Source organism: Onychostoma macrolepis, chromosome 06 (assembly GCF_012432095.1).
Source record: "Onychostoma macrolepis isolate SWU-2019 chromosome 06, ASM1243209v1, whole genome shotgun sequence".
In the NCBI taxonomy this organism is placed as follows: Eukaryota; Metazoa; Chordata; class Actinopteri; order Cypriniformes; family Cyprinidae; genus Onychostoma; species Onychostoma macrolepis.
The window spans coordinates 21,611,706-21,672,653 of NC_081160.1; the positions used below are offsets into that span (position 1 = coordinate 21,611,706).

General features: G+C 37.6%; 1 protein-coding gene across 1 annotated transcript; it reads right to left on the reverse strand.

Moving 5' to 3' along the window:
- Window positions 1–24,409: 24,409 nt before the first annotated feature.
- opa1 (OPA1 mitochondrial dynamin like GTPase) lies at window positions 24,410–60,521 on the reverse strand. The gene is given in 32 exon segments (XM_058778863.1): window positions 24,410–26,073; window positions 26,528–26,596; window positions 39,606–39,716; window positions 39,911–40,004; window positions 40,404–40,520; window positions 40,606–40,746; window positions 40,914–40,993; window positions 41,069–41,177; window positions 41,291–41,443; window positions 42,186–42,351; window positions 43,369–43,445; window positions 43,686–43,750; window positions 46,703–46,818; window positions 46,906–46,915; window positions 46,918–46,977; window positions 47,061–47,133; window positions 47,342–47,472; window positions 47,555–47,654; window positions 47,755–47,826; window positions 47,928–48,002; window positions 48,096–48,176; window positions 48,274–48,387; window positions 49,310–49,396; window positions 49,558–49,662; window positions 49,787–49,840; window positions 52,431–52,586; window positions 55,762–55,850; window positions 57,126–57,173; window positions 58,149–58,256; window positions 58,389–58,485; window positions 58,721–59,039; window positions 60,309–60,521. Coding segments are annotated over 31 exon segments (3,102 nt in total). The 5' UTR covers window positions 60,338–60,521; the 3' UTR covers window positions 24,410–26,073; window positions 26,528–26,531.
- Window positions 60,522–60,948: the final 427 nt, after the last annotated feature.

Genomic DNA, 60,948 nt, shown 5'->3' on the forward strand with positions numbered 1-60,948 from the left:
ATTACATCAAGCTGTGCTTCAACATCTATTTCCATTCAGCATTGTCTCCTTCTTTATTAATCATTATTGCCACTCTGAATCTAAAGCTGTGTTTTTGAAATAGTTGGCTGAAATGCTGCCCTCAGCATGTGCTCCAAAATTCCCCTTAATGGCTTCTCCTTTGCTTTAGGTTACAGGCTCGTTTCATCTTTGAAGAACATGTGGTTGGTTCCTCAGCAGACCCCACATCCCTCTCCCTGCTTTCTCTCTGTATTTCTGGAGTATCTAAGTGTCATAATCATAGTGGCCATGCTGTGTGTGCTATTCTGCGGGCCACTGAGAATCTCTAATCCCTCAATACCTATCCAATAAAGGTGCCCCATACCGAAGCTTCTCATGGCATTCTGTGTGTGTGCTTGAGGGAGACAAATACACAGAAAGACAGAAAAAGAGAGAGTGGTTCATTTTTGATTCCGCGGCAACCCCCTCGTAGTCTTGGATCCCGTAAAATGAAAAGGAAAGCCGTGATGTTAACTGGGGCTCCTCTATTCTTCGCTGACGGCACACTAGACTGCAATTCCAGCCTCACTAAAGTCTTGTGAGAATTTGATCCCGGGAAACACAGCATGATAGATGAAGAGCATTTCTTTGGCAGATTTTCACGAGTGAATAATTGTAAGCAAAACCCCTTTGAGTTAAATAGGTTTGGATTTTCCAATAGCCAGCCTTCATTATAACTTCATTATGGATTCAATGTCACATGTTGGCCTAGAGTAGGCTACTATTGCAGGAACATGTATGATCCATAACAAAAGATAAAAACCCACATGCTTATTTAGCTCTCACAGCAAGTTAATAAGCGTCAAGAGTTATAACCTTCACAGATGCAGGAATTTTGTAAGGGTTTAACAATAGACGGTTTGGTTTTGGGCTTTTACAACTGTTCCCTTTATGCGTGAATAGCATCATACCAATAAAGATTTTCTAAATTTAGAAGTTTAAAAATTTTTCCAAAATGTTTACAAACCAGGTCTGAGATGTATTCATACTGTGAACATCCCTCTAATGAAGACTTAAAGTTAGTATAAAGACATAAAATTGATAAATAAATAAATAAAACCAACATACAACTTCTTGCATTCTCGGAATGGCCAAAATAGTTTTTTGTTTTTGTATTTATAAAATAAATCAAATGTGCAATATATGAGATAAGGATTAATTATATAAAATATTATATTAATATAATTATTAAAACATATTAATGCTATTTATGACAATGTGGTTTATTTATGATAATGTGGTTTAATATTCATCATTAATAAATCATTAATAATTCATATTCCAATGAAAGTGTGGATAGTTTGGAGATACAATGTTGCTTTATGATGTAGAACTTCTAGTCTCTGATATTACTGCTACAGAGATTTTTTTAGTTTCGTTCTTTAGATCTCAAAATCTACTTTTTATGTTTATGTATTTAATTCAATAAATATGCATTAGTGTTACATGAAGTTCACACAGAATTGAAGAGGTTTAACAATTTGACTTTGAAGGCACTTTCCAGCAAGTATTTTTTATCAGAAGATTAGTCAAAGCAAGAAAAAGAGCTCAGCACCGGTCATGAGAGAGATCAGCGTGGCCAAGCCACCCAAGCCCAGATGAGAGGCCAACAAAGAGGAGATCTTCTCTTCTGAAGATTCCACTCAACTATGGAGAATGACGCCGAGCAGGCCCAACACAGTCATCCTTCCCTTCACGTTCCTCCTCTCAAACCGCACCTGGTTCTGAGCCTGCCAACTCCATGCACCCTATGGGCCCCCTGTCCCAAATAATGCACAAGAGTTTCACAGGAAAAGACAGTGTGAATCAATCAGAGATAGCCTCCATCTCCATTAGAATTCCAAAGACAGAATTCATCTAGATCTCTTGCAAAAAGCCTCAGATGCCAGATAGACCAGATGTGGAGACAGGCAAAACAGAGGATGCAGGAGAAAAAGGAAAAGAGAAGGGAGGGCTGCCCTGAGTTCTTTCTTTCCCTGCAGCACTTCCTTTGAGAGGGTTTTCCGAGAGCTGTCTCGCTGTCTTCCCATGGCAACCTCTGAGGTGGCCCGGTAGACTTTTTTTCAGTCTTACGTAAAACCCCCCTCATAGCTCAACCTCCCTGCTCTGGCTGGCTAAAGTTTCTGCTCCACTGGCCTTGGACAAGGCCACCATTAACTGCGGCCCTGTGTGGAGAGCACGTGGGACAAAAGGCCCAACACGGTGTCCCAGCCCTTAGACAAGGCTGGAAACAAATGTTACAGGGCCGGCGCAGAATAGAATCATCCGGCCGATGTCACTGAATACATTTACCTACCTCAGAGCGCTTTCAGCTGCCCGCTTTTGTTTTATGCGGGGAAGAAGGGAAAGCATGAATGGTGGGCGGGAGGGGGCGGGGAGAGAGGCATGTGATGAGAAATAGCAGGGATCTCCACAGTGACCATCCAAAATGCCACAGACAAAAAATAAATAAATACTCCTTAAAGTTTTGCTCCGAGGACGTTAGAAGGAGCGTTCTTCACAAAACCCTTTTTTCCTGTTATTTTAGATATTGTTTGGTCTCTAGTATATGGGCTTAATACTAATTGGATATTTGGACAAACGGCTTAGAAATGATCAGCTGGTGTTTGTCAACTGATCATTTCTAAGCCACAGTCATCACATAAAAAGCTGGTTTTGTTTACCCACGGATCTTCAAATGTGTGATGACCCACTGTAAACAACACATAGAAGTTGCATAAACGTCATTATATTAATTCAGATTCTATTTGTTTGAAAATTATACAATTAATTTTTAAAAAACGTTAAATTTGCTTATATGTGAGCCCACGAATGTGAATGGTGAGGTATGCAAAACTGATAAAAACAAAAAAATATATTTCCCACTGGGAAAGCCTCAAATTAGAGAAGTTGTATAGATTAAAGTCCACTCTCAGGCTCTTCGAATCACTGCATGGTTTCCGTTTTGATCTCCTTTGCCTTGATAATCTCCACAATCCACTGGGTTTGATTCAGTCATCTTTTTAATGGTATTCTAATCCATTTGCTCTTTGAGTTTTTGTAGAAGTCACGGTTCGTGGTCGCTAACACACAAGAAATCCGCCAGTGTATGACATTAAAGGTTTTGTGAACTTCTCCATACTTGAATGCACCCTTACATGGCGCTTATGCTCTGGGAAGTGCGTGTTTTCATCTTTGTTGTCATGGGGATCCTGATTCCTTCTCTTGCTATCCTTCCAACACATTTTTGATGACATAAATTCATTCTTCTGGCCTTTGTATCGGACATGACTGAATATCTACTAAAGTTGCTTCTTTCACCACCTGCGCTTTGAAATATGAACTTGGAACAGTATGTTTCTTTAATGGGGAGAGGTTGGACTGGGGTGAAATGCTTTATGTTTCATGGCCTGAAGAGGGGAAGGTCTAAAGTATAACTCAGTAGTCACATCATAAAGCATAAGAACTGTTCATCAAGTGTCTCAGTAGGAGTTATACAGGCACAGGTGGGGAATGGGACATGATGCCATTGTATCTGATATAATATAAAAGCTTTCTCTGAAACAAGGCTAGATGTACAGTTAAAGTGAATGGAGGGACTCCTCAACAGCAATAACAATGTCAAATAATACTATACTATAATATACTCTTGCAGTCACATGATACAGATTCGCCACAGAGCTTTTGATCATTAATAATGATGCTGTCACATAATATTGTTTGAAATTGTTTTAATCCTCTTTACTGCATTCGTCCAATTGTTAAAGCATGGCAAATGCAACCCATTTTATTTCCCAGGGAATGCATGAACTGAAATATAATATTCAAAGTCTTCAAAATCCATATGATAGCTTTGTGTGAGAAACAGACTGGCATTTCTTTATTTACTGCTTTTTGTTGCAGGTCTAGAGCAGCTCAAATCAAATATGGCCTCTGTGTTAAATTATAAGGATGTCAGTAATATCTGATGTGATTGGTCTTTGTGTGTCTCATGATCAACACTCTCATGATGTCAAACTTGAAGCATAGGTACCATATTTGATTTGATTTGATTTTGTGTCCTGGGGTGCTGAGGAGAAAAAAAATATCAGTAAAAAATGAGTTATTACAGTCTGTTTATTATTATATTGTAGGTTCTTTTATTTTATTTTACTTTTGTTTGTTTGTTTGTTTGCTTATTTTATTGTATTTTATTTTATTAATTTTTTGCTTATTGAATTTTTTTGCTTATTTTATTTTATTTTTTATTTTTTTGGACAGTAAGAAACAGCAAACAGTTTTAATATATATTTACGTCAACTATTTATATAAAAATAAAATAAAATAAAATAAAATAAAAAAATAATTTCCTGGACTTCAACTGATTTATTAAGCCTGAGAAAGCAAGCTTGGTATGACATGTGACAAAGTGAAGACAGGATACGTCTAGCTGTCTAGATTAAGGAATTAATCAGGGGTAATTTACATGTTAAAATAGACGTCTTTTGTTCCCATTGGCATGTGCTTTATTGCTGGATGCTCGCTAACTAGATTTGGTTGTAAATGTTTTCTGGCTTTCCTGGACACACATTAAATTGCTTTCGACATATCCAGAGCTCCCCCTCCTATAACCATCACTGTGTCAACAAAAGGCAGACGGGACCTCGCCTCTGGTGACAGCAGAGACAGAAAGAGACGGAGCCTCCAGCAGACGACATCCTGTCCTTACTCAATGAGTCTGTGTCATTTATAACAAATTGGGCCCTTTAGTCGGGCTACCTGCGTGGGCTCTGAATGCAGTCCCTGGCTGACTTCGCCGTCTTGCCCGCTGCTGCTTCCCCCCTGTCCCTTTTTGTTCTCTTTTGGGCAAACTCTCTCCTCTCACTCTCTCTCCATCTCAAGTGGGCTGGAAGTATCCTGGGAACCTAGCTAACAGTGCAGCCGAGCTCTTAGGACAGCTTGTGAATTAGCCCTTATTAGTCTCCCCCTGACATCATGACCAGCAGCGACTTGTCAGAGGAGCTACGGCTAACAATGGCAGCCCTTTTAACAAGTAAAGGAAAAAGGGCTGTCAGGCAGGGGAAGGCAGCAATTTGCTCAAGTAAGAAGAGTTAAATGACCGCCTCACGTACATATCTCTCTCTGCCTCGATCTGTGTTATCCTCTAGATGCACTAGCATAAAATTGCTGTTTTTTTATGATGCGCATGTGATTGCATTACAAAATTGATATTTTATCTTTAAATAGCGTGTCTACGGGCCAGAACAGTGTCGAAAGGCTTTACGGGGTGTCCTAACCAGGTGTGTGACATGCTGAGGCAAATCATTTTTCTGTCCGCATTGAATGTGAAAATGCGCTACAACATGACACAATCAGAGCCTGTTATAAAATATTTGATGTTTATACAGTTATGAGGAGCAGATGGACCAATAAAGAGAGCGATAGAATGTCTTGACAACCCTGCTTGTCATGGTCATGAATAGTTTAAAAGAGAACAGGAAGACATTTCATAATGTTGTATCTGGTTAAAACATGGGGTTAAAGGGGTAGTTCATCCAAAAATGAAAATCATTTACTTTTTTTTATTTTTAGAATATTTTTGGAAAATGCATTTTTTTCACCCAAAAATGAAAAATTCTAAACCCGTTCGAAAGACCTTCGTTCATCTTCCGAACACAAATTAAGATATTTTTGATGAAACAGTGGTACTGTTGTGAACGCAGATTGAAGACTGACACAGAAAAGAATACATTTTGGAATAAAGTTGTTATTTTTGTTTTCCTTGCACACAAAAAGTATTCTCGTAGCTTCATAAAGTTAAGGCTGAACACAGATGTCACATGGACTATTTTAATGATGACTTTGGTTTGGAACTGCATGAGGGTGAGTAATTAATGACAGTAATGAATGAATTTTCATTTTTGGGTGAACTATCCCTTTAATTATATTATACTGATTTCAGTACCACAGGCATACTATTATAGATTTAGTTACATTTAGTGGTATTTAGTATATTTTAGTACTAGTATAAAATCTAAAATTTTCAATTTTGGATAAAATATTTCTTTAACCTTTAAGAGAATATATGCACAATGTAGGAATCTCAGCAGCACTTCATGTTCCAGTGGGTCAGCAGCCCAGCAGTATACTTGACTGTGCAGCTGCTGCAAATTATAATGGAGGAGTTTGCTGGACACAACCATGCATAATTTCTCTCTTACACACACTACTTTCCCATACATCACAGTTCCACGCTCCTACAATTTCTTGAGGTGCCCGACGCACGGCATGCTGAGTTTTGGCCGCCTGCTACAATCCCACATCTTGTCTGCAGGAGCCAGGGGCCAGAGCCAGGCATGCAGGCAGCCTGTTTGCCTCACTTTCGTTCCTCCTCCTAGCCATTCATTAAATGTGGGGCTCCAGAAACAGCAGCCAGGCTGCACCCAGCATCCACCCTCGCTCCCATGACATACTGCTATAAAGCAGAGCAGAGTTTATTCTAATATGACTCACTACCTAATAAAGCACACTGCCTGCCTCTTTCAGGGAACAGATGATGTCATGTAATCTTACAAAAGACCTGTCTATAGTCATTTTGTCAATGCAAACAATTTATTGGCTAAGATAAGTTAGAAGTTGGTGCAAAACACATATATTGTGCTAGTGCAAAAATGACTTAACTTAAAACTGAAGTGGGCCATTTCTGCATTGTCTACTATGGAAGCCTGTTTCTGCCTAATAAGTGAATGAATGAATGAATGAATGAATGTAATTGTTACTTTATTTCTCATAATTGCAAACTATGGAAGCCTGTTTACGCCTAATGAATGAATGAATGGTACTGAATACATAATTGCAAACTATGGAAGCATGTTTCTGCCTAATGAATGAATGAAAGAATGAATATAACTGTGACTTTATTTCTCATAATTGCTAACTATGGAAGCCTGTTTCCAACTAATGAATGAATGAATGATACAGAATAAATAATTGCAAACTATGGAAGCATGCTTCTTCCTAATAAATAAATAAATGAATGAATGAATTTGTGACTTTATTTCTCATAATTGACAAGTATTGAAGTCTGTTTCTGCCTAATAAATGAATGAATTTAAAAAAAAATAATAATTGTGACTTTATATCTAACAGTTGTGGCTTTATTTAGAATAAATGCAACTTTATATCTTATCTCACAACAGTGACTTTATGTGAGCCAGTGTTGGTGTGTTGGGCTACTTGGGATGCTCAAAAATTTAATTTTTTTTTTAAAACACCACAAAGCCACAGTGTTGCCATTTTCTTCAGCTTATGAATACTGTGCCTTTTGCCAAATATCACAAGAAAATATTTAAGACTGAAAAAATGCACCTTTAAACTCCAGTAAAGATATCTATTGATCAGTTCAGACGATAATACAACTGTGCTTTCATTATAAGCCCACTTTTGAAGGGCAGAGAAACATCATTATATAATAAATGTGCTGCCATGGATGAAAGGCCTGTGCATATGGGAAGCTTATGAGAGAGAACGGCTCTATGAAGGTGAATGACAGCGTGGAATCTCAGATTTTCCCAGTTGTCTCAGCAGGGCCAACAGGTTGTACCGATCACACTCAACGGTGAGATCCCTCACAGCCCTGGCTCCCCTTCTTCACCATCTGTATCATGTTAAGGGATTCTTGTCTTTACTCTCTCGCTCTTGCCCTCTGGACACGGGCCTGGGGGTAAATCTGAGCGCCTGTACATTACTCATCTCTATTGTCCTCTTTTCAGTTCAGACAGACACGTCTGAATTTCTGGAGTTTAAAAATCGTATGACTTCTGTTTCACAAAGAGAGTAGCACTGCTTAACTCTTAGTATAACTTAAACAGCAGCATATCGTGCTAACAACATCTAGGTCATGGGTTTAATTCCCAGAGAATGCATGATCTTGTATACTATAGATGTATAATTTCAATCCAATATTAGTTGCTTTGGATAAAAGTGTCTACCAAATCTGCATTTATATAAATATTTATATGCCAATAATATGACCAAATTTAGATCCAACTAAACTAGATCCGAATCATATTGCCACAGAGTGTTGTAAGCAGTTGGTAACATATTCTGAATTGTTGTTTGTACATTGCTATTGTGTTACTGGACCAAGTGGTTATTTATTGACAATAAGTCCCTCAAGTTTCTATATATTTCTGGACCCTAGAAATGTCTTGGGTCCTTGATGCAAGTTTATGTCATTTTTTGCCATTTTATCATAATCTTGTCTACATTTTAAGTTAAATGCCAAAGTTATTAATTACTGTTCTTACTTTATTTTTATTTATTTACTTGAAAGAAACTAATACTTTTATTCATCAAGGATGCATTAAAATGATCAAAAGTGACAGTAAAGACATTTATAACAAAAGTTTTGTAATAAATGGCTTTCTATTAATCAAAGAATTCTGGAAAAAAAAAATACACAAAAAATGTTAAGCAGCACAACTGCTTAAGATAATATCTAATAACTAATAAGAAGAAATTTCTTGAAAACCAAATCAGCATTTTAAAATGATTTCTGAAGGATCATGTAACACTGAAGACTGAAGTTATCAGGAATAAATTTTAAAACATATTAAAATAGATACTTTTTTAAAGTGCCCCTATTATGGATTTTTGAAAATGACCTTTCATGCAGTGTGTAACACAGCTCTAAGTGAATGAAAACATCCTGCAAAGTTTTAAATCTGAAAGTGCACACTGTGTATAAAGTTATTGTCTCTGAATCATTGAAACAAGTCGTTTTTAAAAACGAATCCCAAGCCGTTTCATGTTGACGTCAACGTGAAACAAATGAACCTTTCATTACCCATAATAGGGGCACTTTAATGTATTTTTGATCAGGTAAATGCAGCCTTGGTGAGCATAGGTAACTTCTTTCATAAACATAAAAAAACCTTACTAACTTCAAATTTTCAACAGTAACATATAGATTGTACAGAGAGAGGATATATATGTGTATTCACAACGTATTGTTCAGATACACAGAGAGTAGGAACAAAGAGTGTTTTGATAAGCGTTGAAAGCAAATGTCTATAGAATGTGAGTGCTTATCTTGGGCAGATGGTGTTTGGAGAGACTTGAATTGACTGCAGAAAAGCTTTACACAAACAGCATTGTGCAGAGTTGCTTTTCCATGCCCGCACTTGCTCTAGAGGGCAGTCGGTCGGCATCCTGCCAAATTAGACCAGAACAGCAGGGAATACGTTCTCTCTCCTTTCACCTCACCAGCTTCTCATCTTGACCACTGGCCTCCAAAGAACTTTTTGTCAGTGGTCAGCAACGTGCACAATACCCACCTGGGGACCAAGATCCCCCATCCCACAGGGGGCCAATCCTAGCGATGGACCCATGGACTGAAAGCTCTCAGTAGGTTGTTGACACCGGGTCAACCCTGGCCTGGAGCTCAGTGGGTCAGCACTGGTCTGGCCAGAGAAGACAGAATGGAGAGATCAACACACAGACGTCTGAGCTCTGACCACCCAAGGAAGCACAGGTCATCTGGTGCAGAGACCTGTGGAATTCCTGCTCCTTTCAATGAGACTTAATGCAGGATGTGAGAGCTGACATAAATTGTGTGAAAAAGACAGTTGCAGTTGTATAGACTAGTTTTGGCATTTCACACTTGAAATTGTTAACCCAAGGTAACTGTAATCTGTCCTGCCAAACATTTTATTACATACCTAAGATTTCAGTAAGTTTCTTTTTTCTTTTTTTTTATGAGAAATTAAGTTTTTAATTTAGCATTAAACTGATCAAAGCTCAAGACTTTTTCATTGTCTCAAAAAAAAAAAAAAATGTTATTCTTTGGAACTTTCTATAGACATTGAATAAAAATCATCTATTTTCAAAATTGATAGTAATACGAAATGTGTCTTGGCACCAAATCAGCATATAAGAATGATTTCTGAAGCATCATGTGACACAGACTGAGGTAATGGCTGCTGAAAATTAAATGAATAAATTTAAAAGTGTCTGCCAAAATGCAAACACTGTCATCTGTTTCCCTCATATGGTGGGGGAAAAAAACATACATGAATATTAAATCGGCTATGGTATGCCCTGAGACAGTTAATGATTGGTTGGCTGTTAAACTGGCTGTTTAATCAAATTAGACAACATCTAGTGTTTCATGACGCAATGTTCAGAGCAGTGACCCACTTTCAAAAATACAAAAGTGAAATATTCCTTAACCCTGGTTCAAAACTCAGGGTTCAAATAGACATTGACCCAAGGTAAACAGTAAATAAAAAGTGTAGCATGCTTTAAAGAAGAGCTTTCGTTCTTATTTGGGATTTGTGCTAGGCCCCTAAAATCTTGGTTGCACACTATTTCCAGTCACGAAAGTCCAGCTATAAGCCAAAAATCTGCTTATCAAATGCTTATCAATATTATGTTTTAAGTAAATTTGCATAATACAAATCTAAAGAAATTGTCCTTCTTTAGCTCAAATTACTGTATTTTCTGTCTGGCTAATGTGCATGAAAAAAGACGATGCTTCAAATGTGAAAGGCATTAAAAATGAAATAATGTATTTTACTGTATGAGACTATGACCTTCATATTGAGCACTACTATTTTCCCATTTATTTTCATACAAGCCGATGTATGTCCCTGGTGTAATGCCATGAAAAAAGGATTCTGTTACCCAATACCTCCATTAGCACCATCAGTCAGACACGTGTCTTTCCGAAATGTGTGACATCCTTCCTGTTTATCTAAGCTGGCTTTTCTCATCTCCTTTGCACAGGGCTGATAAGTTGAGTGACGTGAGAAAACTGTTCCTCTCCACAGCAGGGCCTGCTGCTCCAGCCAAAACGGCCACATGATAAGAGTGAGGAAAGCGGCCGATTGCCTGTAGCCCCTCATCAATCCAGTCCCAATCCTTCTGGCCTGACAGTGTTTGACTGTTTCCAAACGTTTGAGGAAGCCCTGCTGGAGATAGGCCTTATCAGGACCAAGCCAAACTGCCATTCTGCATCCATCCATCTATCAGCCGCTCGGCAGCCTGGAATCACACCTCACCGCTCACTGATCTGACATGCTTATGTGACTAAGATGACACAGAGATTTAAAACAAATAAAATGCAAAAGTTATTTAGTGAAAGACAAATAATGCTATAAGAGAAGCTATTGTAAGTCTTATCTTTGGCTCTGTATTTTATGGATTTAGGTAAAGATATTTCCTAAGAAGCATTGTGAAGTGTTTTTGTACCCTAAGAGCTACAAAAACACTTTATCTCTTGAGGGTCAATGGCTTTTTACTTACTGTGAGACTCATAGATCTATGTGACTTCCACTAGCTAGTTCGCTCCCATCCTCGCAACTTGCAATAAAACAACTGGCCAATTAACACCGAATAGAGACATACTTGGATCCTGATCTGTTCCAGATTAATGACTGGCCACTGGTTTCACTCCCAGTGGCCATTCATCAGGCTGCACAAGTAGGTCACTTCAGCATCAAGCATTTGGTCAAGTCCACAGGGGCCCAGCACTCACCAAAGACTCCAATTTGATTTAATTGCTCGTTTTGGTTTGTGACCTGAAAAGGCCCCTATTGGCAAGATTTCACAGTAATTCTATTCACAGCTTTTACTAAAGACCAGAAGAGTTATGAATGGTTTCAGGATGCTTTTCTGTTCAGTTAAAGCATTTATTGTTATGTTTAGCTTTGGGAAGTTACTAACTAAAAGACATTTTTCAGTAGTGTGACAGTTGCACAGGAGTTTTTAACGCAATTTAGCTTTTTACAGAAGGAGCGAGCAAACTTGAAGTGGTGTAGTATGACAAAACAAATTTTTTCTGTTGCACTTTATTGTGTACAGAGCTTTATAGCAGAGCAATATAAAGAAATTATCAAACACACTCACCTAAACTGTCCTCTCTTAAGTTGTAAGTTGGGAAATCCAATTCATATTAATGATTCAGTTCTGATAATTCACTCAAATAAAATGTCATCAGTTATTCACCCTTATGTTGTACCGAACCCACAAAACCTTTGTTCACATTTGAGCTTCCCTTTCCTTTTCCTTGACTTTCCCTGTTTATATGTAAATAAAAGCCTAAATTAAATTGTTAAATCATAAAATGAGATTGTTACTCTTCAGGAAACTTAGATTAAACCTCTTGATTCATATGGATCTTTTTTCGATTTCTTTATAAACTTTTTGCATCAAAGTTATGGTGTAATGGACTTTCAAAGGAGGGATAACTTACTAAGCTACTTTTTTTTAAAAGGTTTGCTTGACTGTATTTCAAATAATTCCTAATTTTAACTTGTCAAACTATACTGTTTCATTCTGTAGCATTATTTATTATGTAGCAACTAACAAGGGCTGCCTGAAGAACAATCCTCATATATATTAGTATACACAAGTAAAAAAAAAAAAAATCCTGCCATGAACAACAGTGTATCCCGTAGATTCCTCTCTAGCCTCTTGACTATTAGCTTTCCCAAAATATGATTATCGTTTTTAAGTTTAACACACTGAACACTTGATGAAATTACAAATGGTACAAAGCAGATGGCTCAAATAGATTTAGCGGTTTGTGCTTCCTATGAGGGACTAACAACATTAGCAGCACTGATTAACACACTCGACCCAGACATTTATTGACCTTAATTGAGCACTGGTGTCAACAGCTAAAGTCCCAATGGACATGGATCTCCTTCACCTGACTGTTATACGTTAACTGAATACTTCACCTTAACACATGCATGTAACTAATGGATAGTTACATACATGTGTTAACGTGAAGACACAACAAGAACCTTGATATTAGAACTTAGAAAAAGTTGAAATCTGTAATAAGAAACGTATTATTTAAAGTTGACAAATATTTAATCCCGTGTTGCTGGTTTAAACTAGCAAAAGAAAACAGAGAACAATCCCTATCAGGATCTAATCTGTGCATCTGTGTATAAACAAAGTAAAGCTATACAGTTAACACAGACTGCCTTTTTACATCTCTGTGAAAAGAAAGCAGAGGATGAAGGCTGGAAGCGCATTGTGGATTGCATTTCAAAGCTGCCGTCCTCTGCGGCCAGTTTGACCTTTGAGTCTTGGTTCATTCAACTAGCGGCTTTTGTCGGACCACTGGACAAAGAGCAGGAGGTCTCAGTCTAGCTGTTGAGCTGATTAGAGGAGTGGACACTGCAACGCTCTGCTCCAGTGCCCTCTCGGGACCCTCCACTGGCCAGTGAGGCCTCAGGGGCCAAGGTCAGCATCCACTGTGACCCTTTCGGACCCCTGTCATGTTTGGACACATGTGAGTACAATGCTGCACAGGGCCTAATCCAGCAGATTAGCATACGGGGAGGATAAAAGAGGGCGTAAGGCTATGGACCTGTGCACCCACCATGGTGAATGCAGGGCCAGCAAAGAGAGTGTTGGCATGGAGATGGACAAATTGTAAGACGATAACCACTGTCTCATCTTCTGCTCTTTTTAAAGATGGATTTGTGGGGATGTATTATAGAAGGAATCATCCCAAGTCTGTATTCAGCATGATCTTTCAATTGTGCCCCAGGTTTAAGATGAATTCAGTGATCTTGCTTAGTCATGCTGTGGCTTGAGCCTTTTGTCCTCTATAAAACATGAGATTAGGTAAAGATTGTATCATAGTGAATTATTGCAATGACTGCAGAACATGTTCATTTGCACTGTTTATTTGTGTGCATATTTAATTTAGAATCTTTGCTGCCAAGGACTGCTATTAAATTAAATTAAATAGGATGGTACAAACCTTTCTTTTTGAAGATAATTTGATATAAATATGACACATTATGTGACAGTGATATTGCACTAATATTTAAGCTTAATGAAAAACAATCCTGCAGTTCTGAGAATGCACAAAATACACAGGATGTTTGTACGCATGCCAAAGCTCCCTTGTTTGACCCCTAGACCCATGGTAACTTTGCACCGTCCTTAATGGAGCCTCTCCACCCATGGACAGCAGCTGACTAAGTTTACCTAGTTTTATTTTAAAGTATTAAATAAAAAATGATAATTTGAAAAAAAAACATTTAATCAAAATGAATTTACTCAAAAACGAAAGTTAAAAATAATTTAAAACTAAAAAATAATTTAAAAAATATAATAATAAACAAATAAAATGACACAGTTTTTGGAGACCTGGAAATAAGTTAGCATTTTAGCACTTTCGTTCCGTCATTCCAAAGTCAATGAGGTCTTTGGAAAGGTTTTTTGGTTAAATGCCTGAAGTAAGTTATGTGACTCAAAACCATTCTAATTCAAAACCTAAGTGAATTTAATAAAGACTAAAGGAGTTATTGAGAGCTTAGTGCTTAGTGTAGTTGTGTAGCTGCTTCAAAATTCATAAAATATTCATAATGAACAAACTGTTTAAGAATCATAAACTTTTGTTAGTTGCAGAGGTTTTTGTTGTTGTTGTTGTTTTCCCCCCAATAATTCAAAAGCTAATGGAAAAATCCTATTAGGTTTTTTAATTTATATATATAGGACACCAAAGTGTACTAGAATTGTGCAAAGTGCCAATATTGACCTGGTGGCTGGGTCCAATCTCTTCCACCATAAGCTGGTGGTCTACTTGGTCATTTCCTGTCAGGAATGCAAAACCAGAGGCTGTGGGGGGTGGGTCTCGCTCTGACGCTCCTGTGTGTTCTCATTCAGCACAGGGGTCGTGTGTCAGGGGTGAAAGGTCAGGTCTAGAGGTGTGGAGGGAGTGCTGAGGCCTCAGGCAGGTAGGGTCTTAATTGGTCCTTGGGGAGAAGAGAAGATTTTCTGTGCCTGTCGGGGAGTCAGTCTGTGATGAACTTGGAGCATTTATGATAATGACTGGAGGAAAGAGAACTGTCATGGGGTGAAAATTTCAGGGGAAATGCCTGTGGGAGTATCTGTATATACTGTCTGTGGAATGATACAGCCAGATGAATCCTTCAGGAAATGAATTGGAATTTTGGAATTTTTATAAAGCATTCTCAAAGTTTGAACCGTAGTATCATTAGCTCTCTATTGCCGGTGACCTTATCCAATCTTTAGCCAAACTAAACGTAATCACACTTAACATAAACAAGATGCTCTATTCTCCATAACCTCTGACCCTCTCTTCAAAGTTCACTCCCTCATCCCCGTGCAAAGTTTTCGCATTTGTCCTCGCCAATTTGTTGACATAACTCTGCCATTACCTCAACTTAGAAGCATCACGGAGTGCTGGGTAATTTCATTAACAAGGGAGGGCCTGCAGCTGCAAAAGGATACAGAGAGATGTAGTGAGTGTGAGGAAGTGGTGGGGGTCACATCTCTTGTTTGTCTCTCTCTGAATGACAGGAATGTGTCCGGCTGAAGAGAAAGAGTGTGTGAGAGGCAGCAAACGCAGCTGTGTAGAGGCAACAGTATGAGAGGGCAATAAATACTGTCATATAGCTGTGCTTTTCTATAATGTGCTGAGTGCAAAATAAGAGCAGGCCTTTTTCAGCTCATTAACCATCGTGCCCCAGGGCTTGGGAAGCAGTGCATGAGGCTGGTCACTATGAATTTCTATCTTTAGGCCAAGGAGTGTGTGCATGTGTCAGCTTGACTCATGACAAAGGAAACCTTGCTCTTGTCCTCCTGAATGGTCTTTACAGCACTGAATGGTATTTACAACATGGTTAAAAATGCAGAAGTATGGTCATATGACCTCAAGGATAGCTTGACTCTTGTCTAAGATATTCTCTAGATAGACAGACAGATATATATAGTGTGTATGTATATATATAGGATATAAAGTGTCTATACAGACAGAGATAGACAGATAGATAGACAGACAGACTGCTGATAGACAGACAGACAGACAGACAGACAGACAGACAGATAGACAGATAGATAGATAGATAGATAGATAGATAGATAGATAGATAGATAGATAGATAGATAGATAGATAGATAGATAGATAGATAGATAGATAGATAGACAGATGATATAGCATTTATATATATTTACATAGCATTTATTTATATTGTGTATATATATTATAGACAGATGGATGATTGATAGACATATAGATAGACAGATAAACAGACAGACACATACAGACAGACAGACAGATAGATAGATAGATAGATAGATAGATAGATAGATAGATAGATAGATAGATAGATAGATAGATAGATAGATAGATAGATAGATAGATAGATAGATAGATAGATAGACAGACAGACAGACAGAGTGTATACAGAATGTATATATTGTGTATATATGCTATAGACGGACGGACGGACGGACGGACGGACGGACAGACGGACGGACTGACTGACTGACTGACTGACTGATTGACTGACTGACTGACTGACTGACTGACTGACTGACTGACAGACAGGCAGATAGATAGTCTAAATGATAGATGATAGAATAAAGTCTACCGATTCATCAAAAAAAAAAAAAACTAAAAATACAGGAATACAGTGTATACTGTGCATTAAGCTATTTCATTCCAAACATAGCCACTGTTAAAGATGACCAGGATTTGCTCTTACAGGTTGCAGATGGCACGTCCTGGTAGTGTCTATAAAAGCGTGTGATGTACTGGGACGTGCTTTGCAAGAGAGCCGATGGATCGCCCTGTTTGCTCAGGGTGAGTCCCAGCACCCTGGGAGCACATTATCCACCAATTAAAGCCTTGTAATTATTTACCTTCCCCATCCTAAAGAAGGGCAACGTCTCTCAGATAAAGAAGAGCCTCTTGCTTTGCAAGTGCTGTTTGAGTTGAGGCTGGAGAGGGCTTGGACTAGACAGACTACAGTTGCTGTCTATTGTCAGAGCAAACATTCCTGAGCACAGGATCACAGCGATGAGTACACAAACTCGCAATCGCCACCCCCCATACACACACAAACCAACAGTCTTGGCACACACCCACCCACACACACACATATTTACACACAGGCATTCTTGTCCCCTGGCTGCAAAGGGCAGGTCCTGGTCTGGTGAGGGGTACAGCAGTCAGCCTGGACAATGAACACAATGGCCATTAGGCAGCAACTGTCAAAGGCTGTAGGGTGTGTATCAACCATCCTCAAGGTCCTAACCCAATATTTGAGCAGGCCTGTGGGCGTGTTGACCACAGAACGAGCATCCTCATGCTTGGAGATGTATACTTTCAGATCAGACCGGGGAGATGTTCCCTCCCTAACAAGCAGGTGAATAAACATGGTGTCCACAGTATCCATAGTAACACCAGTGATGTTTATCAGCTGCATACTCTGGGGACTCTAGGGCTCATACCAGGTACTGGGCTCCATGCCTGCATACACAAGGCATTTTGTGTGTCTCACGGGGACAAATGAGTAATCTTGTATAGGCTCACCCGACACACGCATCCTGGACTAAGAATTTGTGTCATGTGACTATATAAATGAGTTACAAATACATATAGAAATTACAATATAAAACTAATACAGTATATTTTTGCACATATACACATCTCTAAAAAAAAGAAGAAGAAAGAAAGAAAGAAAGAAAGAAAGAAAGAAAGAAAGAAAGAAAGAAAGAAAGAAAGAAAGAAAAAGAAAAAATGAAAAACATTTTTTATTTAGTCTGGGTTTTTTTTTTTTTTGGTTTAAAATTGTCAGTAAATGAATCATATTAATAATAATAATATTATAAATGCATCACTATTTCCAGAAGAAAATGAATATCTCAGGAATAAATTACTGTTATGTTAAAATATTTACAATATTGCTGTTTTTACTGTATTTTTGTTCAAATAAATACAGGCTTGGTTAGCATAAAATACTTAATAAAAAATACATATATAATAGTTAATATAAGGGTATAAATAATGGTGGATAAATGAAAATTATCCAAATTATATTACGGTGTCCTTGTTACGGTGTAATTATACATTTAAGTACTGAGTAATATACTTACTATATGGTTAGGGTTAGGATGGGGGTTTGGTTTAGAGTTAGTTGCATGTAATTATGCATAATTTATTGTTACATTGGTTCTTTAGTACATGTAACGTGTAACAAGGACCAAATTGTGTTACCAAAATTTCAACTAGATTCAATTTGGTGTTATCATGTGCTGCTAAGCTACAGAGGAAATGCAACCAGCATTCGGTCTTGTAAAGAATCTCCGCTTCAATGCAAAGGCTCTACACTTGTTTGCCAAAGGCTTTAGCATCTGCTAAGATACCATTCTTGCCAATGAAGTAATGTCACCAGACTCCGTTTGGTGCAGACACACTATACCACTTACACAGTGAATGCGGCCCTTAGAGTCCCCTACGCTGTAGTGGCAAGCCCCTACAAGAGCCACTCTGCTAGGAGGGATCAGCCAGCCTGTGGATACACTTTCATCCTGGCAACCGATCCCCCCTTCGTCCCTTCTCCGTACCAAACAGCAGTGTTTACCTAAAGGATGAGGGAGCTGAGCCAGGACCTCACCTGCTGGCCCCGAGGTTGCCATGAATACCCCAATAATCCCTCTAAGTCCATGCAAATTCACCCAGGCTGAGTCGCTCGGCCCAGCAGAGGCGGCGCTCTGTTGTTGATCAGTTTGCCATGGCAGCAGCCCTTATCTCCACATGAAAGTGGGAGCCTGTCATGATGTGGACCTCGTTCGCTGCCTTTACCGCCCTCCCGCCGTCACAGAGCCTTTCACGGGATGCCGCGTGTTTACTCCCAGCGCTCGGCATGTTAAATTAAACCTCTAACAGTAAGCATTCGTGTCCCTTTATGAGCGAGAGAAAGAGCCTGGCTTGTTTTGTCTTGTGAGTGGAAAAGAGCCACCAAGGGATTAGGGAGCCGAAATATAGATTTGCCATTGGGAATCCATTAAATGGCCTCGTTCCCCCAACAAAGGAGCTAATTCATTTATGACATTCCAGGCCATGAGACAGTGAGGTCATCTTATTGATTTTTCCCACTTTTACTATTCAGATGAATAGTGAAGGAAAGAAAGAAAAAAAAAATGACACATCCAGCGCTTGAGAAACTGAATCGTGGATCTATTCAACTTCTCCCATAAGCAGTAGGGATATGTGCGTCACAACCGGTGGCTAATATCTATGCTAAATAGTTATAGTAATTTATGGCACGTCCTGAGTTGTAGGCCAGGGGGATGGGGTAGAAAATAAGTGACCTTTGTGCCTTGGTCAAAATCCCCATGGGCCTAATTCAGCTGGGGGAATGGACCCCACAGCAGCAATGGGAAGATGCCTCAAACATAATACACACAATAGCCAATTGTGCAGTGGTTTCTCTCCTCGACATAAAGCGAAGAGCCCAGGGGACAGTAAAGGGTGAATGAAGCCTGTTGCTTTTCTCAGGCACGATGACACTCGGTGATGAAGGGGTGTCGACTCAGCAATCAAGAGATCTCATTGTGAGATATACAAGGCTGTGAATTTAAGATAAACGCTAAAGCTGTTTAGCACGTTTACAGTAATAAAAGCAGTGTTCTTAAAAGGTTGAGAAGGCAATAATCATTATTTTTCTCTTTGGAAGAGACAGAAAGAATCCATCTGCAGTGCATCAGACTCAAAACTAAAAATATAAATTTGCGATATTAATTCAAAATCAGTCTGTGGCCATGCGAGTACATAGCTTCTTTATTGTATAAAAACATATATTGTAAAGTGCCATTTATTATATAAATTTCAATTGTAAGTGCTATATAAATAAAATTGACTTGACAATTGGACCTCCTATGCTACACAATAACCCAATATTTTTTGCCAAATATTTAAATGTTTTTTTAGAGTACAATTAATAATTGATTAAAATAACAAAACTACGTTGTGACTAGTGGTGCAACGGATCACAAATCTCATGGTTCGGATCATATTACGGATTTTGAGTCACGGATCGGATCATTTTTCGAATCAGCAAAAAACAAACAAACAAACAAAAAAGTTTTTAAGTAGGCTACTTTAAGTACTTTTATACCACAGCAAAAACTACTAGCTGAACTAATAAAGTCAGTAATAGTCAGTAATAAAACAAGAACAATTACACAAATTACAAGCGTAGATGAATACAACAGAAAGTTACTAATAAAGTCAGTAACACTAGTATTTAGGTGCAGAAATGTTATAATTAATTGTAAAATAACACAATAGTGCTCTTCACTGCAGGTATTTATTTATAGGCTGCTGTCTCTTTAAGACCAAATGCACTTACCTAATACTGACACGCATCCGGTTTCTTTCTCAGCTGTTTTGGTTCACTTAAGACATAACTGACTGTGTTTACCAGAATACTTACCAAAACGGGTATTTAAACATGAGTTCGTGTGCATGTTTCCGTTCAAAGAGAAGTGAAAGAGGAATCAATCTGTGTGAACTGCGCCATCTGAATCGTGCTACTCTCTCTGCGTGTGCTCGCTTCAGGAGTGTGCAGCAGCGGTAAAAAAAAACAGTGCGCATGTTCTCTTTTGCTTGAATGGTTTAAAATTGTTTGAATGTGTAAATTGGCAAGAAAAAAAACACATGCAAATGATAAACTTTCATATGATGATTAAACTTAACAGTTAATGAATGAATGAATGAATGAATGAATGCATTTATATAGCGCTTTATTGTTTATTACTGTACACACAAAGTGCTTTAGAATCATGTTGGGGGGGTTGGAGGGGGCTGGGGTCAACGACTCAGTGTGCAGCATCCACTTGGATGATGCGACAGCAGCTACAGGACAACGGTGCCAGTGCGCTCACCACACACCAGCTACAGGTGGAGAGGAGAGAGAGTCATAGAGTTAATCACGTGGATGGGGAATGTTAGGAGGCCATGATTGATAAAGGCCAGTGGAGGGAATCTGGCCAGGACTGGGGTTACACCCCTACTCTTTACAAGAAGTGCCATGGGATTTTTTAATGACCACAGAGAGTCAGGACCTCGGTTTAACGTCTCATCTGAAAGACGGTGCTTTTTGCCAATATAGTGTCCCCGTCACTATACTGGGGCATTAGGACCCACATAGACCACAGGATGAGCACCCCCTGCTAGTCTCACTAACACCTCTTCCAACAGCTACCTAGTTTTCCCAGGAGTTCTCCCATCCATGTACTGACCAGGCTCAACCCTGCTTAGCTTCAGTGGGCAACCAGTCTTGGGCTGCAGGGTGATATGGCTGTGGGCCCGCGAATCACATGCGTGCCGAGCCGTGGGGTCTGGTCCGTACAGATCACGGATCATCTAGAATCCGTTGCACCCCTAGTTGTGACTATTATTGTTACATTTACACATTTTCACATGAACCTGGAATCAGTAAACACATTGATGAAGTCTCACAAACCAAAAACATACATTACAGTTTAAATAAATGACTCGTGGATGGTAAGTCTGATTCAAATCACTAATGCTGTGTTCACACTATTACTTGAGCATTCAAAATTTCTGTGCAAAACACTGCAACAGTAGTAATAGGAATGTCACATGCTGCATTTTTATTTTTATTTTTTTGAAAAACATAATGTATCTTAATACATCCAAAATGTAAAAATATGCAATCTACTTCAGTTTACCCCTACACTGCAATACTGCAGATTAGTGTTATTTTAATTCAGCTAAGAGGTCACGCTGTGATGTATCAATCTTTTATTGTAACTTTGCAGGGCACAAAACTAAAACTTCAGAAGGCAGCAAAATTTGCATGAGCTAAATTGTTTTGATTGAGTTTTAAAAACAACCAGTGCAACAGAGCAATTTGTTTGCAAATCAAAGACTTTGACTGTATTCATACTGTATTCATTGTTGCTGTAAAAGCGTGCATCAGCGCTCCTGAACAACCATCTTTATCAAGCAATTCTGTAATTTGTCAACTAAAAAAAAAAAGTCATTTGACTCATAAATGTTCCATTTTAGTTCTTTTTTTTTTTACGGACTGGAGTCCGGCTAAGCTGGTGTTTTATTTCCACAGGACAGATAATAAGGTAAAGTGTATTATCTGTCCAAATAATTAAAAGTAAAAGAACTCAAAGTATCAAGAGTACAACTATACACATAACAAATGGCTTCACTGCAATTGTCATTAGCTTTTGGCCATATCAGAGCAGTAAAAAATTAAAATCCCAGCCTGTCTTACAGCCCTTTATCAACTGCGATCTGTATAGGACCAGGACAGCACAAAGCCCAGAGGGGCTTGCCCGTCCCAAAAGACAAGCCTGTGAACAAATGGTTACATGGCCAAAACAGCCCAAATGCTGAACAGCTGAATTTATTTCCTTTTCCCAAGCTTTATTCACAAAGTGTCTCTGCGTGGCCACCCTCCCCAAAATAGGCGGGCGGTGAGGTAGACTGGGGGCCGATGACAGAAGGGGCATAGACAGAACAAGTCAGTGTCTTTTGAGGGAAAAATAAAGCTTTGTGAGCAACGGCAGTGGTGGCACATTTGACAGGTCTTTACCAGTCTTCAGCTCCTTTGTGTCACTCACATAATGGAGAAAAACACAAACTGAGCCACTGTGGCGTTGTGGCCCGGGCTATTAGTCAACGTGACGGCCTTTGGAGATGCTAATGGCCATATAGTGTGTCCTCCCCCGTCTTCAGAAGCCGGTTATCTGATAGCACAAAGGCATTTCGCTGGAGGTTGACTTCTTCTTCGCCCCTATTGAAACGCTACAGAGTCATTAGGTTAAAGTCTTTCTCTTTTTTTCCCCTCCAAACACTCCTCCTTCTCAGACTATCCTTTTTAACAAACGGGGAATATAATCATTCTCCGAGACGTGAGAGAGGCTGGAGCATATGTATGCGTGCGGCCCCTCAGGTGCTGGAAAAGAAATAGAGCACTCTCTAAAAAACAGACACCCCGCAATTCCCTCCGCACCCCTCCGGCGAGGTAACGATGCTAGTAACAATCAAGGCCTTGTGAAATGGGAGAGGATGCCCAGGAGTTAAAGACCTCTTGCCCACTGTGTTATTCATCAGTGAGGGCTAGAGCTGAGAGCCCCACGCTCCCACACGTAGCCCAGAGGTCCGGCTCCACAACCCTGCACTGATGATGAGCACAGGCCACGGAGCATAGAGTCATACCTCAGAGCAAGGGCCACTCACACCTAACATACATCATTCCAGCTTCATTAGCTGCAGGAAATGCGCATTGACGTACATAGACTCGCATGCATACAGCATCTAGAAATTGCCTATTATACAGTAATTCAAAATAACACTGTTATATGCATTTTTTTATTTTTTTTTTGTAAACTGATCTAAGGCAGTGCTTCTCATTCTGGACGTTAAGTGGCAACAAACACACTAGCAAAATGTACTGTTCAAAGTTCAAATATGCCTTTAAAGGGATAGTAAAAAAAAAAAATTATTTTATCGTTTATTCACCCTCATGCCATTACAAACCTGTACAATTTTCATTCTTCTGGGGAATTTTTTTTCATGAAATGCTTTTTGGTTAGCAACATTATCCAAAATATCTTCTTTTGTGTTCCAAAGAATAAATGATGAAGTAATGTATTTTTCCCTTTTAAGATCAAATTACACAACAATTTGCACTATCGCTTCCACATTTAAGTCTCTGTGGCCACCGCAGCTTCCTTCGCAGTACAGTTATGGAAATTATGAGAAAATTATACCTTGAAGTGTTGCACAATAGGGTAAAGCAAAATTGATATAATCCACCTTTACACTAAAGTTATTTAAAGCTCATTATAGTAACTCATTACTGTAATATTGTTTTAAAATGATTTACTAAATGTCACATACTATATATATATAGTTTATTTGCAAAAACAGATAACTCCGGGGTTTTTACATTTTCAAAAATCATGTTTTTTATTGTTATCATGTTTTTATAGTTAGTTAGCAGTATTTTTTTTTTATTTTTACTTAACCAAAATAACCCAACTTCAGTTTGATTGAGATTAATTGGAATGTACAATGAAAAAACATGATTTTTGAAAATTGTTGAAATATATATGGTAACACTTTATTTTAAGGTCTCTTAACTAGTTGCTTAACACACACACACACACACACACAAAATCTCCCACAGATTGCTAGGGGAGAATATTGCAATATATCGGAAGCTCGTGAAAACTGAAATTTTAGCAAAGTACATAGGCAGCTGGAGTGCACAGATCCCATTATGACTATTGACATTATGTCATAGATAGAATTGAATAATTTTTTGAAATTAATTTACATTATATTTAACATTGATGCATTTGGTATATCCAAACTGACTTACATTGCATTCAAGGTATACATTTGATCAGTTCATGCATTTCCTGGGAACTGATTTCACAAAATTAATATAGCTAGCACCAAGTTCTACTTTTTGAACTATTGGAATGCTGAAATTCCAGGTTGGGAAACCCACCAGTTGAGAACTAAGGCCTTTGGAGCTGGAGATTTTAATAGTCTTTTTCTTAATTACAACATCAGGATGAGTGAGAAATTTGATGTTTATTCTGGTTAGCCTGTGTATTCATGCATAAAAACTGCATATTGATGAGGCCAGGGTCAAACCGACTCTTTCAGTAGATGTTTTCCAGTCATCAAGTGCAACAAATGCTTTATAATTTAACCAGTGTAAAACCAACTGAGAAAACATGTCAAAACGTTTAACAGCAATCGTTAAATTAACAGCAAGCAAAATTCTCAACATTAGAAATTCACACACATGTTGGATATTGTCCACACCCACCCACTCTGTTTAACATACATTTAAAGTCACTTTTATTACTCCTTTTCTAACACCAATTTAATAAATAATCCACATCTGATGGGGTACAACATGCAAACATTACAATCTACAACAAAAAGGAGGAAACATTCCTAAATCAACCGACAGATATTCTGTTACAAGCACCACACTCAGATATTTTCTCGTTGTGATAACAGATCCATGATTTTAATGAACTTACTCTAGAGATACTTTACAAGTACATGTATATTTACCCATTTACATTGATGAGCAACCAGGTACAAAGGTGTGGTATCCCTTACACTCAGGACATTAATGTGGATTTTATATAAAACCCAGTGAGACCACAAAAATTCTAGGGCACAAAATAGAAAATGTGCAAGCAAAGAATTAAAAGTGCACTAAATCTGAAGATGACTGATGAAAATCAGAACCATTTGAATCTCTCAAAGTAAACAGTAGTAAAATAAAGCAAAACAAAGTGAGAGGAAATGGTGGAACAAACAGGATATGCCAATGCATTTTTATCCACCTGTGTGAGCAGATGCTGTGATCTTCTAAAGAAATGTTCTGCATCTTCAGGACCAACCCTTACAGCCATTTCTTGAATATATTACTCTAAGCTAAGGATGACTACAAGCAAATGAGGTGCAGATGAGATCTACTGTACAAACAACTGCATATATCAATAGCAGATTCTACAAAATAATTACAAAAAATGTATATGGTGGTCTACTGGTATAATTGTAACTGTGACTTCACTAATTGTGAATATGTCATAAGAGAGATGTTGTATAAACATTGTGAAATCACAGCTCTAAGACATGAATGAAGGCGGCAATTGGTGATAAGACATTTGAGAATATTTTCTCTATAGCAAGCCCAATCAATAACAGATGCATTTTACCATTTGGCTTCACCATAAACATCACCTTAACTAATAAAGAAAGTCAGGGGAAAGAGAAACCCGGACAAAGTATTTTATTGGGAACGAGGGATTGGGAGAAGATGTATGTGCATGTCTGTCTGACTGGTTTCTCGTAGAACATGTCTGCTGAACACATTGGTGGCTTTTAAGTGCTGGAGGAAGAAAGAATAAAGCACGGCACTGACATGTACCATTCTCTAGTTGAGTAAGTGCTTGTTCTCCAACAGTGATTAAATATGCAGCAGACGTAACGGGTTTCCAGCTCACTTTGCTTACTTTCACTGTTTTGAAGGGGGCAGAGTGCGAGTGTGCATATGTGTGTGAGAAGACTGAAAGCTGAAGTAGGATACGTTAAAAACAGAGAAGACAAGAAGCTTGGAAGAAAGTTCATTTACAAAGGGCAAAGAGCAAAAATGTTGTATTTAATCAGTGCATTTTCTTCTGTAGGGGCATGACTGTCCAGAAACAAGATGATCCTGAAAGAAGACAATAGATGAATCATTATTTCTCATATATACAGGGTTGATTGGTTAACTTTAACACATTTTTTTAAGATGATTTTAGTCAGAGGACACAATGAATTTCTTTGTTGTTTTAGCATTTTTTTTTTTTTTAAATGTTAATGTGTTACTTTGGCAGCCGTAATGTTATAATACTTTCAAATAGTTATAAAAATAAAAAGAATATATATATATATACATATATATATATATATATATATATATATATATATATATATATATATATATATATATATATATATATATATATATAAAACTTATATATTTATATAAATTATTAAATAATATCATCAAATAATATTCATAATAAATATTTAAATGTTAATAATTAATTAATGATACATTGAATCATTAACCATTTCTATCAAATTCTCTCTTTAACCATGCAGTAGAAATAAAAACCACCTACTGCTCTATTTCTCTTTGTGAAGAGCTTCAATGAAAGCTTCAAGTTTCTCCTGAATTTCACGTACTTTTTCTGTAAAGAGAAATGCAAATGTGAGTAAATCATTTACTAATAATGCTCCCCTCCCTGCGCTGAACTTCACTAGTCTTCTCAAGTTCAATCTTCTCCTCGGAAAACCCCTAACCTAGCCACATCATTGCAAAGACACACTTTCAAGTGTATACAGATATGTATACTCATATGTATACAGATATTTCTAGGTTTTCCTGCAGATAAAGTATCAAGTTGTGTCAAGTGCCACTGTGGGTACATTCAAACAGCAGATGGTGGCCACTGACAGTTCAGCACTCAAAGGTGCATGCGGTTGAGGAGCAGATGATGAAGAGGTGGTGTTCTATTGCACCTCCTCACCTCCACATGCTACTTCAAAGCCTGTCCCCTTCAGGGAGTCATGGAGGAGGAGTGGGAATGGGTGACAACTTTTAACTATGTGAAAGAGTGAGGCAAAGGTATTGAAATGTTAAAAATCTGAAATTCAGTTTCATTTTCCATTTAGAATCTATGTTCTTGCATGGGTGAATCCCAAAATGATTCCAAAAGTGAACAAAAAAAGAAAAGAAATAATAATAAAATTAATAATAATAATAATAATTTATTGGTTATTCTGCATTTAATTTAAAATGATTGATTTTAATTTTCAATTATTTTTTAATTTTTTTCAAAATATCTGACAATTTTTAAATTAAATAAAAAAATAATGAGACAGGAAACACCTGATATGGTGGTTTGGTGAGATCCATCCATATTTAAAAAAAGGGGGAAAACACATAAAATTAAATTAAATTAAATCCAAGATGGCCGATGATATAAGAAATTATAAATATAAAAATTCATTCCTTCAAAAAAAATAAAAAATAAAATTAGTAAAAAGTCATTTTACAATATTTTTGCATTGAATTCAATCGAGAGTCTAGTTGAGAACCTGAAGTGATTTCCAAATCGGTCACTTGTGAGTTTCACTGACCAGCTGGAAGCAAGGCAGCTCAGTAGATTTTGGAACAGAGCTATTATGTATGTTATGTACGCACGCAAGACCATTTGTGGACTAATAGTGTGAGAACAAACAATCTAAAGTCTCATATGACAACAGGTTAACTGGGCTTTTCAAGTGGACACTGGGCTACAAGTTTGTGGCTGTAACTATATACTGTCATTTGAGGCTCGTGCAGCCGTTTTAGGTGTATTTGTGGTGTGGGGATTCCCCATTCTCCTCAGAGGTGTAAGATGAAAGAAATAAGACAGCCTTTGTGGACATCTGACATCTCTAAGGTCTGAAATACAATACTATGACCCACACACAACCGCACACGTGCTCACACGTACAAACACACAAACTTTCACAAATATCCTGAAGCCTGGAAACATGACCCTTCAGAACCTTCTGCACACACACACACACACACACACACAATCTTGTGGCTTAGACTTTGAGTATCTCTTTTGTGCCTAGGGACATAAAGAGTAATGGTGAAGGTTAGCAAATATAGCAGGCATTAGGTTTTGGAGAGGGCCTCATGACACGGCAGGTGTGGAGATGAAACTCAAGCCACCCGTGGTCTTTGAAAAATGCAGGATAGCAGCAGGAAAAGATTCATAAAATTCATTCCATCTGAACAATTTGGGGATACTTGATCTAACTTTATGTATCTGAATAACAGTGACGCATAAATTTATTAAAGATTCACTGACAAGTGTTAACATGTTATGTCTGAATATAATATAATATTAATTAATTATTAAAATTTTATAAAGGAATTATACATTGCTATTATAAACATCATGAATTATTATATTATAAATATAAATTATACATTTATATTTATACTTAAAGAAAAATAAATAAATAAATAAATAAAATCAGAACATAAATATCCAATATCTGCAAACAGCAATTGATTAAAAAATATAAAACATAGGCCCCATATATTGTGCATTCCTAGCATTTATATACTGTTGGATATATTTTTGTTAATTTATTAATGACATTCCTGGCTTGCTTTGTTTTGAAACCAGCATAGTAATGGTTGTACCATTTTCATTCATCAAAAAGACTTTATAATACACAAACAGAGACTCAAAAATACCAGACATGGTATGAATGAAGAGGACGTGATGGAAGCTACTATTCTGCATGGGCCAACTGCAAGTCCATGGAAATGGTCAAATTGAAAAACGTGTACGTTTACAGCCAATGAAGTTTTAAAGAAGAATGGACAGCTAAGGATGATGTGAACTTGTGTGTATATGGGCTTAAAGTGTCTGAAAAGACTGTGAGAAACAGATATTTATTTCTGGTCACCATCTGTTTGTTCCACATGGAGGAACGCAGAATGACGGCTAAGAAAAGGCCAAAACAAGACGGTCTTTTCAGCGCCTCGGAAATGTGACGCAGGAGAGAGAACTGCTCCTTCCCCTGCTTCTGTGAGTCCGAGAACGGGGTCCAAACTCCATTTAGACCCCTGTTTACCTAAGAGATGAGCTTTTGGACACATCCATTCATAGGTCTTCTCTCTTTATCTGGTCATGAATATTCCCATAATCCTTTGGCCCCTGTCCCAGTAGCCTCCTTTTTTGGGAGGTGTGGGGTGGCTTTCTCTCTTTCAGGATTCCTCCTCAATCCCTTCTTTGAAAGGGGCTCTCGCCTGATCTCCACATGAAATGATATCTCTTTCACTCCCACTCTTGCGGGCCTCTAAGCCTCCTGGGCCGGAGCGGCAGAAGGCTGGAGAAAGCCCTTAATTGACCTGTAATTAGACTGTGAAACAGTGTGGCCGTGGAGAACAGAAGGACGAGGAAAAAAGCGATAGTCAGGGCACGGGATACCGCCAAGGAGATGGAGCTGCAAGGAGCTGAAGAGAAACTCAATCCCTTTTGATATAAATGGTGGCCTTCGGTATTTGCCATCAAGTAGCACGACTGTTAATAGGGAAAATGGCAAAGAAATTAAAATGTGGCAACAGCCTTTTCAGCAGCTCACGCTTCCCACCGCGCCTTCCCGGAAACAAGACGACTGAAGACATTCCACGGAAAATCAGTGTCACGTCAGGTGTGAACCTGTGTGATAAAGCTCCTCAAGCAGCAAAAAGACAACCAGAGAGGTTGTTATCACACAAAAATGTAGTTCCAAACACAAAAGAAGATATTTCAAAAAACATTTCAACTGTTTTTGTCAGTGGGGTCCAAAACAATTTGGGCAATGTGAAGGTGAGTAAACGATGACAGAATTTTCATTTATGGGTGAACTATCCCATTAATGGAACTTCATGCGTCTGAACATTCACACAGGAACATCTATCAGTGAAGGGGACAAAAGTGAAGTATAACCCATGGAAAACAGTGTTTCCACAAATCAGCTCTCCAAGTTATCGCTAAAACATCTGGCCACAAGGAGGAAAGAAACCACTGCTGGAGTTCTGCTGTGGAGAACCTCAGGGTTCAACACAAGGGTAGCTTCCAGCTTACCTCAGAAAACAGGCTTATTTGAGAGTGTGAAATCATACACACAAGCAGTTAAAGATGAAGTGTCATTTCTTTGATGTTGAAACACTTACCCCATCACAGCCTTAAATGCAGCAACAACTAGTGAGCCACTAGGAGGCTGATTTTCCAGAAATAACTTTCACTGGCACGACTAGCTGAAAATGACATTCTTGACGAACAAATGCCAATTTTTTCAGCATTTTTACCTTTTGATCCACTTATTAGAATTACATATCTTAGACCACATACCATAGAGCTATGCTAATTGTCACAATCTGATAATGCAACCACAATGGAAAATCACAGATAGGGATGCATGATAAAATTGCAAAAAAATGAGTTCATCGAAATGGATATAATAAAGGGCTAGTCCACCCAAAAATGTGAATTCTGCCATCATTTCCTCAACCTCACGTCATTCCAAACCTGTATGCAATTTTTTGCAGAACCTTTGAACAACATTTGATGATGCAACTAATGGGAATTTTCTCTTCACTTTCCCCTTAGGCTGTGTGAGAGACTCCTGCTTATGAGGGCTGTGCAGACAGCACCGTGTCAACCCAGGTGTACGCTGAACTCCTCACCTCCCCTTCACAGCCTCCCTCCAGCCTGGCCTCCAATAAGAATTTAATTACAGGGCTTTGGCACAGGTAAGACAGGGGCAAGTCAAGACGTGGAACAGCCAGAAAAGAGTCAACTGGACAATAGATGGCCGTCCCTCTATTAGCATTTGAGACCAAAAGTTACCCATGCTGAAAAAGAACGATCTCATAACTGCATGTCAGTCAGCATAAAGATCCAACTTTGACCTTGCACTCGAAATTGCAGATGGCCACAGTTGGACTCAATCCCACCTATAATTCTTAGCAACACTGATGGTCATCTTAAAGTGATATTTCACCAAAAACTGAAAATTCTGTCATCATTTACTCACCCTCATGATGTGAGAGCCAACCTTTCTTAGTGTTGTTTGTACATGCAATGTGAAAGTCAATGGGGAACGATGTTGTTTTAGACTTCAAATTTCATTATAAGGAGAAAAATAAACTATTCTTCAAAACATCTTATTTTGTGTTCTAAAGAAGAAAGCTGTTACACTTTATTTTAAGGTGTCCTTGTTACAGTGTAATTATACATTTAAGTACTGAGTGATATTAATTAACTGCATGTACTTACTATATGGTTGGGTATTAGGATTAGGGTTTGTCTTAGGGTTAATTGCATGTAATGTATTGTTATTATAATAGTAAGTACATGTAACGTGTGACAAAGACACCTTCAAATAAAGTGTTACCAAGAAAGCAAGTCATACAGGTTTAGTACTACATTGAGGGAGATTAAATGACAAAAGTTTCATTTTTTGGGTGAACTATCCCTTTAACCCCACTTGTATGGAACCTGAATATTACACTCATTCTAACAGGGTAATGTGTGTGCAGAAATCCATTGAGGTTTTCCAAAAGATCCTGATTTAATGGATCATTAGGTGGGACAACATTTTTACTGATGGATGTTGTGCACTGGTTAAGGGTTCAACTTTTTAGGATTTTAAAGAGAAAACACTTTTTGCCGCTGTTGACAGAATGCATTAAAGTGATGCCGGGACTGAAATTATAACTTCAGTAAATCCCTTCTTTTAACTATGAATTGAACAAAGACATGATAAAGGAGCAGCACTATGTCACGCAGTGTCATCGCGACTGGGCCAGAAGGTGAGGCATTGCAACAAGTGCTCTATTTTTACTCTGCGAGGAAGGTAATGTATGGTTTTCCTATTACCTCATAACAGACTATCTGACAGATAGATGTATAGTGCGGTGTGCGGAGGCTTCGAGAACAGCCTTGCAGGAGGCCAAATGACAATGGGACTCGATCCTGACGACCCCAGAGGCACGTTTTGTGACGGGACGAATGGTAAAATGGAAATGCAAGTTCTCCGGTTCATTTCCCACTCATTTGACTTCCGCTTCCATAGGTTTGAAGGCAGGGTGACGGTAAAAGGGAGAAGAGGGAAATTGCTTCCTTCACTGGGACGAGTGTTGAAAGATTTATATGTGGGGAGCAGTACCTTTGAGAGCACTTGGGTGGGGTGACGGGGATGCGTTGGTGGGAGTGGGCGGCCCATTATCAGCTTGCATGGGAAGACTGGGGCTACAAGCCAGCTTTGGGGGGGAGGGGGGCTACTGGGGCTTGCTCCAGCTGTTTTAGAGATGGGAGCGGTTTCCTCTCGGCCTGAAAGAAAGGCATAATCGTCTTTCTGTCACTGGAGGGGCAGGCCAAAAATATGCTTTTCACATCAGAGCGATGGGGTGCAGGGAATATGGTGGGAGCGTGTGAAAAAGAAGAGGCGAGGGTGAGAAAAGGAAAAACACAGAAGCTGGCTACAGATGAAAGGCAAGTGCATATAGCTCTCCATAAATTGATGCGTGACATCCTAAAGCATGCCGTTTTTTGTTGAATATAAGTTTATTGGTTCGGTTTTTGTACATGTCTTTGCTGAACTGAACATTCATTTGCATAAATCAATAAAAACAAGTTTTCATGTCAATACAGGGCTCAACAGTCAGAATGACTCAATGGTTGCCAGCTGAAGAGATCACAACAAGTGTTCTTTATGGAGTTAAATTATTATAGCTGTATGACTTTGTACTGCTGTTAAGAATAATAATTTATTTAAAAAACGGGGCCAAAAAATATTAAGTAAAAAAATAAACAAATTTAACATAAACAAATAATTTCAGTAGCTAAATGATGACCAAACAATTGCCTGTTTTCACATTCTTAACTAGCCTGACTACGTCAGACTTCGTACCTCCGCTCAATTTCAGTTCGCTTCTGTACTCAGTCTGATATAGCAAACCATCTCCCAGTTTATCTCCGGCTCCGCAGCAGCCGGGCCAACCAGCGAACAGAGGGTGGGCTGAGAGCCGTGACGTAGATGCTAAGCGCCAAATTTAAGATTGTAGTCTAGGTGAGGGAAATCTAAAACGACAGCGGACATGGAGACACGAGATGGTATTCGCTGTTGTGGAGAATATTCCCGGAATTTGCCAACTGAAGCCCAAACAAGAAGAGTGTTTGGTTCACATTTTGAATGGAGGTGATGTTGTGGCCCTACTCCCGACAGGTTTTGGGAAAAGTTTAATTTATCAACTGTTACCGATCATCAGAAACTGGGGAGGTCAAAGTCCGGCAAGGCGATAATTGTGGATGCGTAGATTTACTTCACATAATCTGCAAAAGTCGTTCACAGCCATCTTCACTCCGGTATTTCGCTCGATGGTTTTGTTTTCGCTGCATACCTGTGTTTACAGCTGAAGTTCGAGGTGGCTGAGCCAGCGAATAACATACGTCATAACCAACCATTATGTGATTGGCTTACGGGTACACCAATGATTTTAAACTTCAGACAAGCGCCCGCCCACGAGAAAGTAAACACTTGTCAATTATGCCCTTCCAGAAGCAAAGCGAAGTAGCAGAGTTTGGTATTACCAGGCTAATTCTTAACAGGGTTATTATTGTTAACTAAACCTAAAACCAAAACCATAAAAATTACTTGAAATAAAATAAAAAAGTAAAATATAAAAACTTTAAACTAATTTCAGCATTATCATTTTTGTTTAGTTTAAGTTGAAGCAGTAAAATAACAAATACTAAACAACCTAAAACTTAAAAAATACTTATATTTTTACAAATTTAAAAAACACTACAAAAATGAATGAAAATTCAACTAAAATTAAAATGAAAATAGAAAAATAAAACCTAATTCAAAACCCAATAATACTAAAATAAAACTTGTTCTTAACATTTTCTAAACATATAGATGATTATTTCTATAGCTCTTTGATAAAACGTTCTACAGTCCAGCAAGCTGTGACAACACTCAAAGGATCAACAGTTCACACCTGAGTTGCGCCATATGCATCGTAACTTTCATATTCCAAGCTCTAGATAAACCAATAAAATGCCAAAACATACAGTCAAGGGAATGATTAGATAGAGGACAAAGCGAGTGAGAGAGAAAGACGCTGTAAGGAGGTGGTACACCAGCTTCTGTGGTGACCTAACGCCTCATGCAAACACAGTTAAACCCTGTGTATACAGAGCTCGGGGCAGCGACAGTACATCAGTACGCAAGGAGGAAACGGAGGAGTGGTTTTCATTGAGCACTAAAACTGGTTTCCACGTCATCCTTTCACAAGGGAGACAAAATGATGCAAAGGTGATGAGGGGGAGTGTGAGACTGAACGTAAAAGCGTTTCTTAAGGACGGCCTGCGCAACACTGAGCTAGTTTAACATCCTTATAATCCTGCAGTAGGTGAAACTGTGGTGAAGCTGTGAACTAAAATTAGGGGAGGGTTGATCATTTCAGATAAACGACTTCAACTGATCCTCATTTTAATGAACAAACAATGATTCTTAAACCCAAAAACGAATTAGGTAATGAATCTAATCATAAAACCTGTTAATACAAAGCCTTGCCTCCAATGCTGTGGTGTTTTTGAATGTCAGAATCAAGTGTTTTAAAATTGCCAACACAAATTCTAACTCTTATCAAATTCATGGCCTAATGTATGCATAGACCTGTCGTTGTTAAAGCAATTTACAATCCACTCTGTATCAGTGATTCTCATAAACAAAACAAAACAAAAAACTGATTCCAAATATGAAAGTGAAAATAAATAAAAAATAAAAACAAAGCAAAAAAAAGAAAAAGAAAAAAAGTAATGGATTCCAAAAAATAAATAAATAAATAAAATAGCTCATATAAACTTTTGCCCGTGCACATGCTGTAGACATGTATTGCTGCAGGGATGCAAGTTTGAAGCCAGGCTATTTTTGCCCTGATTCCCCCTCCCTTCTCTCCACTATAATGTCCTATCACCCCATAAAAAGTTAGAGTAATGCTCAAAATGTGGAAAAAACAATCCACATTTCGTTTGCCACGTCTCAAAGGCTAATTTTTGAGTGCTCGAGGGCCTTTAAAAAGCCTAAAAAAGAAGTACCTAAAAAATAATTACTCTGGCTGTTTATACATCAATTTTCCAACATTAAAAAAAATAATAAAATAGAAACTAAAAACCAAGTCTATGACTGTCATACAGATTGACAAGAGAGGGAGCCACATACACCCTGAATTGCTGTAATTTAATTGAGTCTATTAGGTAAATCAAAGACTCATAAAGCCGTTCTGACGTGCCTGCAGTTGCATATAAGCAATTTAGGCAGAGTTCCAGCAGAGGCACAGTGCCATACAGCTGCCCTGGCACAGCGTACGCACACACGATGCATCACCCACAGGCAGCAGCCACAGTAACAGGCCTGAATGCAGCCATCTTGCACATCTAATCCCACGCATTCCCTCTCTCTCACACACACACACACAAAATCCCCAAGTGTGAAACCAGAGCAGCTCACTGCCTGCCTGCCTGCAAGTAAGGGCAAATCGCTCTTAACACCAGACTTTGCCCCAAGGGGTAAATTTTTTTTCTCTTTGTTAAGGGAAGTGCCCCCTGTCCTCCCCCAGCTCCTCATCTTCAAACAGGCAGACAGGTGAGGCTAGGGTCAGCGGCTCAGCTCCCTGCACCTGTGGGAGTAATAGCCCCTCACGGCCTCGTGTGAGCCGGACTCAACCCCTGGCTCAGCCCCAGGTTCCATGAGCCCGTCAATACATCTCTCTCTTTATGAAGGGGGCTGTCAGTTTTTCCAGTTCGTCTAAAAAAATAAAAAAATAGGCAAACAGGGAGCGAGACGGGGAGCATGTAACAACAGCTCATAGGTGATTTAAAGATCACGGAGCTTGAAATCCCCCTGCTTCCTAACCCCTCCCGTCCGCTACTGGATTCTGGAATCTTTTCCTGTTGGGTCTTGTAAGGTGGGCGACGTGGAATAGATGTGGCTTCAAGACATATTCCCAAAATAAACTGTTCACTTTCCAACTTTTAAAATCACCATCCAGTGGAATAAAACAAATCAAAAATATCCAATTTTGTGAACTCAGTACAGTTCAAGATTGGATCTACCAATGCGTCATCAAAGTGAACTGAAGCACAACGCTCAGAGTGCTTCGTAAAGAGTAATGAGCTTCACTGACTTGTAAAAACCTCAAGAAGCTCTCCAGAAGTCAGATGTCTGTGAGGTACTTGTCAAACTGCTGGTCAGAAAGTGATGCTTCAAAGTGGATGGAACTTTAGGAAGAGCCAACTGAGAGAGTATGCTAGGGTCATTAAAGCTCTGGAAATTTTAGATTTTTTTTATATGACAATGTGATTTCTGGGAAGGTGAGAAATGAAAGCTTATGCTTATTTTAGGTTTTAGATCATCTAAAACAGGTTCCAAGCGATGCCATATAGGAACCATTTTGGGACTCCCAAAGAACCTTTCAGTGAACAGTTCTTCGAAGAACCATTTTTAAGTGTGAAGAAATAATCGAAATACCCTTTTCCCACTATAAAGAGAATTATGTGTAATGGAAAAGTTCCATGGAGGTTTAAGGTTCTTCATTGAAACATGCCAGTAGAAAAAGAATTAAATAAGCTTGCAAGGTGATAGCAGGAAAAGAAAAAAAATCATTTGAGAGTAGCATCCTGGTGCTTGAAATCAGGCCAGATTGAAAACCTCACTGTTTAAATGGTTTAAGAATTTAAGAGGTGAGCACTGTTGAAATAAGATCATTTGTTCGCTCTGAGAGGAAGCCGGGACAGTGCATCAAAATACATCAAAAGCTCCGGGAACCCTGGGAACATGATGCCACCACATGCAGGAAAGACGGCAAGGCCAGACAGGTCCACAAATTCCTCCCTGTTATTTGTAAAGAAATTGGAAATAGCCAGGATTCGGTCCAAACTCATGTTCTTTGCATATCCCTTCAGGATGTGGCAGAAACTGTGGCCCCAAAAAAGGTGGCAAAACCGTTGCACTAACAAAAACATTACCTCTAGTACACCACACTGCATAAATTGTGTATACATAGACAATGTAGTATGCTTACACTAAACACATTTGCAAACCTCTGGCCTGACAATTATGTATCCCATGTACACAAAAATTGGTAGTATACTGTGAAAGAAAATGGAAAAACTATATCTGACACTGCAAATGATCAAGCCATTATGACTCCTGTAACCTAATGCCAGATAGAAAAGCTAAAATATCCAAATAGTCATTTTATACTTCAAACTGAAAACAAAACGGACAATGACAATATGACGAAACCAGTTGGGTCTGAAATTGTTTAATTTATAAGAAAGTTTCTGCTTCAATTCAGAACTTAAATTATTTATTGCTGTCCGAACCATGTTTAATGTGTATTAATTAACAAAATTCAATAAATTGTTAGGTCTGTCTAGGCCTGTCAATAGATTAAAACAATAAATCATGATTTATGTTTGTAAAATCCTTGTTAATGATGTCTTTCAAAAATATTGACTATTGAACAGTGATGCATGGTTTTTCCACTAATGCAAATAATTAAATGGCATTACATTTATTTTTATTTCATTTTTAACTTTAAAAATACTTTAAGTATTAATTTAACTTTTTTTCTTTTTTTTATCTCAAATCAAATTTTTTAAGGCAAAAAGTTTATGAAATCTTCCAACGGCATTTATGCCATTTAACATTTAATTCATCTCAAAAGTGATCACTTTGCCAGCCCTAATTGTTGGGCTTTTTTTTGTTGTTGTTGTTGTTGTTGTTTTTAAACGCAGCAATTGTTTTTCATATCATGGCAACCATTATTAACAATCCAAGACCTGTCACTACAGCCCACTCCCTCTTGTAAAGACTGACTGCACCTTAATAGAGTGACCATGTGTTTTGTGGCAAGAGCTAGGGCACTGATGCATGCATGCATGCCCAGACTTGCTTTTATTAGCATAACAGCCACTTCTTGGGAGGTCATGCTTGTGTTTTCCCTAAGTGCTGGTTGTCCACCAGGCAACGTCATGCTTTACAGCTCAGGACTCCACTCTAAGGGTTACCCAACGCCAAGCATCAGGCTTAAAAAGTGGAGGGTTGGACATCTAAGACTAGTGGACATGCTCACGGGACCAAAAAAGCCAGACATCCTGGTCTTTATACAGTATTGAGGCAGATACAAAAGCAGACAAAACAGATGAAGCACTTCTTACTGGTTAAAATCTAGTCCAACTCTGTCCTAAAGACTTAAGACCTGTTCATACCAAGAACTAGAATTATAAAGAGAACTAAAACAATAACTATATTAGCATCCACTCCAACGCACGATAATATTGTTTATTATAAACACAAGCTACTGTTATGTGGATTCTGATTTGCTGTCAGTGTATTTATCATTCATTAGCTTGATAACAACAATATTATTTCTCTGTGCCATTAACATTGCAGTTATGGTGTGGACTTCCCTATTCTCATAGCATTAGAATGATTATCAAAACTTTATAGTTCAAGTTTGTTACAGTCCTTGGCACGAACAGGCCTTTAAACAGGCAGAATATATAAAACTGCACATCAAAACATCTGTGTGAATATGTCTTTGAAATGATTCAATGCTTTATTGACTGATTAAAACATTCTTGGAAGATATTTGTTGAGTTATAAGACAAAATCACTTCAGTCATGCTTTTTCCAGTCCATTGCAAAGACACTTAAGCTAGTCAACCTGTTCAAAATAGACAGTAAGCATATAAGGCCTCTTATATGTAAAGAAATTCTTCTTGCAAAAGGCAGAGAGGCTTTTTATGACTCAAGACACTGTATAGGCAGATTGACCATTGTGTCTAAGCACACACTAACCTGGGCGGCAGTGCCATTACCTCATTCTCTGTTATCACAGTAATGACAGAACGTGTGTGCAAGTCGTGTGTCTGCGCCAGATCAAGTCTGAGCATGTCAGTCGTGCCTCCACAAATTGCTGCTTTAATCAGCAGAGTGTTTAACAGTAACCAGGGCTGAAGACATGACAGACAGCAGGCAGTGTGCAGCCAGGAGCTCTCTCACACTGTGAAGCAATTAAGGGTTCAAGCCTCAACAGAGGAAGGAACAGGAAAAAAAATAAGAGGGACTGTGAGAGTGAAGAGAGTGTGGAAATCTATCTGTACCCTAATCAGGACTAATATCACTTAAATTGAGTTAGAAGGTACAATGGAAAAATATTGGAAAGAGCGGAATTCAAACCCATTGACAAATGGGTTTGACCCTTTTAAAATAACTTTTAGAATTCAAATGTGAGGAAATGCTTAGAAAAAGCTGATTTGATTTACCATTCTGACTCAATGTCCAACAATAAAAAATAATACAAATAAAAATCAATGAACTGAATCATTGCATTAAAAAAAAAAAAGAAAATACACATCAAAAGTATTCAAAAAATTCAAATATTAAATAATTTTATAAACAACATAAAAAATAGAAAAGTAATGCTGGAGTGAAATGAATAAATTGTCTATTGTAGACAACATGAAAGTACTCAAATGCAAAACAACACTGCCCTCTGATGGTCGCCCTGCCTTGCTGCAGTTTCACAGGCTAAATCAGGAGAAAGCATGAGGATGGACTTACTGAGGTCTTCTGCCAACTGAACCCTCCTGCCTGTGATCAGCTGGACTTTCTTCTCAGTATCCTCTCCAAAGTCCTCTAATACTTCTTTAACGTTCTTCTCCAAGCGCCGCACTGTTTAAAAAAAACAAAAACAAAAAACACACTTATTTGTGTTGCTTGAACGTGGGACGTAATGATACCAGTGGTCTCAGTCACTGTTTCCTCCCGCTGACGCCTGTTTAATTAGTAATAACAGATGATTTGTGCCAAGTAACCAGAACTGAAGGCAGAAAAGCTTGTTTGGTGATGAGAACCCACAGACATACCCTCTGTATTAGTGAGCTGTTGTCTAAGAGTATTGGCTGTGATGGCCAACATCCTCTGGATCCTCCAGAACAGAACCACATCATTACACTCAAGCTGAAACACAGAGAAATAAGTCAAACCATTAGCTAAACAGCTAACACAAAAATAAACAGCTATTAGTCTTTTTTTATTTAACTTTTCATTAGTTAATGGTTTATTTATGTTTAATATGTGGTTTGCCTTTATGAATAAATTCCCTGTTAATAAAGTATTGAATATGGACACCAATGGCAGTCATTCCACAGTTGAGAATATTTAAATGTTAAATAATATTTTTACTTTAAAATTCTTAATTTTATCTCTCTTTTTTTTTTATCTCCAAACAAAATCATATTTAAATAAATAAATGTATTCCCAGTAAACATATAATTATTCCCAAAAATGAAAACTTTGGAAGCTCTAATTATTTTTTTTTTTTTTTAGTAAATTTGACTAAAAAGGCTTCTTCTTTACCTCGGAGTCTACAAAGTGCCTCTGGTAGTAGTAGAAACCTCGTCGACAGAGGTTACAATGTAATAACGCCTTCTGCAGGAAATGACGTCGATAGAGTTGGTGCCACGTGTCCTTGATCTACAGAAAGATATCAGTTCAATTTAGTGAAAACCTGATGTGCAGATAGTTATGTTAGATATTCTCTCCAAGCTGTCTCACTTACCAGTACGGGGTCCACTTCCACTCCTCGGGACTCCAGGTTTTTGCGCACTGTGGTGACCTCATCATTGGCCAGGTAGGCTGTGTGATCCTCATGCAACTTCAACAGACGCTCCAGCTCATTTTTGGTCTCATTACGGATGTGCTAGAGTTGGGGAACAAAATTACGTAGACTTTCTTATCACTAGCACCTATATGTAGTAATACCACAAACGCTGACACCAAATATGGCTCCAAGATCATAAAAATGACCCCCCCCACCCAAAAAAATAAAAAAGAAAGAAAGAAAATTTATAGTGTTGTCTGTTCAACCTGCTCTGGTGTTCGATTTTTCCAGCTCAACCACCTCTGCTTCCAGTCTGGCCCCACCATATCTGCTATTACTGAGTCAGCTGCAACACAGGAAGATGAGTCACACACTCCATAGACTGATAGACAGGAAAAGCCTTTATGAGGGGTAGACATACTGTCTTTAAGACGAGACTGCAGTGTTTCCTCCATGAACTGAATAGCAGCATCCCACTGGGGCTTGTCTGTGATAGAACGATCCTCCAGAGCGTTGTGTTGAATCACTCTCTATACAGCACATACATAAGAAACATTTACCAACAACACTTAAGAAACCCCTGTGTGCTGAATTAGCAAGAATCTATTATTTCTGGTAATTATACATGTTATGTTATATTTACCAAGCTGTCCATGGCTCTTTCATTCCACTTGTGTCGTTTGATGCTTTCTTCCTTGACAGCTTCCTTCAGCTTATCAAAGATGTCATCCTGGTCTTTCCCTTTGTATTCTGCCATAAAGCGGGCAAACTCCTCCTGCAATGTTTCCCAAGCAACCTGAGTAGCAAAGAAAAGACGACTTTATTTTAAGGTGTCTTTGTTACATGTTACATATACTTACTATTATAATAACAATTAATTATGCATGATTACATGCAAGTAACCTTAATCCTAACCATATAATAAGTACATGTAGTTAATTAATATTACTCAGTACTTAAATGTATAATTACACTGTAACAAGGACACCTTAAAATAAAGTGTAACCAAGATTTCTATTTAAAATGAATACGGTTTGTTCAAAATGTCTATTTATTAAAGAATCCACACAAAAATATTAAGTAGCCTAACTGTTTTCAACATTGATAATAATAAGAAGAAATAATTCTGGAGCACCAAATTGTTGAAGGATGTACTGGAGTAAAGGCTGATGAAAATTCAGCTTTCCATCATATGGAATGGATTACATTTTATATATTACTACACTTTTTATGAATATTTTAAATAGTCATTATTTTTCACAATATCACAGTTTTTCTGTTTTCTGATCAAATAAATGCAGCTTTACTACACTTTTTACGAATATTTTAAATAGACATTATTTTTCATAATGTCACTGTTTTTCTGTTTTCTGATCAAATAAATACAGCTTTGGTGAACATAAGGGACTACTTATTTAGAAAATCCTACTCCTAACTTCATAATATAATATAATATACTTTTTTACCTGACAATTTGAGAAATTTAACTACCAACTATAAGCACAAAGAAATATCAGTGGTTCATCAGTGTTCATTACCTCCAGTGCTTTATGAGGAAGTTGTTTGTCAGTCCATTGCTTAAGTTTGATGTCTACAGTGGTGTTGAAAGTGCCTGAGTTCATGGTCTGAGCTGCAGGCAGGTAGATGTTCTCAATAACGTGTGTCGAGACCCTTTCCCAAAGCTTCTTCTGTAAGATGGACTCCCTAAAATGACATAAAATTATGTTTGTTAATTCTTTAAATATACATGACCGAGCTGCTATTAAAATGTAGGACAAGTACACAATAAACAATATTAATTACGTTGTTTTCAGTTCTCTCAACCATCAAATGAGAGAACACCAAAAATGTACTTCATAATTCTAAACAGTCGAGTGGAAAGTATTGGACTTGACATTAAGACAAAGATGAGAATATTCTGAGGGTGATGGTGAAGCTCATTTATCATAAAAGGAAACCGTATTTCATAGCTTCCTGTTTGCTTTGTTCTAGTGTGGTACATCAATACACACACATCTCCAATACCACCAAACTAGCGCTGCCCAGAGAAGCCACCCTCCAGCTATTCATCATGCCATTGATTTGAGAGGCTGATGGAGCACACTGGGCCCCCTACAAACATCTGATCTATTTCATTTAGCTTGCTCCTCTGGGTTTTAGGTTCATAACTCCAGGTATAGCTTGCAGCTTTGCATTCTGATGGTAGAGTCAGCCCTGAAGCCATGAGATGGAGATGTCGAGTTTAACATCCAAAAAACATTCAACATCCAGCCAACAAAGAGCTGAAGATTGAGAATGCCTCATCATTATTGGTTGTGCTGATAAACACAGATAGATAGATAAATATATATATGTCAGTAGTACCCATGGTTTTTGACCTTGGATGTGTCAGAATGCAAATCATATTTAACAAAAAAAAAAAATCAATATATAATAAACAATAAAGTGAAATGTATATACATAAATACTACTACAGAATCATACTAAATCATACTAGAGACGCAATTTGGAAGTTGGAAGTATCATCTTCATGTTTTTGTAAATTAGTAGTCAATTATGGAGTAGGCAAAACAAAATTAGTACAAAAAGTCATCCACACAGGACAAATTATATGTATATGTAATGTAAAAATATGCAATTAATACTGAATTTTATTTTATTTTTTAATAAATTGACAACTCAACAATTAATTTTGTAGTTAATGAAAACAGAAGTGCTTACCAGTGTTTTGGTGTAACTTGACTCAAGCTGATCACCTCATCCAAGATCTCATTTTTGGCCTTCTCATACAGCTCGTTCTATGAATGAGGAGCATGACATACATGGTATAAAACATGTCGTAAGAACTTATAAAGTAGATTCCAGGATTTTTTAAGTAATAAATAACTAATATTAGAAATAAATTATTAACTAATGTTGTTTTGATTATTTATCATACATAAATAAGAATACTAGAATGCTGACACTTAACAAGGAGTCAGGAGAAAAGGAGTCAAGGAGAAAGATCTAGAATAGTTTAATCAGGAGCCAGTCCTTACCCTGTCCAGCTCTCGTAAGCGAGGATAGTTGTTTTTCCACTCAGTCTCCAGGTTAAATCGGGATGCTGGTCAACAGGGAACATGAAGAAAAGTTCAATTTAGATTATTTTCATTAATATCCATAGATTTTTTTTTTTTTTTTAAATCTGGACAGTTTCAAAGGATACGCCATTTAGAATTTTTTTTTTTTTTTTTTAACTAACTTACAAATTTTTTTAATTCTGTCATTTACTCACCCTCATGTCAAACCTGTGTAGAAACAAAAGATATTTTGAAGAATTTTTGGTAACCAAACAGTTTCGTTCCCATTGACATCCATAGTATTTTATGACCAAACAACGAAAATCAATGAGAATGGAAACTCTTTTGTTACATTGTTCAAAATATTTTCATATTTTCCAGTTACACAGGATAAAGAAAGAGTTACAGGTTTGGAAGGACTTGAGAGTGAGTAAATGATGACAGAATTTTCATTTTTGGGTGGACTATCCATTTAATATACTAATTTTATAAACAGCAACTGTGAAATTTCAGTACCTCTAACAAACAGGTAAAAAGTGTTACAAAATTCATTACGAAAACTGCAGTAAGTACGTCAGATGTAGTTTAAACACAATCATTAGTAACTTGGCTATTAATCTCATACTTAAAAAAAAAAAAAAAAGATTTTCTATAAAACAACGTGTTCAAAGTTTGCATTGCCACCTATAATAAGAGTGAACTTTGACTAAAACTTTTCAGTGACAGCATCCCTATTCCTCAGACACTTCCCATCTCCCTCTGTCTAATTCCCCATACAGGGACACCAGATAGACTGCGCTGTGGCCATGATCAATGCACCTGGAGCCAGGCGTGCACTGTATCAGCAACCCCACGCTCCCCAGGGGCCCTGCGTCCCCAGCATACAAACGGGACGGGTGCCTCGCTCACACAATGGAGATGACGCTAATTGCTCTGGTTATCGGGCCGGCCCCAGTGCAGCCGTGGAGATCGATAGCCCACACAAAGGTTTGAGAAGCGTCCCGGGTCAGGCAATAAATCTAGAGGCAGAGCGTTAGCAGGGGTGGCCTGTTAATTGGCAGCGTGGAGATCTACAGAGTGCCCTGTGCAGAACGTCTGAGCTGAGGTGAGGTGTGACGGGAATCAGCACGCACAGAACAGGGAAACGGCTCTGCTGAGGTGGGTTTCAGAGTTAAGTGGCTGTCGAGCTGTTGGTTTGGATTCTATTAAGTTTTATTTACTAGGTCTCCTGAGAGCTGATGTGCACTCTGCTTCTCAAAATGCCCTTGAAAATCAGCATCTTATTAGGGGATAAAAATAGCAATGAATAGCCTAAAAGCACAGCCCATGTGCCTTTGTTATTAGAGTTTTCAGATATGTTGTAAAGCAGTAGTTATCAACCTTTTTGACTCCAAGGCTTCTCATTGTCCACAACAACAATTAAAGGCCCCATGACATTTTTCCAGTTATTTGTGAATTACTGAATAAGGATGGACCCATTTCACAGACTATGACAATGTACATTTTAGGGCTGGACCAGAATAGTTGATTATTCGAATATTCGTTCGGTGGGTTGGCATTCGATTTTCAATTTTGAGATTCGAATATTTTATTTATTTATTTTTTTCGAACACCTGGCATCCCCCTCATTCTCATTCACGCTTGAATATGAATGGCCCATAAGTGAATGTCATGAATGTCATGATTCAGTCCATCTGAAAGAGAAGACAAAAATGCCAAAAGGCCTCAGCTGTGTGGGAGCACTTTAAATTGAGTGAGGACAAGACAAAGGCAGTGTGCTAAATATATGCAATTTGAAACTGGCCTACCACAACAGCACATCAAGTTTATTAGTAGATTGTTAGTGTAAAAAAATGCGCTGCTTTTATCCGCCATGTTAATCAGTAATTTTACACATGATAAAAACGTGCACTTAATTAACTGTTCGTTAATTAAAATGTGTGATGCTGTTATTATTCTTTATTTATTACAGTTTGTTGAAGTTCGTTCATTTATTTTTCGTTCTTTTTTTATTTAAATAGCCAACCCTTTGCGGTGTAATTACTATTCTGCTAATTTCTGATTCGGGAGTGTTTTGTTTATTAGAAAAATGTTAGGCTACCTTATTAAAAGTATTGCTCTTAACAGACCTGTGTGTTTTGTATCACTAGTGCAATGTCCGTTCTCGGAGCATATAAGCCCTGCCCGTGTGAGGCGCGCCGCTTCCGGCTTGCGCTGTTCTGTAGTTTATTAAAAGTTTATTAATTCTGAACGTGTTGCGTGCCGATATTGCACCAAAATGCCACACTGCACTGATACAGCAACACACCCGCCACACGTGAAGTCGATTGGATGAACGGTTCTCAACATAATAAAAATGCAGACAGAAGGCCAGATATACAGAGATTCCTGCCTTTATTAGAGAGAAGAATATGTTCAGCCCCCTCCCTCTGAAGCTTCGAATATTCGGTGTTGATTACTACCGAAGCTTCGAAGTTCAAAAAATGGTATCCGGACCAGCCCTAGTACATTTATTAGCATCATAAATCCTAAAAAAGTTAAATCTTAGATTTTTATTTTTGCTTCTAAACATTTTGAACAATACGTTTTGTGAGTTTTCTAGGGTCCCCCTATTGGGCCCTCGGCTCCCTAGTTGTGAAACACTGTCCTAAAGGTTTGACACATAAGGTGGATGGCAAATGTTTCTTGAAAACACGAAAAAGATACATTTAGTCTGTTCCTTGCAAAGGGATATCATATGGCTTTACTTTAGATGATTTTAGGGGAAGAAGAATTATGATGCTTTAAAGCTATCTTTTTGCAGTTTACCACTCATTTATTATTATTCTTGTATTGAAAAACATAGCCTGGACATTCTGTTTAATTTTTTCTTTTGTGGTCCACGGGGGTGGGGGGTGTAAATAAATAAGGTTTGGATCAACATGTGGGTGAGTAGACAGAATGTACATTTTTGAGTGAACAATCCCTCTAAGATCTGTTAGATGGAGTCATCTCACCTTTGAAGGCATCTGCTTGTTGTTCTACTGACTCCCTGACCATCTTCCAGAAGCAGTCTGACACAGCAAGACTCAGGTTCTTTGTGGTCACCTGATGAGCTTTCAACATGCCATCCCTTTAGCAGGTTGGGAAAATATTGTACAATCAAAATATGTGACAGATTATAGAACAGGCGAGTTAGAAATATGCATTTGACTCCTACTTCAGCAGTCTGAGCTCTGAAAAAATTCCTCCTCATAGTCCTTGATGGAGTCTATGCTTTCATTAGAACTGCCTACAAAAGAATCATGGGATTGAATGATTTCAAGTGCACCAAATTTCAAATGTAAATGATTTCTAGAAAGATCTCATGCTTACCTCTGCCGGTTACTACAGCAAAGTAGCCCAAAGCCTTCATTGGGAATAACTTGCCTTCAACTATTTGCTGGATCTACAAATGGGGAAAAAATGAATAACTTGAAGCAAATAACATGAAGTAAACAAAGTAAAACATTCCAATGAATATCATCATCTGTACATAACTGCAGTCAATATTGCTTGTTTAGCGTGAGAGGACACAAAATGCCTCCCTCTAGTGGCTAAAACAGGAAGTAACACATTATCAAGAGTTTATGTAGTGAAATATCTAAAGATCTTACTCTGTTTGGACTAGCTAGGTTCTTTTCTGCTAGGTCAACCTTGGTAAGAACAAAGATGGTCCTTCTGCCCTGAGGGTCCATCTGACTGACCAGATCAGTGACTATACTACGCTCTGCGTCTACTGAGCCATCTGAAAGAGAGAAATAAACCGAGAGTTGGCAAAAGAAAACGCTAGTATTTAATGACAAATATTTCAATGGAAGAAAACTCACCCTGAATGCAGAGGATGATGGCATTTGGATTCTGCATGTAGGCTTTACTAATGCTAAAAATGGTTTCTTTTGTGTCAGTAGCCATGCCGGTTGTCACAGTCTGTATACAAATGAAACAGTCACTGACATCAAACATGTTCTGCATAGATGTATATGGTTATATTATGTGTAAAACTGTATGAAATGTGCACACAACTTACACTGATGACACCCGGCAAGTCAACGAGCACCATTCTCTGGATTCCTGGACCCTTTACGCTTAAAGAGATGGTCTAACACAGAATAAAAACGTGTGAATGATGAATATCAAAGTATTCGGGCAGATTCAAGTGCAAATGTTTTCATAAAAGCAGTGAAGAAAACAGGGGCTCACCTCAGGACTGACTGTCTGACCTTCCTTCACACTCTTCCTCATCCTGAGTTCGATCTCGTGCCTCAATGCTGCAAGCTAGAAACAAAAAGAAACATCAACTCAGTGACCTGACAGTCAAATATAGAGACTGACAAATTTGTACTACATAATTTGAGTTAAGAAACTTACATCCTCCTCTTTCCCGAGGTCGAACTCACGAGTGCTGTCTTTGAACATTGCTACATGGTGAGGGCCTTCACTCAATGTCACCTACAAATAAACACATCACAATTATTATAATATTTATTATATAATTATTGTTCATGTGTTGTTTAACTACTGTCTGATGGCAGTTTGATTAATTAACCTTGACAGGAGATCTGGTCATCATTTCTCCAGAGCCTCTGGGGAAGATCCTAGCTTGAGCTATCATCTCCAACACACTGGTCTTTCCTGCACTCTGGTCTCCAACTACCACCACCTAGTGAAGAGAAGACAGAAGCTGGTTATGTCTGAACCATTAAGAGGTGTTTCATATAACCACATATTACAGTGAAGGAAGAGGCAAAAAAAAAAAAAAAAAAAACATAGGCTTATTTAAAGCATCCACCTAAACAACATTAAACTTTCACAAAAGTATATAAAAAATGTAATGCGATCTAGGAAAACCAAACAAATGGTGAAATTTTATAGGATAAGCACGAATAGTGTACCTCGTAGTTTACATTTAGAAAAGCAAGTGCAGCGCAACTGTTCGCGCACCTGTGCATATAACAGACTGTCATCGGACTCCTCCTCTTTAGTAACTTCATCATCTGATCCTTCATCTCTGGATGTGAAATAGTCCATTATAACATTGTTTTAGGGCACTGACATCACCAAGATTGTGCAGACTGAGACGAGCAAGATCGTTTGAGTGAGCAGCTACTTCAGACTGTGTTGTTTTCTTGTGTTCCGCTATCTCACGATATTAAAAAAATAAATAAATAAAAAAACTTTGCGTTCCATAGTTTAGAGACAGGACTGGCGGGAAATGTGCATTGATACACCTTTATCATATACCGGTATGTTACGTGGTTTATTTTGATAGGTTGACACTTTTTGTGGTGTTAAGAGAAAGCACCTCCACAGCACGTTCTTAACATAAGACAAAGACACACTATTTTCTGCTTGCTGCAATAAATCGCAATTTTTCTGCACTAAACAAGTTAATTTTTCCAAGATATTTTCAGAGATAATAGACAAGATGTTATAGAATAATAATTTAATGAAAACCTAATTTTGACCAAAAATTCACATTCAACCTATTTTTCGAATTTCCTGAAAACGTGACATCCGACGGGTTTTCCCAGATCGCATCACAAATGGAAATAACAGAAACGGAAAAGAATAATAATACTGACTCTTGGTAGATGATCTTGAGTATTGTAGTTGGAATCATAATCTGAGAGAATGTCCAGGACCTCAGAGTACAAATCAATCAAAGACTTCTGCACAATAGGAAAAACAGGAGAAATGCATCAATAAAACCCTGTGATCTCTTCTTTATGTACAGCAATGAAAAAGCCAACCATTCTTTAAAAAAAAAAAAAAAAAGTGGTTTATTGCATGCATCATTTCTATGCATAATTGAAGAATGTTCAAATCTGACCTTGACTTTTCTTTGGTGAATACCCTTGTCATCCTTCTGCAACACCACTTTCCTCAGTTCCTTATTCTCCTTTTCCAGACGCTCCAGCATCCGTTGGTATTTTAACTGTATAAGCATGAGGGAAATAGATGATAAAATGTGTATAAATTGATTATGATAACTGAAAAGGCTACAAGGATAAGTATGGGAAAACCAAAGCTTAAAATCAGAAACACATAGCTGTTAATACCTGTGTTCGAAGAAGTTCTTCCTGAAGCTGGTCAACTTTTTCTTTATCAGATGACTGAAAACACAAGAAACAATGTAGCACACTATGACCATGTTATTTCTTTTCAGGACAGCTGATGATCTTCCTAATATCCCCCTGTAAGAGCCATTGCACAAACAATCCACAACTCGTGCACTGAATTCCAGCAGGCATCCCAGCAGAGGAAAGGCAAGTTAATGCAAAGAGAAGAAATTTCCCTTCCAGATTTTTTCAAGCATTTAATTAATCATTTATTCTTAATACAAATCACCACACTTCAAAAAATTATTTGTAAAGGATGCATCAAGAGCACTGAATCATTTCTTGGCCTGCACCTGCAATGCAATTGTTGAGTACCAAATCACAGAAAAGCAGTGAATGATTTGAGGAGAGAAGGACACAAAGGAAAACATCAAACACACAAACAGACATCTACATAAAAAGCAAGGGAGTGTGATTTGAAATGGTCTTTGTTTATTGCTAAATAAAATGTCTTTTGCCTATGTGCAGATGCAATTAGTTGTGGTGTTAGGCAGGTTATTTTTGCTGGCTAACAGCTGGAGCAAAGTGCATTGCACTCCATGTGGCAGGACAGCACACCACTCCATGCAGTGAATATTAACTGTGTACGTGGAACTGTGTAAATAAATGGGTTTGCATGAGCGTTGCAGAATGGATCGAGTTTGGGCTTAGCGCAAAAATTGTGAATAAGTTTCACTTATTCTGCTAGCAATAGGTGGAATGCAAATAAGATGTTTTTACTTTCACATAAGAAAATGTTTAGAGCAGGGGTCTTTTGAAAGCTGCTTGAATAAAACGAAGCATCTTACTCTGTATTGTTTAAATGGATAATAAATTGTTTCAAAGTCACGCAGAGTTTGATTGTTGAAAATCGAAAGAATTTAAAGTCTATGCCACATACCATGAGGTTCAAAAGTCTGAGACCACCCTAAAAATCTGTGATTCGGTCATTATAAGTTGTAGGAATTTGCAGAAATATAAACCAAGAAATATTTCATACATAAAGATTTTGCACTATTTCTAGGTCACCAATAAAATACGCAAATTTGTGATACTGATCATGTGAACCCATTTGTGCAAAAGATACGATTTCCTTCCTCTGAAGCTCACAAAATGCTCTTTGGAACATTAACAAATGGGGGACATTTTGCCACACTAAGGCCACATACACACTACAGCTAAAATCGGCTGTCAATTCTCCTTTTAGGGCATAATCCAGTTTTGTACACACACAATTCAGTAGTTTACGGGAGTGACAACTGCATTCCACATCCGAATTGACTCCAGAAAAATGCAGGTTGTGACAATGCAGTGTAAACAGCACTAAACTCAAGTTATCTTTTCTGTATGTGTCGTGCAAAAAATCACAGGGTACACTTTGACTCATTAGTGCTGCCAGATCTTGCTAGAAAAAACAACAAATGAGAGTAAGCACATAATTAACTCAAATCCAAATGTTTTATCTTAAAAGAAGCCACATACCAAAATATAGCAATCTGAACCTGCCTACTTAACTCCATCAACTGGATCGCTTTATGAGCCGAGCCCAAAACAACAAGTCCAAAGACTCTTAATAAGCTTTGCTTATTGTAAGTGGACATGGCAACTCTTAATGAGTGAGCTCTGCGAAGCAGTCTTTAATACATAAAACACGATGGCTCTGCCGACATTGGTTTAGTTAAAATAGGCAAACCAAACATAACGAGTCTTTGGTCACTGTAATACTTTTGTTAAAAATACCAGACACCAAACACACAAGATGAAAGAACATTGATTTGGTTACCATGATGTATCACAATTATCACAAAATGATAATTTAGGGGATTCATTACCGTATTTAAATGCTGTTGCCACTCCTGAAACTTGTGTAAATGGTCTAAGTTGTCACAACAGAAATAAATCCATTAAAAAAAAACAATTACAGGCTTTTCAGCAACATCTAAACAGTAAAATAATATTGAAATACCCTTTAGCTGAGAACAGTTTAATCTTTTTATAAAAATCTACCTATTGCAAAAGTACGATATAGCAATTTTAGTTTGGATGACAGAATTCAAAGTTATTCTAATTAAAGGCAGTTTTTATTTATATGTTCAACGAGAAAAACAGCCTTTGTGATGATTTCCCCCCGATCTGCCACAGTATCCCACGATTATCCCCAATTTTATCTAGTGGTCTCAGACTCTGGACCCCAAGCTATGGGATGGAATAAGATCACAGTGAAATTTGGAAAAATCACATAGCCATATAGATGCTCAGATCAAATTAATATACAAGTGTAGATTAAGCTCTTGCTTAGAGACATGATCATTCCGAAAGACGGCTACATTGGAGTTGCAACTCTTGGATGGGTGGAGCTACTCATCTGGTTTGTAACTAGAGTATATTAAAGCTGTAGTTCTCTCACATCAGTCGTTAATACCTCCACCATTCATATTTTTTATATTCAGCTAATAAGAATTTGGGAAAAAATTATTACTAGGTGTCAAATATTATATATATGCTTTCAAAGGCATAAAACAGCAACAAAAGAATGGTGTGGGGCAGTCAAAGACTGGCATGAGGGCCACAGCATCAGAGGGGTGGTGGGGGAGTGGACCTTCACCTTGCGTTTGGACTGCGAGGGGCTGGGGTTCGGGGCCGGGCTGGGACTGGGTTCACGCGGCGGAGGCGGAGCATTATTGGCTGCCGCCCGCCGCATCTCCTCCTCATGCTGCTGGATCTGCTGCTGAATGAGAATGAGCTCGCTGAGCAGCCCCTGCTGAGGGACGGCACAGTTACAGAGACGGGCAGTCAATCAACCTGCTTACCAATTAATAGGAGGACATAGCAGAGCTTTTGGGAAAGGTCTGCCTCAATTTAATATACTGCTCTTGGTAATACAGTAGTTTTGAATCTAACTCAGTTATGATGAACCTAAAATCTTGAAGAGCACAAGAGACAACCATAAGGGTTCTCTAAGCAAAAGGCAGGGGGAAGATTTGAACTGCGAAGATCAGAGGGAATTACAAATATTTATTCACACTAATAATGTTGAATCACATACAAGACCTGCACTCACAGTCAGTATTGTCAAGCTGCTATAACTGCAGTAAAGGCAATTCTAATAGTTTTTAATAGATGAACTAAGATCACATAAAACTACTGCTATTAACGAAAGCGGGCATTTGAGGTACAATGAGCGATTTAGTTGCAGAGCAGTGCAAAGCCTGAAGCTGGAGAGAGCAAATATTACAAGACAGGTCTTTCAAAAACATGCTGCTTCTGTACATTGGTATTAATTTGATTTCATAATTTACGCACATTATATCAAACCATGATGCATTTATGATTCTTTGATGAACAGAAAGTTGAAAAGTAGAGTATTTATTTGAAATTGGAATATTTTGTAACATTATAAACATCTTTACTGTCATGTATAATCAATGTAATGCGTCCTTGCTGAATAGAAGTTTAAATTCCTTTTAAAAAAAACAGAGCTGGGTAGATTACTTACAAATTGTAATCCGTTACTGATTCCAGATTACATGACAAAAATTGTAGTCAGTAACGTAATCCCTTACATTACACATTTTAGGTAATATAATCAGATTACTTTTAGATTACTTTTGATTTAATTCGTTTATCACATTGTTTTAAATAGCATTATTTTGTACCATAATGATGTAAAAAAATGCAAAGAGTAAGAAAACTTGTTCCATTCATTGTAATTTACAACATGAAGTGCATTAAACATTATATTACATCAAGGTTTCCCAAACTAGGGTTCGTAAAGGAACTGCAGGGGGGTTGTGAGTTTAATGAAAAGCTGACAATTAATTAAATCATAAAAAATAAAAACAAACTCTTCACTCGGCGGCCATATTTGCAATGCCTCCGGGCAGCTCATACAAGACCAATCTTAATGAATGGGGGAATCCTGAAATCTCAAAAACTGCTCGCTGAACTCACAATTAAATTACATATGTCAAATCAGCAACAAAAATCTGAAATTAATTGCCCCATGAATGTTGTTTCTTATGCTCAAATAGTGTTTAAAAAGCTTATTTTTCATGCTATGTGCATGCAGAGTTATAACATGCTTATACTGCGCATGTGCATCTAGTCAGGTTTCTATGGGAAATTTGGCTCTTTCATTTAGATGGTGGGACTATTCCTCCACATTGCGCGTTGCAGTTTCTCCCATTCATAAGTATAGGAGTGAACAGTCTTTGTATTTCTATAGTCTTTGTTTTAAATAAAACACTTACTAAAAAAGATGAAATATTTTTATTTACCTGCATGCCATGTGATCATTACTCAACATCAGAGAAACCGTGAGCATGCAAATGTGATACTTAATTACTGAAATATTTATTTTAAAATCTCAGGGGTACTTAAAGCAAATATATTTGGTAAATAAGTTTTAGATGACAAAGTTTTGGAATGCCTGCATTACATGTAACTACGAAATAACGTGAATATGTGCATTTTGATTAGTTATAATTAATAATACAAGGTTAAAAAAAACCTACAGAGTAATAATTCAAAGAAAAATGAATGTGTTCATCAATAGTTGATGCAATGCTGAAACCCTTCTTAAACCTGAAATGATTTTTGTAAATCCAGCAGTCAAATGCTGTCGACACCTGACTAATGACTGATCTTCATGTGAATGTCCACAAAACTGGACTATATATACATATATAATATGTATATAATCAGTAGGCTATTTTAGAAAGGAAAATTTAAAAGATGAAAAGGAGAAATTAGGCAGAATCAATGAATTATGAATAATTTATAGCTATTGTGTGTGAATAATATGTAATCATGTAATCCGTAAAAAAGTAACTGTAGTCTGATTACGAGTATTTTAAAATGTAACTTACTCTAATTACAAGTACTTCATTTTTGGAATCTGATTACGTAATCCAGATTACATGTAATCAGTTACTACCCAGCTCTGTGTACATGCTTAGACTGTTATCATTATTGCTAAAACCTTTTATGTTAAAAACATTTTATGGTCTATATCTTCATTTATGCTAATATAATATAATGTAATATAATAATATATGCTAATAAATTTGCAAATATGAAAAACTTCAACTAGTGCTACTTTAAACTGAAAAGTGTTTAGTTTTCCTGCAGATGATGAGGGATTTATGAGTGAGGAAACAGAAAATGAGGGGGGAAAACAACAAAAAACAAAACTGACATCAAACATTAAAATATCAAGGAGTTAATTGCTCTCAGAGAAGCACTATTTTTAGAGAAAGTGTAATGATCATGACAGACAAACACGTAGCTGAAAAGACAGAAATTAATCTCCTGCAACATGAGTTTTTAATGCAGTTGCAGGACAAAATATGTGAACCTACTGCTGGGATACAGACATATCTCTAATAGCCTTGATGCTCATCTGTCATTGGTTCATCATGTAAAAGGAGAAAAAGAGACACCTGCCCTACAGTGTACACTGAGAGAGACATTCCTTTCAAATAACACAAATACATCCAAAAGAGGCAAAATATCAATAGCAAAGTGCAGACTACAGAACTGCTCAAAAATAATAATAAACAACAAAAAACACACACACACTACACTACACTATATGAACAACATTTTCTGCTCCAGTATGACAGTCCACATACATTTTGGCCATGCGTATGTTCATTTGTTATGGTGGAGGCAGCTTAAAAAAGCAGCTTCACTTCAGCATTAGCCAGTTGCAACAAGCTACTAAAACAGTGTCCGTATTTAATAGGACTACAAAAGTGCACAATAGCCATTGACCAATGGTGTCTGTGTCTTGCAGTAACTTTTCAAAACAAATGGCAAATGCACAGCGGTTAGCAACTTAGTTAATGCTGAAAAAAGCCCAAGCAACACAGCTAAGCAGAAAAAAGCAGGTAAAGAAACTTAAGCTGTTTCAATTATTATACAGAGTCATTTACCTTCTTAAACTGTTTATCGCTGCTGTCAGACATGGCTGCAGATGTTGGTGGGATATCTGTTGCTCTCAGGGTTGATTCACCCGTGGTTTCTGGGGAAGAACAAAAAAACATGCAATTGCAAATTGTTTTTCCCCTTCTTGAAATACACATTTAGCATTTAGATTTTACACATTTAGAAAAAAAGAATTTCATGTCAAGTGACAATAAAAATTTGCATGCAAAAGCGTATTATTAGCTTGCATTTTAAAGTAATTACATTATGTCACCATATCCCAAAGAGACTCAAAGGTTTGAAAAGTAATTAGCGCAAATGTGCTTGATAAATAGTTTGTATATATAGGCACACTTTTAGAAGACCATATAATAGAACAGAATATCATACTTTTATAGTGTGGTGATAAGAAAATATGTGCAATTTGTTATAGAAAACATGAACATTATATAAAATGCAGGTCTAAACAATCACTCCGTCTAAGATGCTACGAAGAAAATCAGATTAGATATTCAGTAATTGTACTTTTCAAAACTCTTGAGCTACAAGAACTTCAAACATATAGGATAAATTAGTCATGACGATGGAAAGAGAGAGAAACACAGGGAACGGCCCACAAAATCTTAAGAGAAGAGAAGGTGAAGTCAAGGGACCAAGTGGCAAGACAATTAAAATCAGTGAAATCACACATTTACAGATGCTGTTAGTGTCTGGAACTGCATCTGTAACTGACCCATGTTAATTGAATGCTTTAGCATCCAATTTAATCTTGGCTAAATTATAATAAGTCAAACTAATTAGCACTTGAGTCTTTGTAATCTAAACTAAATATACACTAGAATTAAAAAGTTTGTGGTCCGTAAGATTTTTTTTTTTCTTAATACCTTTAATCAGCAAAGATGTATTAAATTGATCATAAGTGACAGTAGGCACATTTACATTGTTACAAAAAAAAATGTCCTTTGAACTTTTTATTAATCAAAAAATAACAAATATTAAGCAGCACAATCGTTTTCAACTGTGATAAGAGAATGTTTCTTGGGCACCAAATTAGCATATCATAATGATTTATGAAGGATTACATGACAATGAAAACTTACCGACCCCAAACTTTTGAAAGCTAATGTAAACAGCAACGCACACTGTAACGCAACTGCAACAGCAGGCTCAATTTATGTTTTCAAATTGACTTTCTGTGACAAAGTAGCAGCGAACTAATAACATTATTATGATATTTTAGAGATTATTTCCTTTGATAAGGGGTTTTGCTGGTCCATCCTTAGAGGCGCACACCCCATCAACTTAAATCCATTTTACGTCAGTGCAGCAGCGCAGGAGGAATCGGGGCACGCCAAGTGAGGCGTTTACACACCTAATAACAGACGCAGACCAGAAGCTCCATTGACTTCACTACCCAAACCTGCGAAGAACGTGAAGGGAGGGAGAGGAGGAGGGAGGAACAAGAGGAACAAATGAAATGAAAATAAAATAAAGTCTGTAGAAAAAAGTGTGAAGAGCTCATTCCATTGCACACTGGATTGGGTTTCTAACAGAAGAGCAGTGTCAGCACTGTGTATGCTGAAAAATATGTTAATGCAAACAAATGACTTCAACTGATGTTAATAATCTTAACATTATCATTAGGAAGATGCTGATTATGCATATATGAAAGTGATTATAAGCAGTGCACAGATGTTTTAAAACAGAATATACAGAATATTCTAATTCATTCAGGTGACAGAAATCACAAGACCCCAAGGTTAGATTTAGTACCTTTCAGCTTTAAAAATCTTAACATTCACACACACACATTCACATAAACTGACATTTATGAAAAATAACATTGCAGTGCATTAAGTTTTGCACATCAAACTAAAGAGAAAAACAGACACACACTGACTTTAAACTGAATACATAAAGAGAGAGTTTGGTTATATGGCCCCAAAATGTTTTTGTTTTTTTATTGAAAAATTTACAAAACCATTCAAAAGTTTAAGGTCGGTAAAATTTGTTCATGTTTTTGGAAAAAAAACTCCCTTATTCTCACCAAGGCTAAACAGCAAAAAAAAAAAAATGCTGCAAAATATTATTACAATTTAAAATAAACTATGATATGAAAACTATTATACATTTTTTCAGGATTTTTTGATAAATAAAAAAGCTTGTAATTGTAACATTATAAATGCCTTTAATTACACTTTTGATCAATTTAATGCAACTTCGCTGAATAAAAGCATTAATTTCTTTTTTCTTTTCTTTTTTTCTTTTTACTGACCAAAACCGTTTGAACAGCAATATATATTTTTAATGAATCATTACATTTTTATTTAACAGAATTGTTACTCTGTATTCAATTTGTGTCCATCATGAGGTGCGTTTAAAGGACATTGCTTACCACTGGAGAGGAGGCTCTTCAGGAAGGTGAAGTTCTCTCCGATCTTTTCCATATCAGGTAATAGTTTGGCTATCTCTTCTAATTCAGGCAAAGCGCTGGCTAGCTTGTCTTTATTCGGGGACACAGAAATAACATTAACAGCATACAATCAGAAAGTCAACACCACCAAATAATTTGCAACTGCAGAATATGCATATGTTAAACAGGTTTGATCAGAATATGATTCTACAAATTACTTACCTAAATCAATACTTTCACTCAGCTCCCAAACAAAGTCTGGCACAATCCATGTGTACTGGCTCATATCAGGAAACATATCTTTCCATTCATCGTAAGTCTGGAAGCAAACATAACAGACAGGCTACATTTACTAGTGATTCACTACTAAATATTTTACCTGATTTACAGTCAATAGTATTTTTTCTGTTTTGATGGCTGATACTATAAAAAAATCAGACAAATAGCAAATTCAGAGTACTAAAATTCAGATTTAACCTTATTGTGGACTCTGAATTTGCAAGTAAAATGACCTTGAGTCAGTCATTTCATATGCACAACGCATCCAAACATACCTTTTTTGCTGTGTATCCACCTCCAACTGCTGAGCCCAGCAAGATGTACCTCAGTTTCAGCAGTCTGGCAGCAAGACGGGCCACCCAGAAGGACCGGTGCTGTTGATAGCCGTGGCCTCCTGATCGGGATTTGGGAGGACGCATGGGGAGCCTGGAGAGAGATGTGTAATGGCGGGCAGCTGAGCAGTGAGGTGGTCTTTGTGGATTGTTGTTAGCAGAGTAGCGGTGATGGATGGCACGGGAGAGCGGGTGCAGTTTCTGCAGCGGAATTCTGAACTTCACCCCCATTCTGGAGGGAAGCAGATTCTTGCAGGCAACGCTGAGGAGAGAAGGACAATGTGATCACACATTTACACATTTCTGAGTCACAGATAACATATATAATAATACTTGAAGAATGTAGCCTCTATTGTTGAAATGCATGGCTCAAGAGTACAGATGACTCGGTGGCCTGGAGCTCATTTGATAGCGTTTTGAGCTAGTACAGAAAACTCACAGAAATCAATCGTTTACTATCAAAAGGGTGTCAATTTGTAGATGTTATAAATTAGCATTATGAGTTTTTGTAAATAAACACTTGAAAATAAATATTTAATGAAAACTATGTATCTATTTGTGACACTATTTAAAATAGCAAAAATATTGCCAGGTCTCCTGCTTTCTGTCAGACACGCTGCATGCAAAACCACAGCATGTATGACAAATAAAGTCCCAATGTTGACAACTGTAACACATTTTAAGCCTTGCAAAGTTAAAAATGATTTTTTTTTTAAACTGTGAGAATGACTTGCGATTGCTAGAGTTAGAACAAAAGTAGTTCACGTGGTATGACGTTGTTTACGAATACAAGAGTGAATGTACAGCTGTTATGGAGTAACATCATACAGAGTTTTCTGTAAATAAAACAATGTAAACATGTAATGAAAAAATATCAATCTATTTCTGACATATAAGGATATAAAACATACTATTAAAAGCTATTTAAAAATCAGAAAATGTTGGCAGGTTTCTGACAGCCGCACGCTGCATGCAAAACCACATAACAGCATATGACACAAGGTCCCAGTTTTGACAGCTGTGTTAACAGACCACCAAATGCCTGAAAAAGTCATCTTAAGTGATTATAAATACATTTTTAAGCAAGAACGCGAATAAAAGAACTAGTTCGTGGTTCCTAAAGCAGTTTACCAATAGCTAGAGCGTTAAAATGGGGGAAAGAATAAGTCAAATTAGACAGCTATTAATACTATATTGATAAGAGCATTCATATGATATCAATGTAGAAATTTTGTTAAAAACTTAGTTGAGGCAAAAGTGATTTCAGTTGTGAAAAGTGGGTTGGTGTTTTGGGTGGCGTCTATATCATTCAGCAGTGTAACGTTATCTTGTCAGTGTCATTTACGAAACGATACCAGCTAACAGTAGTCATTAAGAACTAATCCTCACAGTTCACATGTATAAATATAGATTAGTGTATGTATATCGTTGATGTGATAAGCCATTTTATATTGATACATCAAATCACCCAGTCAACTGTATCTATCTGCGTTAAATTCATTAGCTGCTGCAAACGTGCTGCTTTACTTACCAGGTAACTACACTTCCGGCTCGTAACATCCTGCTATTAGCAAACTAATGGCAAATATAGGTGTCTATCAGATCGCTTTCCGATATAAAATTCAATTCATCTTTCCAAATGGGGCACTTAGGTTAGCTACGTGGCTAACAAGGGCATACAAGCAGGCGATCACCAGTGTCAAGCGCTGCTCGAGTGGAAAGTAGTTCCTGGTCCACAGCGTGACGTCATGTTGTCAAAATAAAAGTCAAAAAAACAAAGAGGCACAAGGACTTTTAACTGCGTCATTATACTGGTATATCAATCTATTTTTATAAAATGAAATTAAACTTTTCTCTTTTTTTCTGGCAGTAACCGTGTATTATTAATTTCTCTTTTTTTTAATTCACAAATGTCTTAACACTATGGCTATATTTGAAGTGTTTCTTGCTGAGATTTCCCATACTATAAAATATCTTAAACAAGAATTAGAATAACAAATACCTTAAGGGCTATGATTGTCTTATCTCTCTTACTAATTGAGGTGTACTTTTTTTACATGTTTGTATTTTAACTTTTCCTTTTTGTTTTATGATGCAATTCACTGCAGTGTAGTTTATTTGCAACTGAAAAGTGAAAACGAAACAAACAAAAAAACACTTTATTTATTTAT